Source organism: Tursiops truncatus, chromosome 16 (genome assembly GCF_011762595.2).
Source record: "Tursiops truncatus isolate mTurTru1 chromosome 16, mTurTru1.mat.Y, whole genome shotgun sequence".
Lineage (NCBI taxonomy): Eukaryota > Metazoa > Chordata > Mammalia > Artiodactyla > Delphinidae > Tursiops > Tursiops truncatus.
The window spans coordinates 43,745,969-43,815,109 of record NC_047049.1 but is presented as its reverse complement, the minus strand read 5'-3'; the positions used below and the strand labels follow the sequence as shown (position 1 = coordinate 43,815,109).

Here is a 69,141-nt window from a genome sequence, read left to right as displayed (position 1 = left end):
CGTCAGCAAAGATTGACATAAGTAAAACCCTGTGCTCTTTTTATTTTCCTTCTCTTCTTTCTCTTCCCTAATGAAGATTATTCACGGTGATGAAGTTGGGGATTGCTAGTATAGTGAAATTTTGAGATTCTGGCATATGTTAATAATTTTTTGAATTTAAAGAAAGGACTTCATTTCCACCAGTACTTACTGTTTTCTGTGTACCAGGAGTTGTCTTTGAGTCTGCTGAAAGGCAGGACTCCCATTTAACCCCCCTCTCCCTCTGTGACCTTGGATAAGTCACTTTACAGTTATGAACCTTAGTTTTCTCATCTTTAAAATGAGAGTGCTGAGTTTGATGATCTCAAGTTTTATTTCATTATTTAAATTGAATGTGAATTTATAAATATTTACCATTTAGATTTTGAGTCAGTTGTGCTAGTTGCTGAGGATTTAAAGATTAGTTGAGTGTTGCCTCTATCCCTGAGAATCTTATAGCCAATTTGGGAGACAAATTTAATAGCTATAGTAGAGGTATATGCAAGATACTGTGAGATCTTTGAGAAGGAGAAATTTAACATATCCTTATGCTTCAGAACGGAGGTTGTTGATTGTCCTGAAACTGAAATGGATGGGACGATGGGAGAAATATAAGTCAGGGCAGGAGCAACATGTAAAGGGCTCTTCTAGACTAGAGCATGACATTCGGATGACTACAGGTAATCCAGGGTGATGACAGCTCCTGCCCATCACTGCCTTCTGGATCACTGTTTCCTGCCCCTAAGTAAATTGTTGGATCTAGCAGGGGTGGGCTCTGGAAAGGAAGTGCTAAGCTATGTGATACATGTAGTTTCGAGGAGTTTGACATTTACATTAGTACAGAAACTACTATCCTGTAGCCTTATACTTTGGTTGGCCCTCAGGATACTGAGTCCATTCTCCCACAGGAAGCACAAGTTCCACCTTGGGGTGACTGAATAGCTCCACTGGTACCTGGGGAGATTATTCATTATTCAGATTCTTTCATTTCCAACTTTGTCTTGCTTTAGCGAGACCACTGTTTCCTCTTTTTCCTTTCCCCTGACACACTGAGTCCTCTAATTTGGTCCACTGTCATACCATTTCTCATCTTGGAATTTTCAGCCTACTACAAAGTTGGTAGTCCATCAACATATCCTTTCTGTTTTCAACATGGAATTCTCCCTACCACTTTATCTGTGGGATCTTAAAAAATTAATAACTCTTGACTGTCCGATCCTTGGATTGAAACATGACAAAACTTGTATTTTGAAGATTTGGTAGTTATTGTGGCCTAGCTAAGAAATGAGGGCCTTTCCTAGAATAGTAGGAGCAGAGATAAGAAGAAGTAACATGCTGGAGGGAGATTTAGGAGATAGAATTGACAAGAAGTGGTTTGATTATGGTCAAGGTAGGAAAGGAGTCTTAGACATCTCAGATGACAAGGTGGAAGATGGATTAAAATATAGGAGGAAGATCATTGATGGACTTGAATCTCAGAAGGGAAGGAAGGATTCCATCTAGAATGTGCAAGGAGAGGTTAGCCATGGACAGAAAGAAACCTGTTGTCTCTGAAAAGAAAAAGTCAAAAAAGAGGAGTAGCTAATCTACTGATACTCCCCAGCCGTGTTTTCCTAACAGGTGTGTTTACGCCTCTAAGGCCACAGTCTCTGCTTCTGCTGCTTCTTTGTCCCACCTTTGCACAGGGCCTTGCAGCCTTCTCTAGTCCAACCTCATCCCTCTTCCTCAGACACAGTGGAGACTGTGACCTTTAGAGGAGAGCCTGGGAGGAAACAGCTGCTTCTCCTTTGTTGACTAGTGGGGTAGAGTCGCTCCTGCCGGGGGACCTGGTTGTCCTCAGTTTCCTGAGGGTGTGGGTGGTGCCCCTTCAGGCTGAGGCTTATGGTGTCAGCACTTCTGAAGGTTACTGGGTACTCCCCTGGCCCCAAGTTGAACCGCTGCTTTCGGCTTCACTGGCTCTCAGTTGTTTTGTGTATATTCCATCCTCTGCTTTTCAGTGTGTGGCCTGCAGACTGGTGCCAGCCAACAAACTGCTTGTTACCAGTCTATAAATATACAAGGACAGGGCTTCCCTGGTGGCACAGTGGTTGAGAGTCCGCCTGCCGATGCAGGGGACATGGGTTCGTGCCCCAGTCCGGGAAGATCCCACATGCCACAGAGCGGCTGGGCCCGTGAGCCATGGCCGCTGAGCTTGCGCGTCCGGAGCCTGTGCTCCGCAACGGGAGAGGCCACAACAGTGAGAGGCCCACATACCGCAAAAAAAAAAAAAAAAGATATAAGGACAGAAATTGAGAGTTTTTTTTAATTTTATATCTGTTGAATCTTATTTTAAAAATTGGCATTGGTATTTTATATGTCTGCATTCTTATTTTCTAGTAACTTTTTAGAAAATGTATTTTAAAAAGTATGTCTGTGACATGTTAGAAAAATCTTAAAAAAAACTGGTCCTTCACCAGAGGTAGTTCAAGAAGTGTTGCTCCATCAATAGAACCTTGGAGGGAACCAGACTCACTGTGAGGTTAACTAAATAAGTACTTGGACTCTTTTTACATGCCAGGCCCTGCTTGAGGGCTTGGGGATGCAGCCATGAACAAATCAGGCAGCCTCTGTTCTTGGGGAACTTAGTAGGGAGAGACAGACTGTAAACAAGAAAGAAAATGTATAGATTAGAAAATGAGATAAGGCATAAGTACAAAGATAATAAAACAGGGAGAAGTGATGGTTACTGGATGTTCCCATGGATTAGTCAGTCAAGGAAATGCTTCTCTGAGGTGGCAGCAGTTCGACTGAGATCTGAATGATGTAGAGAAAGAACATTCTGGGCAGAGGGGATAGCCAGTGCAAAGGCCATAAGTGGGATGAGTTTGATGTGGTCACAGGGGCCAGGTGACTTGTGAGGGAGGAGGGACTCAGGCTGAGATTGGAGAATTGACAGGACCCCAGTCTGCAAGGCCTTGCAGGCCAAGATGAAGAGCCTGGATTTTACTCGGTGTCCATGGAAACGCCTTTGGGGAGTTTCATGCCTTGAGTGGTATGTGTTTTGAAAGATCACCCAGGCTGCTGTGTGGAAAATCCGTCACGTGGGGGAGCAAGAGATACAAATTTAGGAGGTTAGTGCAGGTGGAGAGTTAATGAAGGCTGAGACTTATAATGATAACAGTGCAAGGTGAAAAGAAATGGGTAGCTTCAGATATGTTCAGAGGCAGAGTTGAGAGGACTTGGTGATGGATAAAATATGAGGAGTGAGAAGAGAATCAAAATGACTTCCAGGATTTTGGCTTGAGCAATTGGGTGCGTCGTGTGGCTCTTTACTAAAATGGGGACAACAAGGGAAGACCAGATACTGATGGAGATTGTTGGGAGCAAGAATTCTGTTTGGGGCTTGGTGAGTCTTAAGTGTCTTTTAGCCATCCAAGTGTAGATGTAGGTGGGAAATTGGAGCCTGGAGTTGAGGAGAAAGGTTAGGGCTAGAGGTATATGGGAATACCGAAGGAGAATATTTTTTGGTTGTGTGTAAATGTGCTATTTTTATTTCTTCCAGGAATGGTCAACTACTTAGTTTAGAAGAAGAAAGGACATATGATTTATATGACTAGTGAAAAAATTGAGATCAGAAGTGTACTTTGGCTGAGAGGAAAAAAGAGGAAGGATCAAAGGATGGTGATCTTGATAAAGCAGATGTCATGGAGGAGGAAGAGGAGAAAAAATAGGAAGATGTTTTTAAGGTGTGAATTTTGAGATATTAATATTTCAAAAGAACAGTGGTCCAAATAGTGAAATGGCCCTAATTATGGTTGTTGAGGCAGAGATCATTGGCATTAAAGAGATTAAGAGGGACTTCCCTGGTGGTGCCGTGGTTAAGAATCCGCCTGGCGATGCAGGGCACATGAGTTCAAGCCCTGGTCCGGGAAGATCCCACATGCCACGGAGCAGCTGGGCCCGTGAGCCATGGCCACTGAGCCTGCGCTCTAGAGCCTGTGAGCCACAACTATTGAAGCCTGCGTGCCTAGAGCCCATGCTCTGCAACAAGAGAAGCCACCACAATGAGAAGCCCGCACACTGCAATGAAGAGAAGTCCCAGCTCGTTGCAACTAGAGAAAGCCTGCCTGCAGCAACGAAGACCCAACGCAGCCAAAAAGAGAGAGAGAGAGATTAAGAAATGTGAGGTTAGCGTGTTGGGTAATTTGTTCTCATGAGTGTTGAGGTTGTCAGGATAACAGTAGGAATGGGGCGGAAAGGACAACTCAGCAGTGACCATGATATGACACTGATAAGGAGAGATTCAGTAGTTGGATAGCTTGAGCTTGGGTGAGTTGTGGGCAGGAGGGGAAGTATTGGGAAGGAAGTAGCAAAGGAGATGAGAAAGGAAAGGTTTTCCATCCAAACTTGGATCACCCCGATCCTTGAACTGCACACTTCCTCTGTACCCTTCTCCCCTCTTCCAGTGCTCCCAACCTCACCTTCCTTCTGGGGCATTTGTGCAGATGGTTGTCAGTTGAGGAAGAATGTGCTTAATCTTTTAGGAACCAGTAACCTTCAAGGATGTCTCTGTGGATTTCACCGAGGAGGAGTAGGGTTGCTGGACCCTGCTCAGAGGAAGCTGCACACAGCTGTGATGCTGGAAAACTACAGTCACTTGGTCTCAGTGGGTAAGAACATGAACCTGGACACCAGTGCACTGCAGTCTCTGTTTCTTCAATTTTAAATATCATTTGGGCTTGGGCCCCAGGAGCTGTAATGCAGGAATCAGTTTCCTAATTTCTTTTTGGCAGAAAAGGATGTTTCTGATTATTCTAAGCAGCTAAAGAACTTTACTTCGTAAGAATTGGAGAATGGTAACCTTACTGAGTTGTCCAAGAAACCATACCTGGTCCATCACTTATAAGCCAGAGTTTGGGACTGAATTTTTTTTTTTTTTCCCCACACAGTCACCCAATCCCTGTGTGTTTCTCAGATGTGCTCTCTCTGTTGGAGCAAGTTGAAGATCATTATATAATGGAGAATTCTCCATGCCCATTACCTTTAGTTCCTGGTGTAAAGCCTCTAAACTCCCCACCTGGTTTTCAAAGCCCTTCATGCCCTACTTTTACCTATAGAGCATTATTCTCTGCTGCCCCAATGTCACCCTCCTTTCCAGCTAAGCCTGTTTCCCTGAGGTCCTCTATGCTTCCTTGTTCTGGGACCTTTGATTACCGTGCTCTGGTTTCTGGTTACTTTTGTCTGTTAAGATTTTATTTGAACTCCATTACCTGTGTGAAATCTTTGACTACCCCTCCCTTTCGACCTGCTTCTTTTCTCAGAACTTTCTATTTATATCTCACACAGGCTCAGACCTGATTACATATTATTTTATATGCTTTTATTTTAACCATTGGATCTGCAAGTCTGATTTATTTTCTTGTTTCCAGCCAGGTTTCTGGAGGGAAAGCAACGTATCTAATACTTATGCTGCTATATGTACATAGTCAAGATTTAAAAATTGACTGCTGTAGAGTTTAGCAGCAAAGAAATATGTCTTACAGTCTTGTAAAAGAGACATTATGGTAAACACAGTATGTTACTATAAATAAATTCAGTAAGTCCTATGAAGCACAGAGAATTATGCTCTGAAAGAATGAAGGCATGGGATGGGACAAGGGTGAAGTATGTATTGTTGAGAGTTTCAAGGAAAGCTTCTGAAGTGATACTTAAACTGAGTTCCAAAGGATTAATGGGCATTAAACAGGTGACTGGGTAGGGGAAGAATATTCCAGGCAAGGGAATAGTGTGAGGGAAGACCCGAAGACCTAAAAGAAGGAGTGTGGCTAGAATACAGGGAGCATCTGGGAAGAATAGAGTGTGGCCTGGCTCATTCATGGCATTAAAGGCATGGGTAAAAAATGTGAATTTGTGTTGAGTTCAGTGAGAAGCCATTAGAACAATGAAATGGTATGAACTGATTTACCCAGGATCACTGGGACTGCTTTATAGACTGGTTTGCAGAGAGGCAAAAGTGAAGTAGGATCTATGCTTACAGTTTCAAGCTCTGCTTTAGGTTTTCCTTTTTCTTTGATATAAAATTGAACATAGTTTTCCAACATTTTTTTATGTAAGTAAGATATAAAAATCACAAAATTCAAAGAACACAGATGAAGATTATGAAGTAAAGTCACTAATAATAGCTTGTGTATCCACTTTTTCTGTGTTCTCCATGTATGCATTTTACAAATACGTGTTAAAATTTTATGAGGTTATACTGTATGTATTTTTCAACTGGGTGTTTTACATCATGTCTTAGAGATCTTTGTTACATCATATTAACTCCCTGTAAAAGGACCCCTTTTCTCATTACATCAGCATTGTCTTCTACTATTACATACTCATTCTTGATAATATTTAAATATTTTAAAAAACAGTTATCACAAGATTTCACTACTGCTTATAAAACCTACCATTAATACAGTTCCTCCTCCACTGATTTTCATAGACCTGTCATTTCTGCAGCCGTTCCCAAGTATTGTACAGCAGGGATATTGAAGCAGTGTCCTTTGGCCTTTAATAACTTCAGCCCACTCCCTGATTTAACTACTCCAAACTGCACAGCTTCTCTCAGTGTTATTTTTTTCCTTTTTCTTTTTGCCACTACTTTTAAACTTTGCAAACTGTGCACAAAAAGTAATACATTCACCTAGGTAAAACAACTCCTATTGAAAGGCTTATAATACAAACCAGTCTCCCTGCTCTGCTGCTCTTCATGCCACAGAGTGGCTTCTCAAAGCACTCAGTTTGAATCCTTTCACTTGTTCTTTACAGTGTTTGCCTTCATATTTACAAATATGCTCATGCAGCTACTTATTTTCCTTTTTTTAAAGAATAAATGCACTCACATGGTTAAGAAAAGAAGCATTAAAATATGCACAATGTTACTTGCAGTTATGCCTAAAAAAGCCGGGAAAAAATGTACACTGAGGATTTTGGACAAGCTGGAGAAGGGCAGAAAACAAATTATACATGAGTAGCAAAGAAAAGATTTGCAAATGTACTAAATGTTTTTAAATGATTAAAGTTATACTATAAAAATAAAAACAAATTAAAAGGCGCACAGTGAAAACTTTCTTTCATGTCCCTGACTCCACTCTACCCAGGTTCTGGTCATTTGCTGTCACAAACTGTCTGCAGTGACTAAATCTTGAGCAAGTATCACTTCACAGCTGTGCCAGGAAATCTGAAGAATAAAACCCCCAAGCTGGACTGCTGAGTGCATGCATTTGTGACTTTGATACATAATTGTTAAAATGTCCTTCTGGGGGGGAGGGTGATACCAATTTACACTTACAAGCTGTGTCACCATGCTTTGGGTTTTTTCCAGTGTTAACGGGTAGAAAATGGCACCTCATTATAGTTTTAATTTGAATTTATTATATTATGGTATACTGCAATTTTTTTCAGTTTATCAATATTTGATATTTTGTATTGACTTCTTTATGTCATAGATGAAGATTTAGCTCTTTTACATTATTTCTCCCAACATGCCCATCTTTCCAACAATTTGTTAGTCGCATCAGTGATCAATGCTTAGTTGCTTTGACTTCATAATTCTTGTTCCTGCAGAGTCAAATAGTATAATATGATTACAGTTCCTTTTTTTTGTTTTTTCCCTTTCCTAAAACTAATACTTGCTTTTTAAAATATATTTTATTTGGGTTTTTTTCCTTTCCATTCTGTTTTACAGAGTTTTGGTTGATTTGGTTAAGTACTGTTTTCTTTTATATATCAACGATTGATTCAGCTTGTCTGTTTTCTTGACTTCTTTGCTCACTGCTATTTATTGTATATCATCTTATTCTTAAAGTAATTTAAAAATTTTTTGCTACAGTACATTGCTGAATAATTGTTTCAGTAATTGTTTAAATCCTTTCTTATCTGACAAAGTGTCTGTTCCTCCCACTGAAATGTTTGATTGGCTGGGTATAGAATGGAATGCTAATTTCACAATCACTTTACCTCCAAAATTAGAAGATATTGCTCAGTTGACTTGAGGTATACAGTATTGCTGTTTAGTAGTTCATTGTCAATATAATTCTCATTTATATTTGCACATAACCTGGCTTTTCTGTCTGGATGCTTTTAGCATTTTCTCGGTTTGTTTGGGTTGTTTTTTTTTTTAGTATTTATTTATTTATTTTGCTGTGTCAGGCCTTAGTGGCCGCATGCAGGATCTTCATTGCGGCATGTGGGCTCTTCAGCTGCGGCATGTGGGATCTAGGTCCCTGACCAGGGATCGAACCTGGGTCCCCTGCATTGGGAGCTCAGACTCTTAACCACTGGACCACCAGGGAAGTCCCTGTTTGGGGTTTTTTTCCTTGACGTCCTGAGGTTTCACATTTAGTGACCTCTGAATCTTGAATTCTAGAAAACATTTTTTTCCTGTTAGTTCTTTGATCATTTCTTTCCCTTCATTCTACCTCCACTATATTCATCGAACTCCTACAAGATGGGTTTTAACTTTTATCTTTGCATCTGTCTACCCTTTACTCTTCATTCCGGGAGTACCCCTCAATCTTCCACCTTAGCCAGATGTTCGTTTTGCTCTTCAGCCCATCTAGATTGCAGGCCTTAGAATCAGACTGCCTGACACCTGGTAGCTATGACACAAGTTACTTGATCATTTCGACCTTGGTTTCTTCTGGTGTAGAATGGGTGTCCTAATAGTTCCTCTCACATAAGATCATGCGACCAGTATCTGAGTGCTTCAAATGAGCATAGTAGATCTTAAATATTATGATTATCGTCTTTTTCAATCCTTTCATTAATTTAGAAGAATTCTGATTATTCTTCATAGCAATGTGTTTATATTTTATTATTAGATTGTCCCTTTTTTTTGGTTTGTTTTTTTGCGGTATGCGGGCCTCTCACTGTTGTGGCCTCTCCCGTTGTGGAGCACAGGCTCCAGACACGCAGGCTCAGCGGCCGTGGCCCATGGGCCCAGCAGCTCTGCAGCATTCCCAGACCGGGGCACGAACCCGTGTCCCCTGCATCGGCAGGCGGACTCTCAACCACTGTGCCACCAGGGAAGCCCGATTGTCCCATTTTTTTTTTAGATGTGATATCCCCTCAGATTTCTCTGGGATTTTAATTATGAACCTTTTAAATTCTATTTCCTCTGTTTGTTGAGTTTGTGTCTCTATTGATGTTAGTTTTCTACATTTTTTTTTGTCTCCTTATGTTTTCTCAATTGTCTTCCCCCCCCACCAAAAAGTCTTATGTTCGCAGTATGATACTGGAGTGTACATCCTCAGCTGATGCTCAACCCTTTTTGGTGCATGCGTGTTCTACTTACAGGGGACACCTCTGCTGACTGGGCTTGGGATGGATCTAATAAGAATCCAGATGGTGAGTGATGTAGACCCTTTTTTTTTGAGGTTACCTGTTCAGGCCAGTAAGTTATCTGGGACATGCCCTGCTTCAGTCTCCAGCTCTGGGGTGTCCTCCTTGTCGAAAATTCCACTTCACAGCTTTTCTTGAGGCTTTATCCTGGGTACATGTGGAGTCAGTTGTTTCTTTTTGTACCTCAATCCTGTCATTTTACAGGTTTGGCATTACCTCAGCTTCTGCTTCCCTCTTTAGCCCAAATAATACTATTAGGAGTCCTTGTTTGGCGGACAATTTATTTTGTTTTTGAAGCTTTATACGAGGCCGCTACCTTTAGCCTCCCAGTATTTCATTTTTTGTGGGGAAGAGGGTCATTGGGAGAGTGGTGCTGCAGCAACTAGTTGAGCCATTAGAAATGCTTAACATGATTTGATAAACCTCTTTCCAGAATAAACCTCTCTTACTTCATAATTGTTGATTCTGAGCTTGGAATTTCTAGGACTTCTTGAGAATTTCTCCTACTTCTTTAGGAGGCTTTTTCTGTACATAATTTGAGCTGTGCATTTGTTTTTTTCCTACTTTCTCCATTAGACCTCATCCATCTGCTCTTTATCACTAGGAGTTCCCCAGCATTCTAGTGATAACAACCTTTCTTTTTTTTCCAAGACTACTGTGGTTTTGGTTTTGTTTTTTTGTCATTTCAGTGTAATATGAGGATCTTCACGCTAATTGTTTTGACTAACATACATACCACAGATCTTCCTTGACTTACAATGGGGTTACATTCCCATAATCCCATTGTAAATTGCAAATAGTGTTAAGTCAAAAATGCATTTAATACACCTAATCTACCAAACACCATAGCTTAGCGTAACCTACCTTAATCATGCTCAGAACACTTAAATTAGCCTACAGTTGGGCAGGATCATCTAACACAAAGCCTATTTTATAATAGTGTTGAATATCTCCTGAAGTTTATTGCATACTATACTGAAAATGAAAAACAGAATGGTTATAGGCATATTGCTTGGAGCTGTGGCTGCTGCCATTGCCCAGCATCATGAGAGAGTATTGTCCAGCATATTGCTAGCCCAGGAAAAGATCAAAATTCAAAGTACTGTTTCTACTAAATGCACATCGCTTTCACACCACCATAAAGTCGAAAAATCGTAAGTCAAGCCATCGTAAGTCAGGGACCATCTACAGTAAGTCTAAAATCTGTATTCCTAGCACAGTTCTCTCCCAGGAGTTCCAGACCCATGTATCTCACTGCTTACTGAACAGTGCAAGAATGTTCCACCAACACCACAAATTAAACAAGTCAGATTCTGAGTTTGTTATCTGTCACCCTTCCCCACTCCAGCCTTGGAGATTGATTCCCTATGTTATGGTATAGTACCCCCATACCTAAGTCACTCAAGGAACTTGAGGATCATGCTTGGTGCCTCCTTTCCCTTTTGAGTTTAATCAGTCATCATGTGATTTAGAATGAATCTCTCCCTTTCTCTCTGTAACTATCCTCCTTACCACTTTTCTTCTGATTCACTACAGCAGCGCTCTCTCTCTCTGCCTTAAAGTCTTGCTCATTTTTGATGGTGTTTATAATCAAAGTCAGTTTCATTCCCAGTTGTAATCCTTTAATAGCTTTACATCTCGGAGGAGTCTCTGAGTACACACCAAGCCCTCTGAACATGTCATATTTTTCTCTCCACATTTCACTTTATTTTTTTCCTTACATTTGCTCCCAGAAATCTTCCCCAAGGTTTGAGCTGAATGCCCCTACTCTGTGCTCCCGTGACTGGCTGCGCACGCATCTATGGTAGCACTTACATGGTATTATTGTTGACCTATTTGTCCTTCTTCCCAGTAGACTCTAGTGTGTCAAGCAAAAGGATTTCTATTTTCTTCTTTGTATCCCCAGCACCTATTAGATTACCAATTAAATGCAAATTTAATTAAAATAAAATGAAGTAAAGTGAAATGAAATGTGGCAAGGATGTGGGATCCATAGCCATCTGCAGGGCTGGGATATGAATACTTTTATTGGCTTTACTTAAAAGCAGAGACAAGATTTCTGTCTTGTGTACCCATGCCCTCTCCCATCCTGACATTAACCCAAAGGGCATGACTATACGGACAAGACTGAACTTTTTGCTAGCTACCTTAGGCACTGCAGTTCTGAAATCTTGAAATCTACCCTTTGTCTGTTATCATTGAATTCTCTTTGTTCCCTAGGAGACTTGAATGAAAATTCTGTGGAGAATCAACAGAAAGGACTTAGGTTATCTCTTACCTGAATAGCTTTCCTCCTGGCAAATATTGGAAGAGATGTCCAGTACAATAACTGGGAGTCAGGATTAAATTGTGAATCTTCAGTGTACAGGAACCCTGAACTAGATGTTCCCCCTTGTCAAAAGTGGGGAGAAGCATCTTCTCATATTTCCAAAAACAAAAGCAGTTTGGTGACTCTTCAGAGTGATGATTTAAAAAACATGGAAAGTGAAGAATATTTGTTTTTGAAAGTCCCAAGCCAAATGGCCACACAGGACTCAGTGACGTTCTGTAAGAATGAGCCCCAAGATCCTCAGGAAAGCAAAATTCTGTTTGTAACTGAAGAAAGCACTGAGAGGAAAATCTCAGAGAGCAAAAGTCCTCCCATCGACCATTGTTCAGAGAACCTTCAAAATAAACTTGTGTCTGATGTAAAAGAAGTGGTCTCGCCCTCATTCAGAGGTGAGACAATATGCCAGATTGGCCAGTCGAAAGAATCCTTGGATCCCTTTGACTGTAAACACAAGGACATTTGTGGTTGGAAGTCATGGGTGATCAGTTGTAGTCATCAGAGAGCTCATGCAGAGGAGAAGCCCTGCACCCATTATGACTGTGGGAAAATACGTACCACCAGCCCAGGTGGTCACCCAGGTGAGAAAATCCACACTGCTGAGAAACTATACAGATGTAGTCAGTGTGGTAGGGACTTCAGTGAGCGCTCAGAGCTAGTCCTTCATCAGAGGGACCACACAGAAGAAAAGCCCTACAGATGTGATCAGTGCGGGAAGGGCTTCACGAGAAGCTCAAGTCTCCTTATCCACCGCGAAGTCCATGCAGATGAGAAGCCTTATAAGTGCGACAAGTGTGGGAAGGGCTTCACGAGGAGTTCAAGTCTGCTCATTCATCACTCAGTCCACACAGGCGAGAAGCCTTACAAATGTGACAAGTGCGGGAAGGGCTTTACTCAGAGCTCCAAACTGCACATCCACCAGCGAGTGCACACTGGAGAGAAGCCCTATGAGTGCGGGGAGTGTGGTATGAGCTTCAGTCAGCGCTCCAACCTGCACATCCACCAGCGCATCCATACGGGGGAGAGGCCCTACAAGTGTGGAGAGTGTGGGAAGGGCTTCAGTCAGAGTTCAAACCTTCACATCCACCGATGCTCACACACGGGGGAGAAGCCTTACCAGTGCTATGAGTGTGGGAAGGGCTTCAGCCAGAGCTCAGACCTCCGCATCCACCTCAGAGTCCACACTGGGGAGAAGCCCTATCACTGCGGCAAGTGCGGGAAGGGATTCAGCCAGAGCTCCAAACTCCTCATCCACCAGAGAGTCCACACTGGAGAGAAGCCCTACGAGTGCAGCAAGTGTGGGAAGGGCTTCAGCCAGAGCTCCAACCTCCACATCCACCAGCGGGTCCACAGGAAAGATCCCCATTAAGTGAGGTCTTCAATCGCATGCTTGTACTCTGAAGACTTAAATATTTTTAACATCACTCTTAGTTTTATATTCTCAGGATATAGTAAGAGTTATTCAGATAACTTCCCTCACTGGAAAATCATTTAAAGTATTTAACTACCAAGCACTTTGTTATGCTACACAGTGAATTGATTGCCCTTGTTCCTCAGATGGGTAGAGTGAAAATGTCTATACTGTGCTGTTCAGTCAGTGTTACTAGAACTACATACCCTACCCAGCATTTTTAAGTGCAAGAACCTTACATTTCTCCAAGCAGAACATGTTTCCTTTGTTCACATTCTCTGAGAAATTGGAACTTTGGCTTCTCTTCAAATCACGTGCCTTGTGTTTTCCTATTTCCTTCTAGCCCTGAGTAGCCCTCTCTAAATTCTGGTTATACAATATGTTAGTTTTAGGTTGAGGGGGTGGTTGGAGGTATAATGGGCATGGAAATCTGTTATTGCACACACGTACTACAGCCTGTGGCCTCACAAGAACGTGGAGAAGAGCAACTCGTGCAGTACACCCCACACACTACAGGATATGGGACCCCTCCCTCTCCTCCCCACAAGGCAACTGCTCAAGAACATAAGTAGTTCTTTTTCCTGGGTGCAGCTAGTCTGTTGGGGTGCTTCCAGGTCTTGCCATCTCAGATGACACCCCCACCAAATTAAAGCCAAGTAGGGTACCTACACCATGTTGAAACATGTTAAATGAAGTTGAAATATATTTAAATGTATTTAATTTGTCTCTCAACACTGAACCTCTCTTATTTCCTTAAATTTCTTCACCATCCATGTTCTGAACCAAACAAAGGAGTCAGGAGAGGGAGTTCTGATATTTTTCTCTTCAGACTCAACTTGTTTTAATATTTCATATACCCCCAAAAAGTCATTTGTATTTGCAGCATCGTTATTGAACCAGACTTGGGTCTGCTTGCCCATGCACAATAAAGCCAATCTACTTACACTGGGTTGTGAAGGAAGTGCACCATTTATTGCAGGGCACCAAACAAGGGGTCCAAGCAGCTAGTGCTCAAAAGGCCTAAACTCCCTGATGGCTTTCAGGGAAAGAGTTTAAAAGGGTGAGGAAGGGGGGACTGGGGTGCATGATCAGCTCGTGGACATTCTTCTGATTGGTTGGTGGTGAGTTAATCGAGAGTCAACATTGTCAACCTTCTGTTTCCATCCTTTCTGGGGTCTAATTGCTTGTGGGCAGCATACAGTTAACTTCTTCCACCTGGTGGCAGATTCAGTATCTGCAAAACAGCTCAAAGGACATTGCTCAGAATATTATCTATAGCCCTTCAGGAGGAACTATAGGTCCTTGACTTTATTTAATGGCTAAACTATTGTTATTTTGTCTTGCTTGACTGTTTTCCTTTCTTTCTGCATTTTCTCACTTCTCTGATTAAATTTACTCTTTGGAACTCTGAGAAGGCTTGGAGAGTATGTTTGGGATGACCAGGCTTAAAATATGCAGAAATAATTCATTTGGGGTGTGGAGCTAGGACACCGCAAAGGGTTAAGCTAAAACAAGAAGCTTGTGCAACAGTTGAGAGAAACGTGATTGGAAATACATAACTAGAGTGGAAGTTACTATACAATGAACTCCTAATTGCAGCCCTGATTTTCTAAACAATGACTGATGATTCCCCAAGCAGTGCTCAGGAGGCTGCCCAGTCACCTATATTTCAGTTATCCACCAATGACTAATATCCATACATGAAAAATGGTGGGGGGGATATGGATGCAATATTTATTACCTTGAGAACGTGGGGTTGTAACTGGTTTACCCTGATCAAAGGTAACCTGAAGCAGTTAACTGGACATAGATAACAGGGAAGTGACATGCTAACTTAGGGGAAATGTAGTTAATCTCAAAGAAGGAATGGAGGAGGGCCACAGATTGAGACTTGCCTTCCTTCAAGAGATAGTCCCAGAATATTTGACTCCAACTCAGAGCAGCCCACATGGAATGGTTAGGGTGATGACCCAGCATATGCCCTTCGGCATTCTGTAATACACTCACTTGTTTGGATACCGTAAGATGGCATCACAAGTGATGTGATTCTGCTTCAGTGACCTCTAGAATGATGAATGCCTCCCAGTTTCTCCTGCCCTCATAAGATTATATCTGAGCATCTGTTCTGGATTTGACTCGTTTATCATATATGTCTTCTAATTGGCTGATGTATATAATCTATCTGGGACTTGGAGTCAAATAAGATCACAAGAATCCATGTGCACTGAGACCAGAGGGTAGATTTGAAGTCCAAGTTTCAAACGCGTATAAATTAGCCTGTTTTTCCAAGTCTCCTTTTATACGTACCTTAAGTTATCAATGTTTTTAATTATGGTTAGCTTTTACTGTTCTCTTTTAAGCATTACCTTCCTTAATACAACTGAAGTGTGATCAGAGTCCTTGGGAAGCATTTCACTGATTGTGGTAAGGCCGTCTGGGGGAAAAAATTAGTTAGAAAAAGAGACTTTTGCATGAAAATGCAGGAAGAACAACAGGGGATGTGTCACATTTCATCAGATCTTAAAGATGCCAATGGATTGACAAGAGAAAACACTTTGTTAATTTTTAAGACACACACCCCCCAGTTTCAGAGATGTGAACATGGAAAAAAAAAGGATATGTTGCAAAATGGTTCCTTTTCAGAATTCAAGGGTTGCCCTAGGATTGATCCTTTACCAGTACTTGACTTGAACAAAGAGCTTTGGAAATTCAATAATTGTATTCAATTGATAATTCTAACACTAACTCAGCAAAGAATCTAGGTTACAGATTACTTGTTGAGTACTTGAGACAAGATTTTACAATTCTTAAAATTCTTACCGGGCTGGTGGCGCAGTGGTTGAGAGTCCGCCTGCCAATGCAGGGGACATGGGTTCGTGCCCCAGTCCGGGGGGATCCCACATGCCGCGGAGCGGCTGGGCCCGTGAGCCATGGCCGCTGACCCTGCGCGTCCGGAGCCTGTGCTTCGCAACGGGAGAGGCCACAACAGTGAGAGGCCCGCGTACCGCAAAAAAACATGAAAAAAAACAATTCTTACCTATTCGGTAGGTGCTATTTACTTTCTGTGTGGATCATTTAAGATCTTAAGGTCAAAATACTGGTGAATATGTGATCACTCCTTGTAGTCACACTCCTAAATTATAACCTTTTAAATTCTTCCTGTCTCATCCCCCACCCTGATAGCCAGTTAGGGGATAAAATATGGACGTTCACTTTTGCAGCTCCATGACCTTTCTCACTGTACTTTCATTGAAAAGAAAGGCACATAACAGCATGGAGGGCAAGGCTGAACCGTAGGTAATGAGGACCAGGAAAAGTCCAAAGCAACATGCCCGAAGTAGTTGCAAGAGTAAAACTGACATTGAGTTGGTACCTGAGAGCAAGTGATACCAACAAGTAGGTTCAAGAGGTAGAGCTGGGAAAAGCTAAGACATAGGGAGTGTGTGGCAACTGATCGGCAGGGGCTACGAAAATCATTCAGGGTTTAGTCAGCTAAGCAAAATGCTTAAGGGGAAAGGACTAGAAAGTGTGCTTTTGTTAAACATCTCTCTGGACAGCATTAAAATCCTAGAAAGTTTTTACATTTATAATACCACAGCAATGAAGAGAACAAATGAAAAACCACCAGTAAATAGGAGGTCTCAATAAAAATTTGAAATATGGAAGGAGGACAGCTACTGTATCAGAGCAGAAGCAGAGACCATTTATACTACTTGCATTAAGGACAAGAAGGAACCAGCTTGGCTCCAGACTCAGAAATGCTTAATACTGTGGAGGACAGAAGTGAGACATGAAAGGAAAGCAGTGAAATTAGTGGCCAGTTGTATACGGGACATTCCCCTCATTCCATACACACTTGCCCTCCTCCGCAACCCCTGTGCATTGTCAACCAGGGACTTACCCTCCAGCAAGAGACGGGAAATTTCTTCTCTGTAGAAATGGCCCTGTTGAATGGCCCCTAGAGACCATCCAACAGCAAAGCAGTTATCTTCTAGCTCCAATACATTTATAACAGGGCTTCAAAATTCATGAAATAAAAACATGAAATAGCTGTAGGCAGTTTATCAATTATAGTTAGATATTTCAACACTCTCAGGTAATTGATAGCACAAATGGACAGAAAATGACTATCAACTAACTCAACATTTATAGAATACTCCAACAACAGCATAATACACATTCTTTTCAAGTGCACATAATACGGGCTATAATACAAGTTTCAAACGATTTAAAAGAATGGAAATCATACAAGGTATATTCTAGCACCAGAATAGAATTAAATTAGAAATTGCTAACAGAAAGATACCTGAAGAGTTGAAACAGAAAAAGTCCTTGAAAGGTACAACTACCCAAGTTCACTCAAGAAGAAAGAGAAAACCTGAATAGCCCTATTTAAACGATTTGTAGCTGACAACTTTCCCACAAAAACAAGTACAGGCCAGATGGCACAAGTGAATTCTACCAAACATTTACGGAAGACCTAGTAACAACTGTACACCAACTCTTCTAGGAATAAACATTTTCCAACTTATTTTACGATTCAACATTACCCACATACCAAAGCCAGACAAAGACATCACAAGAAAAGAAAATCATAGATCAATAACTCTCATGAACATAGATGCAAAAATTCTCTTAAAAAAATAGCAAATTGAAACTTCTAATCTATAAAAGATGGTAATGCATCGTGCCCAAATAGGATTTATCCTAGAAATGCAAGGTTGCCTTAGCATTCAAAATCAATGTATTTCATTATATTAACATACTAAAAAAGAAAAACCATATCTTTATAATGTAGAAAAAGCATTTGAAAAAATTCAACACATTCATGATTTAAAACTGTCAATTAATTAGAAATTAAAGGAATCATCCTCAATCTAATAAAGGGCATTTATGGAATAACATATATCTGACATCATATTTTATGGTGAAATAAAGAGCGGTTTCCTCCTAAGACTGGGAACAAGGCAAAGATGTCTACTCACCACTTGTAGTCAACGTTGTCCCAGATGTTTAGCCTGTGCAACAAGGCAATAAAAAGAAAAGACCCCCACCCTCCGCACACCTTGTGCTGCCATCCCAGTGTTACCAAATCAGGTCTGGATGCTTGCTGCTCAGAAATCAATACTCAAGAGAGACAAATGTTGGTAGAAAGGAAAGTTGCTTTTAATCAGAATGCTGGGGAGATGGTGGACTCCCCAAAAACCACCTCCCAAGATTCTGCTCAGCCATGAGAAGTTCTTAAAGGGAAAAGGTAAGTAATCTCAGTTAATCCTTGAGACAGGAGGTCAGAGGCATCGCCATCCCCCACTGAATGCAGGCTTATCATGCAGGCTTGTTGACTTCTTATGATCTTTCTTTCAATACTGTCTTGTTCACACAGTTCGTTCTCGCAAGATTACTGAAGGGGAAGCTAGGGAAGAGATCGGGTCATGTGTTAATTACTTATTCATTTCTACTTCTTTGATCTATGGAAAGAACCAACAGATTAGGCAAGGTATTATGTGATCAATAGGGCCAGAGATAAGTAGAGCATGGGGGCACCTGGTTTTAGGTTAGTGACAAGACAAAAGCGGCCTCTGGCAGAGAGCTCTTTCCGGCAAAGAGCTTTTTCCTGCCAAAAGCTGCTTACAAATCCCCACTTGTCAGAACATCATTCCATTTTTATTGGATTATGGTCGAAGGTCTGTCTTCTGTAACTTCATGCTGACATAGGGCACCATATACTTAGAGTGGAAGATGTCGACACGGGTCCGTAGTATGTCTTTACTGACAATTGTAGTTGACCATTTACATATACGGGCAGAACAAGTTACGATTATTTTGATGCCCACAAAGATACAGATTATTATGAGCAACACTGTTAATCCCGTTCTCTTAAGGCCAAGTTCTTGAAATTGTGCTAGCCATAGATCTAGTACTTTTTTGTAAATAAGAGGCAGGGGATATGGAGGGGCCTTTGTCCTTGGCAGCCGGATAGGGGTGGGTGCAGGGTTCTGCTCAGTTCCACCAGTGTGTGCTGTGCACCGGCAGGAGCTAGGTTTGAGGCAACTAGGCTGCGCCTGAGGTTCTGGGCAAGCAGACAGGGCCATGGCCTTGCTGGCTCCAAAAGGGGCACAGAGACCTAGACACAGGAAGGGAGAATGCATGAGGCAGTGGAGACAGAGATTGGAGTTATGCAGCTGTAAGCCAAGGAACACCAAGGATGGAGAGCCACCACCAGAAGCTGAGAGAAAGGCATGGAAGAGATTCTCCCCGTGAGCCTTCAGAGACTGCATGGCCCTGCTGACATCTTGATTTCAGACTTCTAATCACCAGAACTGGAAGAATAATTCCTATTATTTTAACCCACCCAGTTCGTGGTACTTTGTTACTGCAGCCCTGGAAAACGAATATACAGACCTTCAAAAGTGGCCCTGAGACAATTGACTTTTCCATTTGCAAAAAAAAAGAAAGTAGATCACTAATTTATACCATTAAAAAAAAAATTCCAGGGTTTCCCTGGTGACGCAATGGTTGAGAGTCCACCTGCCGATGCAGGGGACATGGGTTCGTGCCCCGATTCGGGAAGATCCCACATGCCGCGGAGCGGCTGGGCCCGTAAGCCATGGCCGATGAGCCTGCGTGTCCGGAGCCTGTGCTCTGCAACGGGAGAGGTCACAACAGTGAGAGGCCCGCATACCGCCAAAAAAAAAAAAATCCAGACAGATTTAAAAATATAAACATGAAAAGCAAAACTTCAGTCTTTTGGAAGAATATCTTTGCAACCTCAGTCTAGAAAAGAATTTCTAGACCTAAGAAAGATTGTTATATTTGCATCAAAACTTAAAACTTCTATACAGTATAATATAGCATAAATAAAATTAAAAGATAAGCCACAGTCTAGGAGAAAGTATTTGTAACTTAATGTAGTCAACAAATAAATATACAAGTTATAAAAACAAATCCTGGAAATGAAAGAACAGATGATCCAATTAAATACATATATATCTCCAAGCTCATGGTATTGTTGCCTGTATTTCAATTATCTGAATGCTGCAGCATATGTTATTTTTCTATCTCTAAAATATAGAGACTCTTTTGAAAAACATAATTATAATACCGGAGAAACTAATAACCCCTGAATATCATGAAATATCTGTGGTCATAGATAACACAGTCAACAGATGCCACAGCCAATGGTGGATACATAAACCTACACATGTGATAAAATTGCACAGAACTAAATATACCTACACATAAATGAGTACAAATAAAATTGAGAAATTCTGAACTAATTGGTGGATTATATCAATAATGTCATTATCCTGGCTGATATTTGTACTGTATTTTTACAAGATGTTACCATTGGGGGAAACAGGGTACAGGGTACATGAGGTCTCTCTGTATTACTTCTTACAACTGCATCTTACAATTTACAATTATCTCAATAAAAATTTCAATTAAAACAAAAAATTACATAGGTATTAAGTATGGGACAACTTATACACTTCATATTCATATTAAAATTATGAAATAAAAACTTTATGAGTTATTAAGCAAATATACATATACTTCCTACAATGCTGCATTCCAATAAGCAAACCTATCATGAAAAGTTTCTCTACATAGCATACTTATACATATTCTGCAAAAGGCCTCCTTTTTAAACTTTTTTTGACACTGTAACATCTTCAAAATATTAATAAAGTTATCAAATATTATTTGTTACTCAATGAAATGTCACTTCTAGGCAAAAGGTTTCTCATATATACTGGGTCCCCCACCTCAGTCCCAGGTTGTTTCTGCTATGCAATGAGTCCAACAAGAGGGTGAAGGTTTCAGGATGTTGACAGGGGTTTCTTCTTAGTGCTGTTTCTCTGCTGTTTACTGAAATCGAGATGCTGGTGAAAGGTTCCATTACACCTGTACTGTTTCTCCCTAGTGTGTTCTCTGATGTGTTGTGAGGAATGACTCCGGTAGAAGGTTTTCCCACATTGGTTACATTCATAGGGTTTCTCCCCTGTGTGGGTTCTCTGATGTACTGTGAGGGATGATTTATGGTAGAAAGTTTTCCCACACTCATTACATTTATAAGGCTTCTCTCCTGTGTGTGTTCTCTGATGTTCCCTCAGTTTCAACTTCACAGAGAAGGATTTTCCACATTTGTGACATCCATAGGGTTTCTCTCCTGTGTGAGTCCTCTGATGATTAATGAAGTTTGACTTCTGGGAGAAATTCCTTACATTCATAGGGTTTCTCCCCGGTATGTATTCCCTTAGGTACTGTGAGAGCTGACCTATCACTGAAGGCTTTCTGACATTCATTACACTCATAGGGTTTCTCCCCTCTGTGTGTTCGCTGATGTACATGGAGATTTGACTTCTCACAGAAATTTTTTCCACATTCATTACATTCACAGGGTTTCTCCCCTGTGTGTGTTCTCTGATGTACTGCGAGGCCTGACCTATACCCAAAGGTTTTCCCACATTTGGTGCATTCATAGCATTTCTCCCCTCTGTGTACCCTCTGATGTAGGATGAGAGATGACTTATGGCTGAAGGTTTTGCCACATTCACTACATTCATAGAGTTTTTCTCTTACATCTGTTTTCTGATATGTAGGAAGCTTTGGCTTCTTGTAAAATGCAGTAGCACACTGATTAATTTTATAGACTTCTTTCCCTATATGTGTTTCTTGATGCTGCAAGAAATTTGGGTTCTTGCAGAATACTTCCCAATCTTCATAACAGTTAAAGGTTTTCTCTCCTTTATAAATTCGCTGAAGGAGTGACTTCTTTCTGAAACTATTCACTTTCAATACACTCACAGTATCTCTTCCCCATGATAACTCCATAGTGCTTATTTAAAGTTGACTTCTCACCAACAGACCACCTCCCACAATCATTCAATTCATAGTGATTCTCCCTTGTATGAGTTCCCTGATGAATGTTGGTCTATCAGAAAAGGCTTTGACATGTTCATTACCTCCATAGGGCTTCTCCCATAAGCTTGCTCTCTTATGGGTAATGAAAGTTGCCCCCTCATTGAAGGCTTTCCCACATTCACTATATTCAGAAGAAAGCTTCAGAGTTTGAGTATCTTGATGCTGAAATATGTCCTTATTTTGACTAATGGCTTTTCCAGTTCTATCATATTCTAAAGATTTCTCTCTAGAATGACCTGTGCTTTGTACAGAGGAGTAATTTCCCATGTGTATTAAACTCATAAGGCTGCCTTACAAAGGAGTGTCTATTACTAATGATTAGTTCTGAAAGAGAATCCAAATTCATTCCATATGAGTCATATTTACCAGGTATTTTTCTTGATAAAATAGAGTTTGTACCCAGAGAAAATGCTTTTCCTAATACACTATTTCTCTCTTTAGTCAGTGTTTTGTTGTTGACAAAATCAACTTTCCACCAATGCTGGTCTTCCTTTTCCTGGTTCTTCTCCATCAGGTCAACTATGCAGAAGTATAGAAATGAAAATAATTTGCCATAGTTTATACATGTTAATATATTTCTTATGAAGAGAAGACATATTCATATGTCTTATTCTAGCCCAGTCATTTGCTATGAAAGTAATCTCAAGGGCATACTGCCTTGCTCCTCTAGGTTTGAAAAATAAATAAATAACTTGCAGTAGTGAAAAATGGGGAATCTGGCGACAAAATGCAATAATTTGACACTTCAAAAAGGTTTAGTGTGGTGATCATTTTGCAATATATACAAATATCAAATCATTACATTGTACACCTGACACTAAAATGTTGTATGCCAATTATACCTGAATTTAACTGTGACATTCAAAAATAGAGAATTCGAAATAAACACAAACAATAAATTTAAAATGTTTGAATGACTGCTTAATCTTGGGGTGGGGAACTTACAGGTAATAGAATCAGCCTAACAACTCAACAAATATTAAGTAGAATCACAAGGAAAATTAATAGACAATGATGGTAAGGGGAGATATCAAGGAACAATTAGACTCGGAACAATTAAATCAGGGCCTAGTCCTTATCAAAGCAAGAGCCTCACTAATGTACATGCTTACAACCTCATCCTCCTCTTTTCTATTCCACATAACACCACCAAATTAAATTTCAGAAAGTACTCATTTTCATTAAGGAAAACTATTGCCTAGGCTATATTTGCATTCTCATGGGGATTCACAATGAATAGTAGTGCCTAAATGAAGTATACATTCAGGCTATTCTTACAACAGGATCAGAGGCACATCTTTATTCATCTAGCATATCATCTAAAACTTACAGTCTGGGGACTTCCCTGGTGGTGCAGTGGCTAAGAATCTGCCTGCCAATGCAGGGGACACAGGTTTGAGCCCTGGTCCAGGAAGATCCCACATGCTGCGGAGCAACTAAGCCTGTGCGCCACAACTACTGAGCCTACGCTCTAGAGCCTGCAAGCCACAACTACTGAAGCCCACGTGCCTAGAGCCTGTGCTCCGCAACAAGAGAAGCCACCGCAATGAGAAGGCCGTGTGCCACAACCAAGAGTAACCCCCACTCGCCACATCTAGAGAAAGCCTGTGTGCAGCAACAAAGACCCAATGCAGCCAAAAATAAATTAAATAAATAAATAAAATTTATTAAAAAAAAACTTACAGTCTGAATTTCACTTATACAATCAATTATCCACCGTTATTAGGGTCTAGAGTACTTTTCCCTATCTCTTTACACTCATCTTCTGATTTGTCTAATAATTGTGGAAAGTATCCTAATGTCAATTTTCTGCCCTTTGCAATTAAAGGCAGAAAATAAAAATTCTAAATTCTCAACTATATTCAATGAAATCTAAAGAAAGAAAGAAAGAACAAATAAGGGGGACTTCCCTGGCAGTGCAGCGGTTAAGAATCCACCTGTCAATGCAGGGGACATGGGTTCAATCCCTGGTCCAGGAAGATTCCACGTGCCATGGAGCAACTAAGCCCATGCACCACAACTACTGAACCCACAAGCCACAACTACTGAAGGCTGCATGCCTAGAGCCCATGCTCTGCAACAAGAGAAGCCCGCGCAGCTGCTAGCTGCGACTAGAGAAAGCCCGCATGTAGCAACAAAGACCCAATGCAGCCAAAAAATAAATAAATAAAATTTTAAAAAGAAACAACAGGGGCTTCTCTGGTGGCACAGTGGTTGAGAATCTGCCTGCCGGTGCGGGGGACGCGGGTTCGAGCCCTGGTCCAGGAAGATCCCACATGCCGCGGGGCAGCTGGGCCCGTGCGCCACAACTGCTGAGCCTGAGCTCTAGAGCCCACGAGCCACAACTACTGAGTCCGCATGCCGCAACTACTGAAGCCCCCACACCTAGAGCCCAGGCTCTGCAACGAGAGGCCACCGCAATGAGAAACCTGTGCACCGTAACGAAGAGTAGCCCCCGCTCACCCCAACTAAAGAAAGCCCGCTTGCAACAGCGAAGACCCAAGGAGGCCAAAAATAAATAAACAAACAAACAAATAAATAAATTAAAAAAAAAAAAAAGAAACAACAAATAAGGTCTCCAGATTTCTTTCATCCCTTCATTACAGCTGAAGCAATACTTCAGAGAACTGAATAAGAAAACTGAAGGATGATATAATGGTGAGGATTTACCTCACTATTGCATTATCCTTCCAAGAAATTCCATCATTCATTTTCTTATATTTTAGTGTATTTTAGCAGTATTGAACATAACTGATGAGTAATGTTGGAATAATTGCTAGGGGGATGAAGTAGCAAAACATTTCAAAATACTTTAAAATAAGATCACAACAATCCCATATTTCTTAGATTTATAAATGGGACCAAGTCACCCATGTGGAAATTGCAAGATAAACTGAGTTTTATTCCATTTAAAAATATAAGTAAATTTTCTCTTTGTTCATTCAAGTTAAAATTTTATTTTAATTTATAAGAAATTATGAAAGTCATAAAACAACAACCCTTGCAAATAATTAGAACTGTTTCAAAAAGAAATTCAAAAACAAAAATTGGGTACACTGGATCCCTGATGGTATACCAAGGGTTAATATTCTATTTTGTTTAATATTTGAAGTATATCACTATTCCTTTCTACATTCCAATAATGGAATACAGTCCATTATTTCTTTTTATATTACATATGTACTTTTCAAACACCATATACCTATATTTGTAAAAAATCCAAATTGACAATATCTGTCTTTTAACAAGAGGTTTTAGTCCTTTTGAATGTATTGTAATTACTAAAATATCTAGGTTGGTTTCCTTCATTTCACTTACAGTTTCCACTTATTCTAATTTTTACTGCTTTTCCCCTCTCTTTCATTGTTCTTTTTTGGTCTGATCTAATATATGTATATTTTTTCTTTTCTATTTTCTTACCTTCAAAAGTTTAGAAGTTATACATTACTTTCTGCTAGCATTTACTCATTAAATTTTACCATTCATATTTAACTCAACAACACTTCTAAAAAATAAAAGGATTTTAGAACACCAGTCTGGTCAACTGATAAATTATTTACATGCTATTGTTTTTCAATATTTTATTTTTGTTGTTTGTATACTCAACAGAACATTGCTACTACAGATCTTCCTTGCCTTACAATGAGGTTATGTCCCCATAAACCTATTGTAACTTGGCAATATCAAAAGTCAAAAATGCATATAATACCCCTAATCTACTGACCTCATAGCTTAGACTAGCCTACCTTAAACGTGCCCAGAACATTTACATCAGCCTAGAGTTGGGCAAAATCATCTAATGCAAAGCCTATTTTATAATAGCGTTGAATATCTCATGCAGTTCACTGAATACTGTACTAACAGTTGTATGGGTACAGGATGGTTGTAAGGTTGTTCACCCTCGTGGTCATGTGGCTGACTGGAAGCTATGGCTCACTGCTGCTACCCAGCATCACAAGAGAGTATCTTACCACCACATATCGCTGGCCCAGGGAAAAGATCAAACTTCAAAGTACAATTTCCAGTGAATGGGTATTGCTTTTGAACCCATGAAGTCAAAAAATCATGAGTTGAATCACTGTAATTTGGGGATCATCTGTAATTTATACAGATAATATTTGTATAAACGTACCCATATCTTTACTTGTTTCCTCCCAGAACTGCTTCTGTTCAAGTTCCCCTGTCTGAGTTAAAGGTACTACCAGACATCTAGTGCCTCAGGAAAAAAAACCTTTCAGTTTTTCTCTTGATTATTCTTTTTCTCATACCCATAATCCAATCTAACAACAAATCCTGTTTTGGCTACAACTTCAAAATACATCAAGAATCCAATCATGTCACTTTACTTTCTATTTCCAAGCCGGTATTAAGGCACCACAATCCCTCACATGGAGAACTGCTAACTGCTCTCCTTGACTTTACTCATCCCTCCTCCCCACCCCCTCTGTCAACATTTCCACTGTAGAGCAGCCAGGGGTATACATGAAGCAAATCAGAACATGTGCTCCTTTGCTCAAAACCTTCCAATGACTCCATCTCAATTAGAATTAAGGAGCTTTCAGGACTTCCCTGGTGGTCCAGTGGTAAAGAATCCACCTTCCAATGCAGGGGATGCGGGTTCAATCCCTGGTCAGGGAACTAAGATCCCACATGCTGTGGGGCAACATGCCACAATGTGCCCGCGTGCCACAACTACTGAGCTCACGCACCTCAACTAGAGCCTGCATGCTGCAAACTACAGAGCCCATGCACTCTGGAACCTGCGCGCCACAACTACAGAGGCCATGCGTCCTGGAGCCTGCAAGCCACACCTAGAGAAGAGAAGACCCACCGCCACAACTAGAGAGAGGCCTGTGCACAACAACAAAGAGCCCACACACCACAATGAAAGATCCCACGCGCCTCAATAAAGATCCTGCGTGCCACAAATAAGACCTGATGCAGCAAAAACAAAATTAAATAAATAAATAATAAATAAATCTTAAAAAAAAAAAAGAATTAAGGAGCTTTCGATAGCCAGTAAAGCCAAATACTGGCACCAACTACCTCTCTGATATCATCTCTAACTCTCTGATCTCTATTCACCCTGGCAAATGCTATCCTGTTCTGCAGACACTAAACACTCCGGCCTCAAGTTCATGGCACAGGGTATACCATCTGGCTGGAATATTCAAAATCCACTGGCCCCCTCCATTCAGATCTGTGTTAATTATAATATTGATCTTAAAGAGGCTCTTTCCTGATCACTTTCATAAAGAGTACCACATTTCATTCTCTTTTGCCACTAAAATGCAGTCATTATATTGTTAGCAGTTGCAACCCCAGCACACAGACAAACCTGGCATATGGTAGATGTCAAATTAATACTTAGTGAATTAATACATAATATATGATTAAAAGATGACAAATGAAATTGATGTAGAAAGAATAACAAATATTTAAAATGAGAGAGGCAAGGATTGGATTTTTGGAAGAAAACCCAAAAAGAAACCATTTAGCTCTTATCCGCCAGGGTGATATATGTATCTGAGGCACGAAGGCCAATTATTCTTGGTCACTTCCAAAGTTCTATTAACTCTAAAAAAAATTTCCTAAAAAATCTCAAACATGCCAACATCTGAACTAACTCCCTGGGATCCAGTTTCTCCCAGGTTACAGTAAAGTCTATGCTAACTCACCTGGGTGGCTCTGACTTTGGGACTCTTCCTCTAACATCCATGGCTCTTCTCCTTGCTCCAATTTGAAAATCACCTCTGGTTTGGTAACACAATACCTTGTGAATGGAAAATGACACAGGACTTGGACCAGGTGGCCTGAGGTTCAGGACCTTTAAAGGAGGACAAAGTTAGCCTGCACGAAAATAAATCCACTGGAACATTTCACTGGGGAAGAGAACACAAGTGTTCTTTGTAGTGCCCGAAAGGGATCACCTTTGACTCCTGAATTTCAAATCTATAAATTATTAATCTCTACAAAGAAACCACCTATATCAGCAGCTAAAAAGGAAACAAATATTGTTTGGAGTTACAAATTATACAATCCCTACCCACTGAGATGAGGTGGCTATAGTTCTCCAGCATCATGTCCCTGTCCAGGGTCCTCTGAGCAGGGTCCAGGTGCTGCCACTCCTCCTGAGTGAAGCCCATACTCACATCCTCAAATGACACTGGCCCCTGAAACAGCACATCTGTGTTCAATCTACAGTGACCAGAACTGAATAGCATGCAATATGTTGCGGATCTAACACCTGGTCATGTTCACAATTAATAGTTGAAGAGAAAATGCAATGTAGGATCCCTTCTCTCAGTACTATATGTTGTGGGAAAATGAGGAATCATGGTATAAGGTCTGGCCAGTGTATTAATTTCTTAATTCATACAAAGAGCATAGGAGTTCCTGCCAGTGTTCCAGGAACTGTCCCAATTTCTGGGAATACAAAGAAAAATAAAAGGTTAATCCTGCTCTCAAGGAGTTTATATTCAGGTCAGAAAACATATTTAAACATAAATATCTGCAATAAATTTTATAGAAGCAATGATTAAAAAGTCTCTGAAAGGTAAATGGGTAGTTGCAAAGGGGGAAGAAATGTTAAGTTTTATTTTGTATTATCAGGTTGAGTTTTATGGAGGAGTAAAGTATTAAGTCTTGACACATGAATCACATATTCTTTATAAATATGGGCCAACGACACAAAAAAAGGCATGGAAGCATTAAAAAATACTTGATAAATTTGAAAACACATGGCTCAAAAAAAAAAGAATACTTGATAAGTTAATGGAACTATACAGTAGGAGAAAAGGGTTTGAGATGTATTAAGATAAAGCCTCACAGACATAATTAAGAGCAAGATTATAAGCAAGATTACAAGTTATTGTGGATATGTCCTCCAGCCTAAGGGTTTCAAAACATTTGATCATTTACCCCTTAATTAAAGTTTGAGCACTCATCCAGTATGGCTATTTATATCTTTATATGTACATGAAATCTCATTCTTATTTTTAAAACACAAATATCTGAACATCGATATGCTAATAATTCCTTCCCACATTCCAACAGCTTTTCTTGGGTACTCCCTGGGGCAGTGTTCTCAAAGTGTGGTCCATAAGTCAACAACATCAGCATCAGCTGGGAACTTGTTAGAAATGCAAAATTCTCAAGCCCCATTCCAGACCTACTATGATAGCCAGTGTCCAAGATGGTCATCACCTCCTCCCCCAATGCCCTTGTACATCCTCTCCCACATTAAATAGGGCTGACCTCTGTAACCAATAGAATCTTGCAGAAATAACAGAGTATGACCAATGAAGCCAAGTCACAGAAGAACACTGCTGCTTCCACTTTGTTCTTTCATGGATCACTTTCTCTGGGTAAAGCCAGCGGCCATATCATGAGGACACTCAAGCAGCCCTATGGAGAAGTCTACATGGGGAAAAAAATGAGGTCTCCTGTCAAACATCAATACTAATTTGCTAGCCATGTGAGTGAGCCATCACAGAAGCCAATCCTCCAGCCCCAGTCAAGCCTTCAGATGGCTGCAGCCTCATGAGACCCCTACGTGAGACAATAAGTGTTTCATGTTGCCTTTAAGCTGTGAAATATTGCAGTGCTTTCTTATGCAGCATTAGATTAAGGCATCTACAGAAACAGATACTCTGGGCATGGGACTTAGTGAACAGTGTTTTAATAAGCCCTCTAGGTATGAGACACCAAAGCTGAAAAACCAGTGATCTAGGGAAGTCAAAAACAAGGACACTAAAGGAATTTGAAGGCTCTGGCGCCTACAGCTACAACAAACATTAAACACAGCCCAACTCCTAGCCAGACTAACACAAATCCTCACACTAAAAATTTATTTACCTCAGTTCTATCACCAGATACATGTCCAGCTCTCAAAAAACAATTGCAATACATACCAAAAAGTAATAAAAAACACACGAAGAAGAGACAAAGTAATAATCAGAACCAGACTCAGATACAACACAAATGTTGGAATTATCAGACAGGGAGTGTAAAATAACGACAATTAACATGTTAAAGAGTTGAATGAAAAAAATTAGACAACATTCAAGTATAAATGAGTCATATAAGCAGAGAAATAGAAATTCTAGAAAAAAATCTAAAGTAAATGCTCCAAGTCAAAACCACAGTAATAGAAACAAGGAATGCCTCTGATGGACTCATCACACAACAGGCCAAGGAAACAACCAGTGAACTTGAAAATAGGTCAACAAAAACTTCACAGACTGAAATGTGAAAAGAAAACGAATGAAAAAAACAGAACATCCAAGAACGTGGCACAACATTAAAACGCATAATATATGCATAATTATAATACCAGAAGAAGAAGGAACAGAGCAGAAGAAATACCTGAAGTAGTAATAACCAAACATTCCAAAATTAATGAAAAATCCAGGAAACTCAGAGAATATCAAGCAAGATAAATGCCCCCAAAACCACATCTCAACCTGTCTTACTCAAACTGCAGAAAACCAAATGCAAAAGATCTTGAAAAAAGCAAAGAAGGGGTGGGGGTGCTATTGGGCCCCAGGGGTTGGTGGAATGTGAACCTTACCTACAAAGGAACAACGATAAGAATTACAACCGACTTCTCAGAATCCAAGCCAGAATCCAATGCAAGCAAGGAGAGAATGGAGTGAAATATCTAAAGTGTTGAAGGAAGAAAACCACCAACCCAGAATTAATGAAAAGACACACTGAGGCATACATTTATATAATTCTGAATGACAAGGATAAACTCTTAAGAGCTTCTAGATGAAAGAACAGCTGACTCACAAAGTAAAGAAAAGCATCCTAGCTTCAGACTTCTCCTCTGCAGGGGTGAAAGCAAAAAGACAATGAGATTATGAGAAAAGAATTTCAATCCAGGAATATTATACATAAATAAATTGTCTTTCATATGACAGGCCCAAAACCAGATGTGTTCAAATGAGCAGGGCCTCGAGGAATAAATCACCCCTGTAATCTCTGCAGAGAAAACACTAAGGAGGTACTAACAAGCTGCCAAGCAAGTCTCAAGCAAGGGGAAGGAGTGAGAAACAATAGAGCTTGTTATTGAAACATGGTTACAACTAGATGGATAATATTAACATGATTTGAAATGTATAACATAATATTAAAGAAGACCTCCTGAAACAGAAGAGACTCTCCGTAAGAACAGAGCCAGTAATATACTGATAAATTATTAAAATGGGGCTTCCCTGGTGGCGCAGTGGTTGAGAGTCCACCTGCCGATGCAGGGGACACGGGTTCATGCCCCGGTCCGGGAGGATCCCACATGCCGCGGAGCAGCTAGGCCTATGAGCCATGGCCCCTGAGCCTGCGCGTCCGGAGCGTGTGCTCCGCAACGAGAGAGGCCACAACAGTGAGAGGCCCGCGTACCGTAAAAAAAAAAAAAAAAAATTATTAAAATGGAGCCTGGGTGTGGGGAGGAGTAATGGGTGGATTGAAACTTTCGAAGGTCATCTAAGAGGGGCTGGAGGAAGAGCAGTAGCAATAACTACACCATGGAGCAGCAGAAGAGCAACAAAGTCATTGATATGTTAGTAGATATGGCTCAGTTATAATATTTAGGTGTGGATTGGTAGCTATGAGAACTAAAAATCAGAAAACTACCAAATTAACAGAGAAGAAAAATGAAGCAATGACAAATTTGAATATACCAGAAAAAGTAAAGATTCTAAAGAAGTATAATTAATAGTATAAATTATGATATATATTGCATTATGTTATACTCAAAAATAATATGTAGTAAACTAAGACAGATATATAAAACCAAATATACGAATTATCACAGAAAATGGGAATGGATATATTTCTTATGCAAGACTGACATGCCATATTAGTCTTTAAAAAAAACCCAAATGTTGCCATTTGTTGTTTACAAAAAATAAATCTAAAACAAAGTGATAAAGAATGGTTAAAAAAGAAGGAATGGACAAAATACTACAAGAAAACGCAAATAAAAGGAAGCAAGCATGGTCTTATTTATATCAGATTAAGCAGAATTTGCAGCCTTAAACTTCAATGGGGCAAAGGCAGATACCATGTAACGATAAATGGTAAAAATTAATCAAGGTTTAAGTCAAATCTGTATATGTCCAAATAGATAAAAGAAAAACTGCTACAGTTACAAGATAATTTGGTTAAAGAAAACAAACCACAATCACGGTAAGAGGCAATATATCTCTATCAACAAGAAAGGACTATCAAATGGAGTTTGTTGAACTCACATGTTCAGGTAATTACTAATGATAGTTAAAATTCAGTTACTTAGAAAATGTCTTTCATACAATATTTTAAATACATACTATCTCATACTCAGGACAAACCTATAACATAGATACCATTTTTCCCATTTAACAGATAAGAAAATTGAGGCAGAAAGAGGTTACCCAACTTCCCAGAGTCACCCTAAATTTGAACTAGGTCATCTGAAAATAAAGCACCACTTATAATCGTTATGTTATGCTGTGCTTTCAGAGACAATATTGCTAAACCCTACAAATCAGAGGTTTTACAAGCTACTTTGTCTGATTATGACCTATAAAACCAAAATTTTAAAAACTCACTAAAAAGTCATTAACTCATAAAATAAGACATTCTCCAAATTAAAAACTTTAGATCAAAGAAAAGTAACCAACATCCAAATTACTACTGTCCTAGAAAGAAACAAAGGGGGAAATTCATTACATGAAAACTTAAGACCTAAAAATAAAGCTGTCACAGAGAAAAATTGTCTTTAACTTATTTTTTAAATAAAGACTGAAAATAATTATGAACTTCATGTTTAGCTGAAAGAAATACGAAAAATAAAAAACAAATCAAAAAAGTATGAAAAAATAAGGATAAAATCTTAAGTGAATAAAATTAAAATAAAGCCAAAATAAATGAGGAAGACTAAATTAAACCAAAAGCATTTTTTTTCAGTATGTCTCATACATAAAATGGGCAAAACTGGGGTTGGGGGGGAAGAAAACTAACATAAAACTTTAAGACAATTTAATTTAGCAAACAATTTTTTTGGTTGTTGTGCCTAAAAATTTTTACAAGAGGGGGAGGAAATATACCGGATATAATGTTTTTGGGGGGTTTTTTTTGGTTGTTTTTTAGAAGATGTTGGGGGTAGGAGTTTATTAATTAATTTATTTATTTTTGCTGTGTTGGGTCTTCGTTTCTGTGCAAGGGCTTTCTCTAGTTGTGGCAAGCGGGGGCCACTCTTCATCGCGGTGCGCGGGCCTCTCACTATCGCGGCCTCTCTTGTTGCGGAGCACAGGCTCCCGACGCGCAGGCTCAGTAATTGTGGCTCACGGGCCCAGTTGCTCTGCAGCATGTGGGATCTTCCCAGACCAGGGCTCGAACCCGTGTCCCCTGCATTAGCAGGCAGATTCTCAACCACTGCGCCACCAGGGAAGCCCCGGATATAATGTTTTTAATTCAAAAGGGGAAAAAGGTATGTTCAAAATAAAAACTATAAAGGGATATTACTTTTTATTACAAAGCTCCTCTAATCAAAAGAAATATACATCAGTGACAAGAAAAAGTCCCAGAATTGAGTCAAATATATGTACAGTGCCTACTTGTAAAAAAAAATTATACCTCACACTATATAAAAATATATATTTGAATGAATAAGTATAAAACACAAAACAAAAGACAAGGAAGCACCCAAGTAATAACATATTAAGTCTGTTACAAAAAGGTAGAAAATCTTAGATTGGATTAAAACGATTGAGCTACATGGTGCTTACAAAGGAAACACCTAAAACAAAAGGGCACATGAAAGTTCATTCATTCATTCACTTAGCGACTTTTCAATACTTATTATGCACTTAGACTACAACAGTGAAAAACAATGATGTCCCCCTCCAGTCTTCAGGAGAGTTATATTCATTCAGGAAGGGAAAAACAGACAATAAACAGCATAGTAATAATGAAACTGTAGTGTTGGATGAGAAGTGTTTTGGAAGAGTGTGTTGGAGCAGTGCCTTAATACACAATACATAGTGTATTAAGGTAAGGGGGATGGGAACGCTGGGGGTTAGTGTAGCAATTTTAAGGTGGAAGTTTGTGTAGAGTAAAGCAAAATGTGAGAAACCCTTCGTATGATTGTGCTTTGCCCTGGGACAAAAAGCACCTGCTCCCAGCTGGGGATAACAAATGACAAGCTGGGAAGAAGCAACTACAACTTACATCATGTTCTAAAAAATAATTTCCCTAATATAAAGAAATTAAATCTATAATTTAAAAACTTTCCATAAAGAAAATCCAGGCCCTATATAAATTCACTGGTGAATTTTTACAAACAACTAAGTAATAAATAATACCAATCTTCAACAAACACTTCCAGGGAATAGACAATGAGGAAATACTTAACATGTTTCTTTGAGGCCATATACAATTGATATAAAACATGACAAAAACATTATAAAAAAGGTAAATAAAAGTCTCTCTCATGAAGAAAGACAAAAATCCTAAACAACTTATCATGAAATACATTCAAAGATGACAGAATATCAAGACCAAGTGGGAATTTTTCCTGGAAAAATAGGCTGGTTTAACACTTGAAAATCAAAACATTAATAGAATTACATCAATCAGTATGTTAATATCAATCCATTAAAAGAATAAAGGAGAAAACCATACAATCAACTCAATAATTAAATTCAACACCATTGGATGATAAAAACTTTCAGCAAACCACGAGTAGAATGAAACTTCCCCAAGAACATCTACCAAAAATGTTACAGCAAGTATCATCCTAAATGATAAAATATCGAAACGCTTCCCTTGAGACTGGGACGAAAACAAGTATGTACTATTCTATTCCATGGTAGCTCCTAGCCACAGCAATAAAGAAAAAGAAATTAAAGTTTTTAAATGGGACAAAAAGTAAGAAATATCCATATAACATAATTGTGTGGAAGGAAACTCCAAAATAATCTACAGATAAAATATTAGAGTTAATAAATGGTAAGGTCACTGAAAACAAGTTCAATATACAAAAATTGACTATATATACTAGCAACGCCAAAATAGGGAGAAAATTTTTGAACTACCTAAGAATAAATCTAACAAAAGAAGTAAAACATGTACACATGGAAATTATCAAACATTCCTGAGAAAAATTAAAGGAGACCTAAGTAAATGAAGAGAAATGCCATGTTCATGAGTTGAAAATTCAAGTCAATATTAATATAACCTAACTCCCAAATCAATCTATAGATCCAATGCAATACCAAATTCCAGCAGATTCCCAGGGAAGGGTGGGAAGGGGGGCAGGGCGTTGACAATATGATTTTAAAGTTTATACAGAAATACAAAGAACTGGGACTTCCCTGGGGGCACAGTGGATAAGACTCTGTGCTCCCAATGCCAGGGGCTTGGGTTCATTCCCTGGTCAGGGAACTAGATCCCACATGCATGCTGCAACTAAGAGTTCGCATGCCACAACTAGGGAGCCCATGTGCCACACAATTAAGGAGGTGGCGAGCCACAACTAAGGAGCCCTGGAGCCGCAACTAAGGAGACTGCCTGCTGCAACTAAGGAGCCTGCGTGCCGCAACTAAGGAGACGGCGAGCCGCAACTAAGGAGCCTGCCTGCCACAACTAAGACCCAGTGCAACCAAATTAATTAATTAATTAAAGAAAAAAAAGAAATACAAAGGACTTAAAGTAGTTACGGTAAATCTTGAAGAACAAAAGTGGACAACTTATATCCACAGATATGAATACTTTTTATAACGCTAAAATAATAAGGCAGGGCAGTACTGGCATAGGGTAGACAAAGAGGCAACTGCAACAGAAATAAGAATCCAAAAAGAGATACACACATATGGTCACCTGATTTCTAACAGACACCACTGCAATTCTGTGGGGAAAGGAAGGTCTTTTCAATAAATGGTACTGTGGGAACTGACTAGCCATAGCTCAAAAAAAGATATGTATATGTTTATGTATATGTATCTAATAATTCAAAATAGATCATAGACTTAAATGTGAAAGCTAAAACAATTCTAATTTTTAGATGAGAATATAAGAGAATTCCTTTACGATCGGGATGGGCAAAAATTTTTTTAAACAGGACACAAAGAGCACTAACCATTAAAGAAAATATTGATAAACTGGACTTAATTAAAATTCAGAACAAGTCTCAAACTTAAAGAAGATACCTGTAGTACACATATCTGACAAAGGACTCATATCTAGAAATATAAACATCCAAGTTAATACAGCACAGAAAAACTATCAATTTTTTTAACAAACAAAACAAATACACGCTTTAAAGAAAAAGATATCAAAATGGTTAGAAAACATGAAAAGATCCTCAGCATGATCAGCAATCTGAGAAATGCAAATTAAAACCACAATGAGATACCATTACACTCACCCACCAAATACTAAAAAAGAAAAAAGAAAAAGAAAACCTCACAAACAATACCAAATGCTAACAAGGCAATGGCACAAGAGAACCTCTCACATACCGCTGGCGGGAGTATCAAGCAGTACAACTACTTTGTAAAATCCGTTTGGCTGAATCTATCAAGGTTAAACATATGTATGCATGCTATGACCCATCAATTCCACTCCTAGGTTTCTATCCCTCAGATTCAAGTGCACATGTGTACAAAAGCCAGAATTGTAAACAACCCAAATATCCTTTCAGAACACAACAGATAAACTGGTATATTCATACCATGGGAAAAAAACCAAACTACTGCTACACATGGATGACCTCAAACATAATGTTGAGTAAAAGTCAGACATAACAGATTATATATTACATGACTCTATTTGTATGAAGTTTAAAATGAGACAAAAGTAATATATGATAACAGAAGTCAAAATAATAATTACCTTTGAATGAGTGGGCAAGTACAGTCTTGGAAAGAAAAGAAGACTTCTGCGGTACAGAAAATGGCCTTTATCTTGAGCTGGGTGATAGCTATCCAGCTGTAGCACATATGAAAAATTCATCAAGTTGTACCCCGAGGATCTGTGTGCACTTTATTTCAATTTCAAAAACAGAAAGAAATATTAACAACTTGAATGTAACAAGATTTGATCACTGACTGGATATGCGGGTAGCAGGTAAAGGACAGCACTTAGAAATAGATACTGGGTTTTTCACCGGGATGATGGACTGGCTGGTGATAACATTTGATGGGAAATAAAGGAGAAAGTGGGGGGAGCTGTTAATAACAACTTTCCTTTTGGATTGTAGAGTATGACGGGCCTTTAGAAGAGCTATACAGAGATGTCCAGCAGAGAGTTGGCCATTTGGGTCTAAGGTAGGGGAGAGGTCTGGGCTGGAGAGCCAGAAAAGCATCCCAGCAAATGATGCATCCCCAGACAGGAAAACAGATCACTCAGCAAGACCAGGAGAGTGAGGACAATAGGGGACCAATAATGGACACCTTGGGAGAAGCAGTAATAAGAGGCAAGAAGGGGAAGAAGACTCCATTGAGAAAACAGAAAAGAAATCATCACAGAGGAAGAGACCAGAAACCAATCAACACTTTCTAGGAGGGACTGAACATGAGTGTCCACTGGATAGAATGCTCAATTAAGGCAAATACTATAAGATCAATGACATTTGTCATAATAAGGTCACCGGTGTTCCTCACCAGACAGATCCAACAAGTGATGCAGTTTGAAACGTAAAAGGGCACTGGGGAAGCGTGTGCCAGAAAATACAACTTTAATCTATCTGCAGCACAATCTATACATAATATAAGAGAAGATTATCTGAAGGTGACATAATCCATTCTTTCTTGCAGATATCCCTGGTTCTATGCCCAGATCAAGTGGGACCATGAGGAAGAGGTCTACAAGACCACAGTGAGAAGCCCCTGGAAACCTCAATTGACTGAGTTCGCCTTTGGCACAAAGTGTCCTCCTTCCCCTGAGGAGCAATTACAAGCAGCTGGCTGCACCCATTTCCCATAGTCATTGAAAGATTATTTACTATGATACCTACAGTAAGATTAGGAAAGGAACATTTTCTTTAGAATTCTTAATGCTTCATGAGGAATTCACATGATGATTTCTTTAAGGGCCAATGCAAATCATGTAACAAAGAACATCTGCATTTTTTCTGACTATCAGAAAAATCAGACAAATTCGGTCAATGATAGCACAGAATAGTCTAGTAATAGCATATAACCTGCATATAACTGCATAGTACTTCATTCTGATACTGATGTGTTCCTATTATCCCTGAAGTTGACTTTCACCTATTTCTATATTTCCATTCTAACCTATTAACCCTAAAAAGTCTCATGTAAGACACTGTAAACAAAGGAGGGAAAAAATAAACAAACCACCTGAGATCTGTTCATTTTCTGTGGATCGAGGAAACACGTAGTGAACTACAAAGTTGGGCTGGAGGAAGAAAGAATAGATCACAAGAGATCTGATCTGCCTTGCATCTCCTGGATTCTCCTACCTATAAGCTCCACACACTAGCAGGATAAAATGTCCTCCTGTAGAACATCTTTTGGTCCTGAACTACCTTGGCAGTAGTTTCTCAGTCTTTTAATAGAAACTGGGTTTGACTTAACTATGTCGGAAAATCTGACTATTGGCTAGGTTGCTACGAATGGGATGACCCGGTCATTCATCCTCTTGGGCTCAGTGGTTTTCATCTTTCATCCTAGGCAGAAACAAGTAGTCCAGGAAGCTCTTTCCTTCACTACTTCCTGTGTCTGTGAAGTCAGGATGGAGGAAGCATCCACCTCTCTCAATGTCACGGGTGATAAAGGGCATAGGGTGAGGCCCCCTCAAGCACTGGAAAGAATAGAGAATGTGAAAGAAGTCAAAGGCTGTTAGGAAGGTCTGAGATAAGTTTTCTTAGTGGTAGGTGGTATTTCTCTCCCCCAGACTATATAATTTCCTGGGCAGACTTGCCCCTTGCCTTAGCCCAGCTCCCTCTCCTGAAACCTGGCTCACACCTCAGGTTCTCACAGTCTGACGGGTGGCTTGCAGAGCACAAGGATCACATGGTGCATGGTGCAATCGGCTGTGCAAATCTAGGGTCTGCTCTTTCTTGGCCTTGATCCTCCTCTGTTCTGCAGCCCTGGTGGAAGGTCTCCACTCATATGAGCCATCTTCCAGGCGGGATTCCTTTTACCTCACAAGATCCGCTTTGTTCCTAGGAATCAGGACCTGAACCCAAGGGACAAAATCATTTTAGTTGGAACCTATATGAGCGCCCCAAATCTTGGAACACCTGTGCTCCCAAATCTTGGGTGGGTCCTTCAGTAAACTCAAATCAGTACCATTGAAAACACACAGGCTGGACAGTTCATACCAGCCCCAGAACTAACCATTATGAACTATGATCCCAGACCCCCGAAGAGACACCAAGAATCCCGGAAATACAAGTGCCCCATGAGAAAAGAGTCCACGATATACTTGACAGCGATGTCCTTTGGCTCAGTGCAGGGACGGGCACAACGTTTAGGCAGAATTGTTTTTTAGGGAGGAAGCAGATGTGGATGTGCCTCCTCCGCCGGCTCTGCCGTCTTGAGGCACTCGCTAGCCACTCTGAGTCAGTTTCCGGTACTAATACAGTGGGAGGGCGAGGAGTCCCTGCCGTCCTCACCGAGTGCGCGGCGGCCTCAGCACAGTGGCCGCCAACATTACGGCGGCCTCTCTGGGGACCCGCAGGCGCGGGTAAGCGTACAAGGACCAGACTCAAACAAGCCACTGCAGCAGCTGCCGCTGGCCGGGATAGGGGCCTGAACCCCGCCCCTCCCTCAAGCTCTGCCGCCTTTCGCACCGGCCAAGCGCCAACCGCGCTCCAGTGCCCACCGCACCCCGACTGAGGCTGCGCGCAGGGCGGCGCATGCGCCAGAGGGCCTGTCGACCCCGAAGGTGTTACCCCCGACCGGTCTCACGGCTGGAGCCCCGCCCCGGAGCTGGGGGTGGGACCTGAGCCACTTTGATCGCAGCCAGGGAGCCGGTGTGAGGCGGTTGCTGCGCTAGCCCAGACGCTGACGCGGGTGGAAGAGAAGACCAGAGAAGAGACCCGCAGTGCAAGCTTTGAAAACAAACCTGGTGGTAGCAGGGCTTCTCCCAGGAAGGCACAGCAGCCCAGTGCTGGTGGCATTGGCGGTAGTAGTAATCATGATAAAGTGTGATGATGCCAGCTTCTCAAAATTACTTGTGAGAAATGGAATATTGCCTGCCATGTCAGTAAACAAAGGATGTCATAGTCATCAGCGGTCATAGTCATCAAGGATTGCAGCCACCTCCGAGGGTGAGCCGGTGAGCCCTGAGGGAACTTAGAAAGGAAACAAAGAATACCTGCCATCTAGCAGCCATAGGATTGCAGCCACTCCCCACAGCGAGACCTGAGGAAACTCGAAAACACAGGATACTGGCCCCAGATCGCTGAGGTGCGTATCAAAGGAATGGTTTCAGTGAGCCCAGACTCTTGCATCTTCCCATACGTAGAAAAGCGCTAAATTCCTTAACTTGATATACCTAGTTTATTATTATTATTATTAACGATAATCTTTTGTTCCGACTACCTGCCCTTTGTTGCAAAACTCCTATATATCCTGGCTTGCCCCTCGCCTCCTCAGAGCAGTTTTCTCAGGGTTACTTGAGATGCTGCCTCCCCGGCTTGAAGTCCTAAGAATGTCAGCCTCATAAAACATAACTCTCAACTTTTAGGTTGTGCATTCTTTTTCAGTTGACACTTGCAATACACAAAATTGTTAGATGAGTAAAAATACACACAAACTGAAAAAAACAGGTTATCACACACAGCCTCATCTACCTTAGATAACATGCACAACTATTTGACGTTTTACACAAATGGGATATTCAAGCAATATTTCAGTAAAGAATATAAACATTTCCTTGGTCAATATATTTCCCAGTTCTTCCTTATCAAAAATTTCAAACAAATAGAAAATTTGAAAGATTCAGTGAGCAGACATATCTAGAGTCAATAGCTGATTTTGCCATATTTGCTTTATCTAGATGTCTTTACTTGTGATGAAACTTCAGCCCTGAGTGTGTCATCATGTATCTTCTAAGAGTAAGGACATTCTCCTACGTAATCACAATACCATTATCACACCTATAAAATTGAACCATAAAAAGCATCTAATATTCAAGTCCATGGACTTCCCTCGTGGCACAGTGGTTAAGAATCTGCCTGCCAATGCAAGGGACACGAGCCCTGGTTTGGGAAGATCCACATGCCGCGGAGCAACTAAGCCCGTGAGCCACAACTACTGAAGCCTGCGCACCCTAGAGCCTGTGCACCACAACTACTGAGCCCATGTGCTGCAACTACTGAGCAAACATGCCACAACTACTTAAGGCCACGCACCTAGAGCCTGTGTTCTGCAACAAGAGAAGCCACCACAATGAGAAGCCCGTGCACCACAATGAAGAGTAGACCCTGCTTGCCGCAACTAGAGAAAGCCTGCACGCAGCAATAAAGACCCAATGCAGCCAAAAAGAAAAAGCATCTTTGTTTTACTCTCGCTGTCTTTAGGATTCTCTCTTTAACTTTCATCATTTCAATTATGATGTCTTGGTGTGGGTCTCTTTGGATTCATCTTGTTTGGGACTCTGTAATTCCCGTACCTGGACATTTTTTCCTTCTTCAGGTTTGGGAAGTTTTCAGCCATAATTTCATCAAATATATTTTCAACCTCTTTCTCTTCTCCTTCTGCAACCGCTATAACGTGAATGTTTGTATTCTTGATGTTGTCCCAGAGGTCTCTTGAAATATCCTCATTTAAAAAAGTTTTTCTTTTTGCTGTTCTGATTTGATTTCCTGTATTCTATCTTCCAGATTGCTTATGCATTAATCTTTATCACTTAATCTCCTGTTAATTCCTTCTAATGTACGTTTCAGTTATTCTTCAGTTCTGACTGGTTCTTTTTCATGTTTCATAGTTCTTTGAATTTCTCACTGTGTTCCTCTATTCTTTTCCCAAGTTTTTTTTTGTGTGTGTTTTCTGTTTCGTGTGTTTTATTGTTTTTTGTTTTACTATTGCTTTGAACTCTTTATCAGGTAAATTATGTTTCATTTCCCCCCCCCCCCGGGTTTTTTCCCCCCCGTTCATTTGAAATATATAACTCTGTCTTCTCATTTTGACTTTCTCTATTTGTCTCTATGAAATTAGGTGAAACTGTTACCTATTATGGTCTTGTAGGCATGTCCTTCTGTGGGAGCCTCCTTATGCAGTCTGTGTTAGCCCAGTGGCTTTGGTGGGAGCAGTCTTCTCCTGGGGTGTGCTGATGGCAGCTGCTTTGATGGGAGGTATGGCTAGTGTCCAAGGGAATAGAGCTGGAGTCAGATGTGAGCTGGGACTTGTCCCAGGCTCAGTGGTGGTTGTCACCCTATTGGGAAGTGGGACCAAGTCCAAGGGGCTTGAGCAGGAGCCCTAAGGAAGTTAAGTTTCTTCCTGGCATGATGGCAGTCTCTGCCTTGGTTAGGGGTGGTGTTGGGGCTGAGGGGTTGGAACAGCACTTCTGAGCTGGCTTTGCTTTTTCTCCAGTGCACGCACACATGTGTGATGGCAATGGCAGGCTCCACCTTGGTCAGAGGTGGGGTCAGGGCCCAAGGGGTTGGAACCCCACCTCTAGGCTGGCTTGCTCTTTCCCTAGTACATTCGCACACGTGCAATTGTGGTGGCAGTCTTTGCTTTGGTCAGAGGTGAGGTTGCGGCCAAGGTGTTGGAGTTTCACTTCTGAGCTGGCTATCCTTTTTTCCCAGTGCATACATGTGTGTTGGCAATGGCAGTCTCCACCTTAATGGGGAATGGTGCCAGTTCAGGCAGGACTGGAGTGGCATCCTGGTGCAGACTGGAGTGTACCCTGGGGTGTCCTGGCAGGCTGGCCAGAGCACCAGACAGTTTTCAATCTGCTGGTCTGTGCTGGGACTGGGAGCAAATCTGTGTGTGCTCTTCAAGAGTGGAGTCTCAGTTTCTTACAGCCCTCCAGTAAGCCCCAGTGGTTTTCAAACCAACTAAGAGGGCTGTCTTCCTAGTGACAGACCCCAGGACTGGGATGCTTCATATGGGGTGTGAATTCCTTGCTCCTTAGGAACAATCCCAAGCCTGTGACATCCCAATCTTCTGGATCACCAGCTACGGATGTGGATCCTGGCTAGGATGCTTCTCCTCCCTACCAGACTCTGTGTACAACAGCCTTGGTTGTACAAGAGCTGTTCTGCTAGTCTTCAGGTCTCCTTCACGAAGAATTGCTCTATACATAGTTGTATTTTTGATGTGTTCATTGGGCTAGGTGAGTTCAAGGTCTTCCTACTCCATCTTGATCCCACCCTGTCTCCAGATCAAACAGATAATTTAAATAGAATCTTAGAGTTGGGTATAACCAATCAACTTGTTAATGTGAAGGCTGATGGTTGGTAGTCTCTATAGTAAAAAGTCACTGTGTCAGAACTGTATAATTGACACTGAACATAATGGGTTTGAACTCTGTGAGTCTAACTTATATGCAGATTTTTTTCAACAGTATATACTACAGTACTACATAATCAACGGTTGGTTGAATCCACAGATGCAGAACTGCGTATATAGAGGAACCATGTATACAGAGGGCTAACTATAAGTTATACATGGATTTCTGACCACATCCCTAACTCCTGCACTGTTCAAAGGTCAACTATACTGCCTTCCTTATTCTCCTCTTATACATGACTTGTGGGCGTGGAGAAATGAAATTGGATAAATCTTAAATTAATACAGGCAAAAAAGTAAATTCAATTATTTTCTTGCACATCACATGTAAATCAGACACCATTATGTAACGATGATTTAAATGACATTAGGGTGTTTTGGGGTTTTTTTGGCGGTACGCAGGCCTCCCACTGTTGTGGCCCCTCCCGTTGCGGAGCACAGGCTCTGAACACGCAGGCTCAGCAGCCATGGCTCACGGGCCCAGCCACTCCACAGCATGTGGGATCTTCCCGGACCGGGGCACGAACCCGCGTCCCCTGCATCAGCAGGCGGACTCTCAACCACTGTGCCACCAGGGAAGCCCTAGGGTGATTTTTAAATGTTTAGCTTATTTAAAATTCTTGTTTAGGGTCAATTTTAAGTATGTAGCTTCTTAGCCAGGAAAAAAAAATTTTTTTTAAGTATTTTTTAATGTGCTACAAAATAGTCATGTTTCATGTATTTTCCATTAAATATAATCAATGATTTAATCAATTACCAAAAGTACTTTATTTGTGAACAATGTGAGAGACTGATACTAGCTTTGTATAGTTTTACTTTCTGTTTGGAAAGTTTTACAAATTCAAAGTAATAAATATGTTCATTTCTTATTCTTCCCAAAGGTTCAATTTTTTAAAAAGTATTTAAAAAAAAAAGTATTACTGCTTAAAATTTCAAAACATACAGTCTGTGCTTATAACATTTTCAAATTTGTCTGTAAGAGCTTGGAGCTTTGAAAAGAAGAAGGGAGAGGGGCTGTGAGGAGAGGAAAGTAAGAGAGTATTCTTGAGAGAATTCTTATAGTAAAAAGATTGATAAAATTAAGAGAAATAATGGACACTTATTACTTAACTACATAAGAACTTCTTGCTGCTTTAGCACAACCTGGTGGTGATTAATTTTAGGTACAGTAAATGTCAGAAAAATCAATAAAGTTTTCTAGTTACTTTAACTCTACTTGTAGTAATATCATTTTAATTCAGAAATTTAAATATATACATTCATAGCCAACTATTTAAAAAAAGAAAGTGGGATTTCCAAAAAAGGAGTTAGCCAAAAGCAACAGCAAAATTACATGATTACAGTAGGCTGAATCTGCACATAATATCCCTTAAACATCAGAAAGTAAAATAATTACACACATACCCATCATCAATTTATTTCAAAAAATTTAATACTGGTACTCTAATGAACAAAAGTATAAACATCTCTTTATGACCAACTGCTCAGAAAAGCATAAACACTGCTTTCATTTCCTCAGCATCTTTTCCCTGGCACTATTCTTTAGCTCTTACAGCAATTACTTTGTTGGGTCAATTTAAGAAAAGTCTAAAAAGTAAGGTGTTATATGACTGGCCACTGGTTATTGATATAAGCTCTTATTCTTTATAACAATAGAATATTTGTGTATATTGTTAAACTGGATGGCATTTGATATATGGCATGCCAGTCTTCAACAGGTACTGAAGTTTATTAAGAAAGGTGTGAAATCAGATTATCCTAATATTTAAAGTATTAATGATGACATTCTTTTAGAAACAAAAACAAATGCCACTGGTTATTGATATAAGCTCTTATTCTTTATAACAATAGAATATTTGTGTATATTGTTAAACTGGATGGCATTTGATATATGGCATGCCAGTCTTCAACAGGTACTGAAGTTTATTAAGAAAGGTGTGAAATCAGATTATCCTAATATTTAAAGTATTAATGATGACATTCTTTTAGAAACAAAAACAAATAAAATGATATCATAAAATGGTTTTGCTCTAGCTCCTTTCACTGTTTCATACTTTTCTTCCCTATATTAAGATGTAAATATTTAAGAACTTACCAGACACTGAACTTCCCAGTATATTCGGGAAGATAAGATTTGAATGTGTTTGCTATAAAATGATACAGGTAAATGCTAAAAGAGCTCAGAAAGTAATTGCAAAGATGTGTTTTATACTACACTTGTCCTGCAGGTGTTTACATAACTAATTTCTCTACCTCACCCATTCTATAATATTCATTACAAACACTGACTCCTATCTGCTCCCTAGGCTCATCTGACGCACAGAACACAGTAAATTATTTGAGTGATTATTTTCTCCATTCTCTTGAGGATGATACAAAATCAGTACAATTCTAGATGCTATAGGGAATTAGGGCTTACTTCTCTCCTGGAAACCTAATTGAGAAAAGCTTGTGATAGACACTAGCACACGTCCTTTTCTTCCCTAACCCTTACTCCCCAAAATACTCTAGCCTCAGACCCAAGGTGCCTATCTACCTAATGGCAGACTTTGTCCTGTATTCCTATCCACAGGGGAAAGTTGTCTGAATACACTCAGCTTCATATATTTAACTCTTAGGCTTCTCTTAAGCTATATTTTTCTCTACAGTCCCTACCTTTGCCAAATTCAGTATGTAAAAAGTCATTTTTTCATGACTTTTAACTTATTTTCTATCCACAAACTACAAAAATCTTCATTTGTTTCTGGAGAGCTAGAATACACAATTTTTTGGCATAATATTTTGTATAATATAAATTTTGAGTTATCTTATTCTTGTGAACTGATGATGACAGTAGAATATTTTGCTCAAAAAGCTGGTGAGGATTTTGAAAACCTTTGCTTGACTCTCCTAAGAGGATAAACAAATGCTAAAGGATGGTAAGGTTTATATGCTAACTGGCAAATTCTTAAGGATTATTTTACTGAGCCATAGCAAATAATTTAAGAGCATCTCATTCCACACTGTACGGGTCAGTCTTTGCAGGCTATCCATCTCTGTAACAACTAGTCAACTCTGTCACTGTTGCACAAAAGCAGCCATAAACAATGAGTATGGCTGTGTTCCAATAAAACATTATTTATGGACACTGAATTTCATATTAATTTTCATGTGCCTTGAAATACTCTTTTTTTTTTAACCGTTTAAAATTGTAAACACAATTCTTACCTCACAAGGCCATGAAAAGCAGGCAGTGGGCTGGATTTCACCAACAGGCCAGAGCTGGGTCCCGTACATAGGTTTTTGTATGTTATGCAAAATGTTTAAAAATTACAGGCTCCAAATCTAGAGACAGGAGACTTATGTTTTTTAGATCTCTCATTTTAAAACTTATACCAAATAAGTTCTCTACTTTCTGGATAAATATAATCATGTAAGAGAAAAAATAATTCAGAATACAAATTCCTACTTTAAAAAAACAAAGAAAAAAAAAAAACCCCAGAAAGCTGTAAAATGAATGTCTCACCTTAAAACATATAATTAGGAAACACTTAAATTTTTACTCTATGCAATATAAAACAATATGCATAGATATGGTACATAATTTTTTAGTTTTTAATTTAGGAAAAAAGATAATGAGGAAAAGGTTTATAAATTTCTCTATCCCTTTTATAGAAGTTGCAACTGACACCAGAAATCTCTTGCATGTACAACCGTCAACTCTGACTACAATATGAATTATACCTAGGATTTGGAATTTGCCAACATGAGTTCTGGATGCTCTATTAAAAACGAACAATTATATCACAGAACATTATGGGTTCTACAAACGTTGAGACACTTTTGAAAAGGAAACTCCTGCCTCCATAATATAAGGAAACAAGAATATTCTTTCCATAGTCATAGAGTATAAAAAAACTTCACAGTCTGATTTACCTTTATCAAAGGTAAAATGATTCACGGTTACATTTCATGGATTATTTTGATGCTCAGTGGTTCCTAAACACAAAATACATTCTGCATGAACTCTTATCTGTTTGGGTTTTCCAAAGCAAGACACCAATACAAAATGTATTGAATTGGCTGGCAGAAGTCAACGGGCTAAAGAAAAGAAATTAAATATAAATGTTTACCAACTTTTATCCATTTTAATTTTACAACAGCTTTGGGTATTGAGACCTAATTGGTTTCTTGTGTCTATCCATTATGAACATAATTCAATCTTCTATTTTAATACTTCTCAGGGTCACTATTTTGCTGTGTATTTCACTGACCGTCGTACAAGATCATCTCGTCCAACTTCAACCATTTGTTCTTCCCAAGATTTCATTTCGTTGTAATAACGAACTTTATCATCTTTAGCAAGTTGAATATATACCTGAGAAAAAGTATAATCGTTAAAATGATTTCTTTAGAGGAATCTTTGCAATTAATTTCTGAAATGCTTTCCTATATATACTCTAGAAATTACCTTACTATTCTACATGTGTAAGGGGGGATTGGAAACGAATGTTTTCGTGAGATAAAAATTAGATGAAAAAAGGTAAGAGATAAAGATTTTAAATATTAATGAAGTTGTTACAATTTCAGGGCTTGGAGTATGGAAAAGGAACAGGGGCCAGATGTGACCACCACTGGATACAGCGACACTAAGTTATGAGTGACACTGTTTTAAATACCAATTTTATTTGCAGTAAAAAACTACCAGGGGGCATCCCTGGTGGCGCAGTGGTTAAGAATCCACCTGCCAATGCAGGGGACAAGGGTTCAATCCCTGGTCCGGGAAGATCCCACATGCTGCAGAGCAACTAAGCCCGTGTGCCACAACTACTGAGCCTGCACTCTAGAGCCCACGAGCCACAACTACTGAGCCCATGCACCACAACTACTGAAGCCCATGCCCTAGAGCCCCTGCTCTGCAACGAGAGGCCACCGCAATGAGACACCGGCGCACCGCAACAGAAAGTAGCCCCTACTCGCCGCAACTAGAGAAAGCCTGCACAGCAACGAAGACCCAACACAGCCAAAAATAAATAAATTAAAAAAAAAACAACCTACCAGGGACTTCCCTGGTGGCGCAGTGGTTAAGAACCTGCCTGCCAATGCAGGGGACACAGGTTCGAGCCCTGGGCTGGGAAGATCCCACATGCCGCGGAGCAACTAAACCCATGCGCCACAACTGAGCCTGTGCTCTAGAGCCCACGAGCCGCAACTACTGTGCCTGTGCACCACAACTACTGAAGCCCACATGCCTAGAGCCCGTGCTCCGCAGCAAGAGAAGCCACCGCAATGAGAAGCCCGTGCACCACAATGAAGAGTAGCCCCTGCTCGCCGCAACCAGAGAAAGCCCACGAGCAGCAACGAAGACCCAGTGCAGCCTCAATTTATGTATGTATGTATGTATGTGTGTATTTATTTATTTATTTCTATATAAGTAAATAAAAGAATCTGCCTTCCAATGCAGGGGACATGGGTTCAATCCGTGGTCAGGGAACTAAGATCCCACATGCCTGCCATGGGGCAACTAAGCCTACGTGCCACAAGTAGAGAGAAGCCAGCGCACCACAAGTAGAGAGAAGCCTGTGCACTGCAATGAAGAGCCCATGCTGTAACGAAAGATCCTGTGTGCCAGAACGCAGCCAAAAATAACAAATAAATATTTTTAAAAATAAAATAAAATGAAGCCAATTAAAAAAAAACTACCAAAAGAGAAAAGCCAAATTGGTTCCAAGAATATGAAAATGATTTAAAAATACTTTGTGTAATATAACATTGTTTTCACATGAATCAAGCCTTGCTCTAACATATTCTCATAGATATTCTAACTAGACACTTGAGACTAAAACCATACTACTTACTTGCTTTTGAGAACTAGAGAGATTTTTCCAGCTTTCATTTATAGTTTTCAGCTTTACCTGTAAAACAACATACCGTTAAGTACCATCTTTACCTGTAAAACAACATACCTTTAAATACCAGATACAGGGATTTCAATGATTAAAGAAAAATGTTTTTTTATTATTCATTCCAATAACAAACACTCAAATATCAAGAATCACAAAGATTCATCAATTCTTAACATTTTTTCTAAGTAAAAATTATTAAACTGTTAAAATGTACAAATATTAATGGTATGAAGGTATTTTAAAAGGTATCTTTTTAAAATCTGAGATATAATTGACATATAACATTAGTTTCAGGTGTACAACATAACGATTAGGTTTTTGTGTATATTGCAGAATGATCAGAGTAAGTCTAGTTAACATCCATCACCTTACATGGTTACAAATTTTTGTGTGTGATGAGAACTTTTAGGATCTACTCTCTTAGCAACTTTCAAATGTGCAGTACAGTATTTACTACAGTCACCATACTGTACCTTACATTGCCAGGACTTATTTATTTATAACTAGAAGTTTGTACCTTTTGATCTCCTTCACCCATTTTGACCCCCATCCCCACCTGACAACTCTAGCAAACACCAATCTGTTATCTGTGTCTATGAGCTCTTTTTATAAGATTCCACATATAAATAAGATTATACGTTGTCTTTCTCTGATTTTTTTTCACTTAGCATAATACTCTCAAGGACCATTCATGTTGTCACAGATGGCAAGACTCCCTTATTTATGATGGCTGAATAATATTCTACTGCATATACACATTTTCTTTATCCATTCATCCATCAATGGACACTTAGATTGCTTCCATGTCTTGGCTACTGTAAATAATACTTCAGTGAACATGGGGGTGTATATATCTTTTTGAGTTAGCGTTTTAGCACAAGGGTTCCCTTTTTACCGCATCCTTATCAACACTTGTTATTTCCTGGGTTTTTTTGATAATAGCCATTCTAACAGCTATGAGCTGATATCTCATTGTAGTTGTAATTTACATTTCCCTGTTAGTGATGTTGAGCACCTTTTCAGGTACTTGTTAGCCATCTCTATGTCTTTCTTTGGAAAAATGTCTATTCAGATCCTTTGCCCATTTTTTTTTTTTTTTTTTTTTTTTTGCGGTACGCGGGCCTCTCACTGCTGTGGCCTCTCCCATTGAGGAGCACAGGCTCTGGACACGCAGGCTCAGCAGCCATGTCTCACAGGCCCAGCCGCTCCGCAGCATGTGGGATCCTCCTAGACCGGGGCACGAACCCGTGTCCCCTGCATCGGCAGGTGGACTCTCAACCACTGCGCTACCAAGGAAGCCCCTTTGCCCATTTTTTTTTTTTTTTTTTTCTTGCGGTACACGGGCCTCTCACTGCTGTGGCCTCTCCCGTTGCGGAGCACAGGCTCCGGACGCGCAGGCTCAGCGGCCATGGCTCACGGGCCCAGCCGCTCCGCGGCATGTGGGATCCTCCCGGACCGGGGCACGAACCCATGTCCCCTGCATCGGCAGGCGGACTCTCAACCACTGCGCCACCAGAGAAGCCCCCTTTTGCCCATTTTTTAATCAGTTTTTTTTTTTTTTTTTTTTGCTGAGTTGTATGAATTCTTTAAATCATTTGCAAATATCTTCTCCCATTTGGTAGGATGACTTTTCATTTTGTTGATGGTTGCTTTTCCTGTGCAGATATTTATCTTTTTGGATTCAGAAACATTAATAATCAAGTATAAACTACATTCTGTCATAGACTAACTTCAAAGACTAAGTGTTTTATTTCCTCTCTGTAGCTTAAAATTTTCTTCTAAAATTTGTGCCAACATGTTTAGGTGTAGTCACAGGAAAAATACAACACCAGTTCTTATTCTACTTAGCTGAACTTAACTATGTGACTTGGAAAAAGTCATATTACCTCCCTTAGGCTTGGTTCTTCATCTATAAAATTAAAGGGATGCAGGGATCCCATAGCGGGAGGAGAGGCAGAGAGGACAGTGAGTATGCGTCACACAGCTTGTGCTGTTGCTACCAGAGAGCAAAGACTGAAGGGAAAAATGGGTGGGTGGAGAATAAGGGGCAGAGAAGAGACAGAGGGATAGGAGAAGGAGAATGTGAGGGAAAGAGGGATATGGTTTGAAAAGTACCTGTTTAAAGCTAGGAGAATATCATTAGTGATTTTAAGGAGAAGTAGAGTTAAAACAATGAACTTTACTATTCTGACCAGAACTTTGACTGAATTTTATTTTCCTATTAAGAAAAAATGAGGTACCAGATAGTATCCGAGCCTATGTTTTGAATATTTTAAACTTACCTTTATAAACACATTTAGTATATTCAGGGACGGTTACTAAATAACTGTCCTCTTAGCTTTGGAAAGAATTGCTTTAATGCTCTCTTTCATAACATATCTTTTCTTTCATAACATATCTTTTTCATAACATATCTTTTTCCTTGTATTTAATCCATAGGGACTACCCTGGTGACACAGTGGTTAAGAATCCGCCTGCCAATGCAGGAGACACGGGTTTGATCCCTGCTCCGGGAAGATCCCAAATGCCGCAGAGCAACTAAGCCCATGCTCCACTACTGAAGCCCGTGCGCCTAGAGCCTGTGCTCACAAGAGAAGTCACTGCAATGAGAAGCCAGCACACTGCAACAAAGAGTAACCCCCACTCGCCACATCTAGAGAAAGCCCGAGTGCAGCAACGAAGACCCAACATAGCCAAAAATAAATAATAAAATAAATAAATTCAAAAAATATATTTAATCCATAAAGTTTCACACTCAATGCATTAAACAATAATTTATGAAGTTGCATGAATAATCTTTCACCTAAAAAAATAAATCATGAAAAAAAAGGGATGGAAAGACATTTACTTCTGTTGCTTCCTAAAACCCCATTAAATGAGCCCTTCCACCATGTGAGGACACAGTGAGAGGTGCCAGCTATGAACCAGAAAAGGGCCCTCACCATGATGGTGCCTTGATCTTGGATTTCCTAACCTCCAGATCTGTAAGCAATACATTTCTGTGGTTTATTTATTTTTTAAAATTAAACTAAAATTTCTTAAGGCATAAAAACCATATGGACAAAGACAACAGGAGAGGGCAGTACCAACACAACATTTTGGAAGCTGAAAAGCAGGTGGAGAAATGATACCTAAACCCAAAAAAGTAAAAGGCAAATTGATTTACAATGCAGAATTCTCAAGTAGCTCAGAAATTTGGCAGCACCAGACAGGTATAAAATAGAGGTGAAGGTCAGGCTAAAACATGAGATCGACTGAAAGTCTGTTTAAAAAAGAGGTTAAATCCCCACCATGGGCAGATTCTACGATATTCATCCTCTTAAGAGGGTAAAATAGTTACTCTGTGGATGCCCAGTACAGTTGGGGCAACAGTAACATGCTGAAAACAGGGAGATTAAGTGAAAACGTATATCCCAGAAAGAAATGCAAAAAAGGCCAAAACAATACAGAAAAGCTAAGAAAACTAAAGGACCAGTTCAGAAGATGCATAAACAAATAATAAGAGTTCTAGAGAGTCTGAACAAAGAAAAAAGAGAAGGGGAGAAAAAAGAAAACAGATCACAGTCAAAAGACCAACAATCAAAACGGCTTTATACTTCTCGAAAGCAATTTAAAAAGCTACCAGAGAAAGGAGCAATATTTTTAAATTTTTCAAAGAACATGATTTCCTAGAATTCTATGTCAAGTCAAACTATCAAACAAATGTAGACAAGCAAGAACTCAAAAAATTAATCTCCCATGTACTCTTACTGGGCTGGGGGAGATGCTGTAATAGAATCAGTAAACCAAGAAAGACAACAGAAGAAACAAAAGCACCACAAGGGTGATGATGAAGATCCAGGATGTCAGCTATGCACTAAGCATAGAAGGCAACAACCAAACTGGAACATATCAGAGGTTCTGGATTGAAACTGACAGAATATTTAATGCATCTAAATGTACTCAAAGCTAGTGAATATTGAAGAATTTGGGTGGAATTATGGATAGTACATAAAAAACTAAGCAAATACAAAAACAAGACATGGGGCTTCCTTGATGGCACAGTGGTTGAGAGTCCCCCTGCCAATGCAGGGGACACGGATTCGTGCCCCGGTCTGGGAAGATCCCACATGCCGCGGAGCGGCTGGGCCCGTGAGCCATGGCTGCTGAGCCTGCGCGTCCGGAGCCTGTGCTCCGCAACGGGAGAGGCCACAACAGTGAGAGGCCCGCGTACCGCAAAAAAAAAAAAAAAAGAAAATCAATTTCAGGGAAAGTTTTGCAAGAAAGGAAAAATAATCATAGCAAATGGAACACCTCAGCTATGAATATGGTTTACATTATCATAAAATATTAAGTACTCTATATTGATCTAAACAAAATTATGATAACTATATTGGGGGGTAGGATGATGGAAATGTGAACAGCGGAATAAGAAAGAGTTAAATGTTCATCAAATAGTGAGAGGTAATGCCTAAAATACATGTAATGCTTAGAATTTTTTTAAAAAATCAGGAAGTAACAATACAGAACATTATTTAGAGATATGGAGGTAAATACCACAAGAATCGACTAAAACAGAATGTATTAGTCGTAAGGAGTAAGGAATAGATAGAGTAAGGAATACGACAGCACGGTAAAACTAGTATCTTTCATAACAAGTCTCATTTTGATTCTTTAAACTATATGGATGTATTTTTTACATGAATAAAAATGATATAATTGAGTTAATTTTAATTTCCAGGGATAAGGCCCAGCCATGAAGCTTCTGAAGTGATTCCAAGATGCAGTCAGAGTTGAAAACCACTGATTCAGATTCTCAAGCATATAACCTTCTTATACTAATAAGAAGACTATCAATAAATCCAAGGTAAGTTAGTGACTGAGCAAATTCCAACTAAAAAAATAAATAGGCTTGCTTTTTTAGTAATGCAGGGCCATGGAAACTAAATTTAAAATCCCAAGGGGAGTAAATCAGTAAAAGTATATAGCCAGGAAAAAGTACATCACATATATACATTATTTAATCATATGTTCAACAGGATTTGTAAAATGATCTAAGTAACCCAAAGAGGCAGAGTGGCAAAAAACCTTCATCTCAGATTGACAAGAATTAGGAATCTGAACCGACTTCTCTTACCATGGCTTATTATAAAAGGAAAAATACAATTGTCAATTTGGAGCCTCTAAGAAGGAAATAAATGCAACACCAAGCCACAGCAGGAACGACAAGCTTTTTTTTTTCCTGCACATTCCTATGACATTCACATGTGTAATACATTCCTGTGGGCAAAACTAAAATTTTATTAAAGGATGTAACATGAAGCCATAGGTTACACTCAAATCCCAGTACAAAATATTACACCTCAACCCTACTTTCCCAGTGACTGTAAAACAGTTAAGAACTGCTGGATAAGAAGTCTCCAGAACTTTAACAACCCTATAAAGCTGAAAATTTTATGTTTTTTTGAATTTTAAAAGTTGACCCTCTCTCTCTCTCTCTCTCTCTCTCTATATATATAGGCAACTACATATTCAAATTACTTGTATGTGGTAAGAAAAAGGATTCTTCTTTAAAAGAGATACAAGAAAGAGGGCCTTATTTGTATATAGTATTTGTTTATAGTAATTTACCACTTTTCTTCACCATTTGACATGTGGCACCCCTAAAATTTCCTGTCTAGGTATTTTAAAAATTAGAATAAACAAAAATTTTAAAAATAAACAGTTCTGTTTTACCTGTGATGTACCATCCTTAGCTTCCTGAAAACGTTCAGCTATAAAAATGTTATAAGCTGAGCGAGGTCTTTTTGGTTTTCCAAGCATCGTTAACTCCTAAGTAATAAAAATGGAAGAGTGAGATAAAGTTTTAACCTCTATGAGACTTAATTTCATCTACAGAAAAACTTTATTCACTACTATGCATTACAGAATGTTCTTTAAAGTGAACATTATGATTCTTATATAAAGTATGTGATTGTTCCCTCTTGGGGTCAGAATTTTTATAGTAATGTTTTGAAAATTCTAATAGATTTTGTGAGTTATGTTTCATACAAAAACATTTCCTTTACATATTATTTTCATGGTCTCCATGAACTGAATAACTGAGCACATATGTACAAAATCTTTTTGTACACCACCATCTCCTTGGCCAAAGCACTACATGTCTCCACCACAACTCAAGAACATTAGAGTATCTGTCTAATAATCTCTCATTTCATTTCCTTCCCTGCATGTCTCTCAACCTTTAACCCTCAACAGATATGTTAATTTCAATTCTTTTTACTATGTATCAAAAGGGGTCGGGGGATGCATTATCTAATGAAAGATATTGCATCATCTTAACTTATTTAGTTGCTGAATTTGATAGTAATTTGTAAAATGATGGAGCTTTTAATGGCAATTTGGTTACAGTCAATAACAAACCCAACTTTCATTCATAAGTAAAAGTAGGGCTTCTCTGATTTACATGTAGAGATCACTTTCTTGGCCCTGAACCTCTCAGTCAGAAAACTAGGCATTTTACAACTTAACTATGCATTTCCCCTTTTGTTTCTAGAGCTACTGCTAGGGATTTCTCTCCTAGGTGCTTCACCTGCAACTTCCTGATTCCCACACTTCTCACCTACTCTCTAACTAGTTGGAACTGGGACTCTAATGGAAAGGAAAATTCCAACAGAGAGAAAGAAAACACTCAGACTTCAGGTTTCCGGTTCCACATGTAAGGAGTTTGGATGTCACCACTCCATCCTAGCAAGTATAAAGCTGAACAGACTGCAAAATCAACAACTCCTCTTGGATGCACAGAAGAGAGGACACATGGCAAACTGCTGCCCCCAAGATTGAAGAGACAGACAGAGGGGTGAACACAGGGAGTCGAGGCTTACCGAAGCAGAGACTCAGGAATGGAAACCAGTGCCGGGGAGGAAACTGAATTGCAGTTAACAAACTGCTGGAGGCTCCATGCGGACAACTCTGAGAGTTACCCAGTCATAGGAAGGACCTCACATTGTGAGGTTTATCCCCAGGAACTTGACCAGATTCCAACAGTAAATATCAAGAAAAATCCCCTCCTGCTTTCAGCAGGATGAGAGGAAAAGGAAACATTTTGAAATGCCTGAGCATTTTATTATTCTTAACAAGGCCTGCCCTCAGGGGAAACTAGTTAATCAGAACCTAACCTGCTGGTATACTATCAGAGCCTAACTGACTTCAATGAAAGGAAATACCTGACTACGGCTTATTCTAGCCATCCTGCACCACCTACAAAGGGGAGAAAAAACTGAGAAACACTTGTGAACTTCACAGAGCCAAGGCAAAGGCTCATTAAAAGACCAAGACCTAATCACAGGACTGTAGAATGCTTCCCTTGTCCCCATGCCTCACCACATTACTAAGGCCTATATACAGCATTTCTTTTTACCCAGCACATCATGTCCAGCTATCAAGAAAAAATTTCAAGGCATACTAAAAGGCAAAAAACCTAATTTAAAGAGACAAAGCAATCCTCAGAACTAGATATGGCAGGGATGCTGTAATTATCAGACCAGAATTTTAAAACAACTGTGATTAATATGCTAAGGATTCTAGACAGCTTGCAAGAACAGATGGGCATTGTAAGCAGAGATGGAAATCATTAAGAACCAAAAAGAAGTGCTAGAGGGACTTCCCTGGTGGCGCAGTGGTTAAGAATCCACCTGCCAATGCAGGAGACATGGGTTCGATCCCTGGTCCGGGAAGTTCCCAAATGCTGCGGAGCAACAAAGCCCGTGAGCCACAACTACTGAGCCTGCGCTCTAGAGCCCGCGTGCCACAACTACTGAAGCCCATGTACCTAGAGCCTGTGCTCTGCAACAAGAGAAGCCACCGCAGCGAGAAGGCCGCGCACCACAACGAAGAGTAGCCCCCACTTGCCGCAACTAGAGAAACCCTGCGCACAGCAACGAAGACCCAACCCAGCCAAAACTAACTAAATAAATAAATAAAATAAGTGCACAATCATTTTTTTTAAAAAAAGAAGTGCCAGAGATAAAAAACACTAACAGAGGGAATTCCCTGACAGTCCAGTGGTTAGGATTCTGAGCCTCCACTTCAGGGGGCACGGGTTTGATCCCTGGTCAGGGGGCAAGCTGCATGGCGCAGCCAAAAAAAAAAAAAGGATCCTCGAAAACCCAAAAGCAAAGAGAACAAAGACTGAAAAGAAAAGAAAACATAACAGAATATCCAACAACCATGGGACAACTACAATAGGTATAACACACATGTAATGAGAATATGAGGAGAACAGAGAAAGGAACAGAAGAAATATTTGACTAGGAAACCCCTTATATCTGCTCAATCCTCATTTCTGGTCCTCCCCACTCTAAATACTAGTTTGGGTGCATTAAGGAGAAAGGGAGAGCAAAAAAGGGAGAGAAAACCCTAGTTCTCAATCCTCCAAATACCATCCCTATGCGGAGACTGTTATTTCTCACTCTTAGTATCTTTTCTGGCTTCCTTTTACTAATTGGATCAGCAGTCTCAGATTACTATCATTGACATGAAATTGGGTGAGTCCTCAATCCGAGTGCTAGGAGGGCTTAAGACATTAGGGTTAGGGAGAAAGATCCTAGCACCTCACATTAAAGGCTAGAATCTACTTTTCCAGAGAAATAGTTTTAACTCTGATGACCCTTTTCTATTGTATATGTACTGGACCAGCAAGTTCTCCACCTCACACCTAATACTACAGAAAGATGTAGTCTAACTATTAAACAGTGGAATTTATAATGGATTAATACCTTAAGCTGGAAACCACTAATTTTGAAACGTGGGGTTTTTTTTAATGAGGAAAAACAGGATTTCATCCTAAAGGCACTTCTTATTTGATTAGATACAACAGGCACTTTTTAAAAATTGTTGAGTTAATTCAGTCTATTCAGCAATATTCAAAATAAAATTCACCATTACCTATAGAACAATTCAAATCAGTAGGTTATTCTAGACAAGACCCAGAAGCAAGATTCTTGCTATTCCTGATTTGGCTGTTTCACAACTCTGTTCCTACAGCTTTCCTGCCAGTCTTAACTATATATCTTAAATTCAGATGCATCCAGAAGTAGCAAAAAGGGTTTCCAAAACAGACTCAAAGGCAAGTGGTCCTAGTGGCAGAAGGGAACTATCCTATTTTTTCCTAACTAGAGTACACTTGATGACATTCTACCATGTCATCAAAATAAGACAAAAACACCTATACTCATAGATATATATATATATATATTTGTTATTTGCCAAAGGAAAAGAATATTTCAATGATACTCACTCTCTTTTTTATTAACGCTTTCTTTTTTAAACGTTTCTGCATGATTTCTTTTTCCAAAGATACCAGCTGACTTGGAGTTAGTTGTTCTTTAATTCTGTTTATCTCTTCTTTGTATGCCTGCCAGTCTGTCCTGTAAGCATCTTCGTACATCTATAAATAGAAAACTCATATAAGAAGTCAATAAACTGTTGTTGACTAATTAAACACAGCACACCTGTCAGAGAAAGACAACTGCATGACTTCAGGTAAAGACAGACTGAACCACCAAGTGAAAAATGTGCTCTTGGATCACATTTATAAGTCACGTATTTTTCATATACATGATTACTGAGGTGAAAGTCCAGTAATTAGCCTTCAACTTCAAATTGCTGCCAACCCTTCATCGCCACTCCCATACATCCATATTCTCATCATTTATGTGGATCAGAACATATGAAGTTCCTTTGTAGATAACTGATGCTAAAAAAAAAAACTCTGGGTCATCTGGTTCCTTAAAGGACATGACAATTGTTCTTAACTACAGAATAACTGGTCAGCAATGTTGAAAACTTATATGCTTACCTTTTTCTCTGCATCAGGAAGTTCCCTCCATAGCTCAGCGATTTTTTTAATTAGTTCTGAATTTTTCGCATCTATGAAATGAAATAAAGTAAAAATTGATGTCACAATTTTATGTCTCAGGATCAATTTCTAAAGACTTCCAGGGAAGCATAATCCATTAGCTCTAAAATTAAGTATTTTTACAGATACCTCTATACCACACAACTTAATACAATGATTTAGCTTTTTTCTAACCAACTAATTTAAATACGATAAATAATTTAATATTTTCTAACATTGTTAAAGTCTGTTATCCAATAATTAGGGATTATCACTTACCACCAAAATGGTCTTCAGAAATTGACTACTAGTTTAAGTCATTGCATAATCAGTGTCTATAAGCTTTTTACTTCACATTTCAATCAAAACATTTTTCTTTTTTTTCAAGTCTTTCAGGAATTATCAAGTTCATTAAACCTGACTAAACAACAAAATATAGTCTTGATTCATGTAACACTACCTTGTATATCAATTACAGAAATACCATTTGCAAACAAACTAAATTATACTAAAACCAATTCATTATTCCCCATTGCCTTCCTCATCTTAACTGGAATGACAGGGTAAAAATGATTTAACAAACCACTTGTTAGTTTCAACTCCTACATTTTAAAAGATGTGAGTACTGAGGCATGTCTCTTAAACCAGTTCTTTATAAGGTAAGACTATTAACAGCTCATTTGATTTTCACAAGTGCCCTGTGATGTACTGCATGTGAAAAGGCTTTAGAAATCATAAGCAAAGGTCAGCAATTACTAATTTAGTCATTATCTTTACACTGTAACCTAAATAAAGACCCACACCCTTTCTAGGGAGTCAACAAACCTCCTAACTGGAAATCTTTCAGGAACTCAAGAACTGACTTTCAGTGAAAAAGCTCCTGAAATTAACAGTAATTTGTGTAGAGCTTTAAAGTTTACATAACATGTCCACATAAGTTATTTCATTGCAACTTTATAAATAATTCCCAGTGGCAGAAGCAGGAGCTAAGCAAAAGGTAAAATGATTCATCAATGGTCCTCTGAGCCAATGGCAAAAAAGCCCAAAATTCAGCTTTTTCATCCTCTTCCCTGGGTGCTTTCCACTCTGCATGCTATTTTAAAAATAACTTTCACTAGTTCTCAATTACATTTAAAGCATTTTTATTTGGTAAAAAATATGTTATACCTCCTATTTTACAGAACATCAAACAGAATGGTTATGTTTCTGCATTCACTGGATGCTTTGGTAGAGAAAATCAAGTTTCCAATTTAACTGCTTAGTGGCCTCTTTATTACATCAAAGAAGAGTATATAGCCCAAACTCCTCACCTGGGTTCTGAGCTTTAAATATGGGTAGCTGTTCCTTAGAAAATCGAACGTATGAAGTCATAGGTTTCTTTGGATAACCAATGAAGTTAGATGAAAACCATCTTCGTACATTCGCAAAACTACATACAAATAAAAATAACCATTGTTAAGCATTTAAGTGCCCATATTCGTAAGGATCTGAACACAGATGCCAAACAAGATGTCATCAAGATGCTATGTATCTGACACCTTCGACAAGAAATATAATGACATTTAAAATCCTGTCCTATCCAGAGGCAAAAGCTTGCAAAACTTAAATCTCAAAGTCCTTACCTCCTAGGAAGGTAAGACAGTGGAGGAAAGCGTGTACACTCCAGCTCCTGGGCCCCGCCTCCTTAACGCCTAGATGAAGGCAGGAGACTCTTGGAGCGACTTCATAGGGGACGCCGAACCGGGTGCTCCAAGGTTAGACAATAAAAAGGGGCGGGGAGGAGGGGAAAGGTAGCCAGAAGCAAGGCACGGGGTACTGATGCAGTAAGGCCTGGTCTCAAAGCCACCATCCCCATGGCAAGGTCGAGGTCTGAATCACAGGGCCAACTCGGCCCAGACTTTTTAGGAGTGGCAGAAAACGGAGAAAAGCGTCTACATTCCAACCCCAGGGGGTCCTGAGCCCTGCCGCCTCCGGAGGCGGAGGCGAGCAGTCCTACCTGAGAGGAGAGCGCAGTCGACTGCCACATCCCGCGCAGAGGTCCGCTCCTGACTTTCCCAGAGCACTCAGCACGCCCCACACGCCCCGGAGAAGCGCCATTGCATCCGCAGACGAAGCACTGACCAGGCCCCAGTCTCGTACAGCGCCCGGGCACAATAAAACAACTCCAACAAGGACGACTTAAACCCGCGAGCTAACCCCGAAACTTGCTATCAGGCCCGCCACTCGCAAGGCACTATGGGACGTCGGTTAACATCCGGTTTAGATGGGGGCGGGGCAAGGAAGAAGGCGCGGGTGCCGTAGTGGGTTCCTTGGTGGGCGGGACTACGAAGAAGTAGGAGGAACTCGGGGGCGGAGAAGGGAAACGGCCGCACTGCTCAGCAGTTCCTCGAGGGGACGCTGCTGAGCCGCCTCTACCCCCATCCGCAGCCCGCCCTCCGCAGCCAGCTCAGCCGCTGGCCCAGGAGGCTGATGGAGGCAGGGCGGCGGCCTCACCCGGACACTGTACTTGGCTGGCCTGTGACGACGGAAAGGACTAGTACGTAACAGACAATTTTACCACAGTGTAGCTGTGCCGCCCACGCTTCTTTGAGGTCAGGTTGCTGGGTGCTACGCGCCCAGCAGAGTCCCTCAGTTCAAGCAGGAGGTGGAGCTCAGAGTCCAAAATTACTGCCGAGGAGGGGGGTGGGGCATGGTTGCAAACCTTAAAATGCAGATTCCCAGGCCTTGCAGCAGAGCCAGATTCAGTATGTCTGTGTGGGTCCCAGGTTCCTCAAGGTTTAACAAGTTCTAATGCCAGTGGTAATGGGACCACATTAAAGCAATACCGATCCGGACCATCACCCCATCCACTGTCCACTGTCACTACCGCTGTCGCAGTCTTCAAGCTTGACATCCAACCCCTGCTTAATTTGTGGGGAGGAGACTTTGGCTAGTTAGTTGTCCGGAGACTAGAGTTCTAGCTTCAGCAGTAACGTCTTGATCCGGGAATGTCGCATCCCCTCTCTAGGATTTAATTCCCCCACTGCAGCTGAGGACGCTGGACTACGTCAGCGTTTTCCCACCCAAAGCCCTGAGAACGTGTGACACGTATGCCTTGAGATTTTTTTCTTTTTTTTATACATTTATTTTATTTATTTACTTTTGGCTGTGTTGGGTCTTCTTTGCTGCATGTGGGCTTTCTCTAGTGGTGAGCGGGGGTTACTCTTCGTTGCGGTGCGCGTGCTTCTCATTGCGGTGGCTTCTCGTTGCGAAGCACAGGCCCTAGAGCGCGTGGGCTTCAGTAGTTGTGGCACGCGGGCTCAGTGGTTGTGGCTCATGGCCTCTGGAGAGCAGGCTCAGTAGTTGTGACTCACGGGCTTAGTTGCTCCACGGCATGTGGGATCTTCCTGGACCAGGGCTCGAACCTGTGTCCCCTGAATTGGCAGGCGGATTCTTAACCACTGTGCCACCAGGGAAGTCCTGCCTTGAGATATTGATAGATGTGCTGTACAACCATTTTCCATGTGGACAATGGCATGAAGAAGATTGGGAAGACCTAAACTAAAGCTATGGAAGGGTCCTTCTACTCTCACGTTCCATTAATTTCAAAGATAGCCACCTCCTGAAACAGCCTTTCCTCTGTTGGATAGCTTTGTTAGAAAATTCTTACCAGTGTAATATTGAGCTGAGAATCTGTAGCTTTGAAACATTGATCCTTCGGTGCCATAGAAAATTAAGCCCACTTCTTCTTTTAAGTGGTAAGCAACTATCACCACTTCCTTTTCACAGATTCTCAGGATTGAAAGGGACCTTCCAGGTCATCTGTTCAAACCTCTCACCCTGTCATGGAAGAAACAGGGCTGGGTTTTATTGTTTGTTTTTTTCTGAGTACATATTATGTACAAGGCCCCAAACAAATATAGACACAGCATTCTCCCCACCTGCAGTGAAAACTAGTGGCAGAGGCAAAGAAAGGAAGAGTTGCAGTACAGTGTCAAGATAGAGGTAAGTATAGGCTAGAATTCCTTATAATTACATTTTAGCTAATTTCTGAAATAATTTTTCTTTATATTTTTCTAGAGTGTTTTTATTCTTTCAGATGTTTGATATAAGGTTAAACTTCTTTTGGACATTTAAAAAGCTTTTTGTTGTTTTAAAGTGTCATTTTCATAAATCTTGCTATAAAGTTCTTATAAAACTGATCTATAACATTTCTATTTTCATCAGATTCCAATATTCTTTAAAACTCATATACATTGCAGTGATAATTTTATTCCAAACTCAGCATTTACACAGAAAATATAATTCTACCTACTTACTCACACTGTCTTTGAACAAAAAGGCATATGGCTTCATGTATATTTATTTTATAAAACTTGAAGACTTTTCCAGGGCTCTATCCCTTTATTTTGTTTTAAAATTTCATCTGCTCCCAGTGTTTCAGTCCCAACTGACTTCAACTATCAGTTACATCCTCATGGTTCCCTGTTTCATACTGCATCCAGACCTCTCCTTTTACTCTCACATCTATTGGGTTGGCCAAACAGTTTGTTCGAGGTTTTTCATAGCCGTAAAATCTTACAGCAAACCCGAACGAACTTTTTGGGCAACCCCAATATATAGCCACTGGCATCTTTACCATCATGTTTCACAGATACCTCAGTTTTCCCTGAACAGAATTCACTATCTTTCCCCTATCTTGAACTCCTTCTCTTGGTAAGAGGCACCAGTATCCCATTGGAATCATGGAAGCCAATAACTTGATAAACTATTATATAATCTCCCTCATTCACACTCCTCACCCATCAACCAACTAATGATAAGTATAGCTGATTCTATTTCATTAGCCCCTCTAGTAAGTATTTCCTCCTCTTCCATCACATTGCTATAGCTTTTGATCAGGCCAGTAGTGTATTGGTAAATCAGCTCTCCGAAAAGAGAACCCTAATTTGTAGTTTTTGCTGAGCTCTATGGTGTAAATAAATACTCGCATGGCTGATTTCAAACCACCAACTGAATGTCACTGAACCTGAAGTTGGGAAGAGATATATATAATTGGCTTTTTAAGCCAGTACCAGTCAGCTCCTGTATGCCACTGGTTCACAACGGCTCTGCTATCTTTTCCCAAAATCTTACAGTAGTTTTCCTACTTTCTTTCTTTCTTTCTTTGGCTGCGTTGTGCAGCCTGTGGGATCTTAGTTCCCGGACCAAGGATTGAACCCATGGCCCCTGCAGTGGAAGCACGGACTCTTAACCAGTGGACTGCCAGGGAAGTCCCCAGTTTGCCTACTTTCAGTCTTACTTCCCTCCAAACCATATTTCACACTGTCACCAGGTCAGTCCTTCTAAAAGGCAAATCTCATTCATTCATTTGTTCATGAAGTATGAATGGAGCAGCAACTCTGTGCCAGGCAGGCAATGATCACATTTCTGTACTTGAAACCTTCAATGGCTCATGATTACCCACAGAATCAAGTTTAAATTCTCATATATGGCATGCAAGTCCTCCATGAACTGGCCTTTCTCCTCCCTCTAAAGCTTCATTCCTCCCTTCAACTTTGCTTGAAATAGTTTATTATTTACATATCTATTTCTTGTCTGTTAATAAATACATCAAAGCACTTCAATTTGGCTCTGAGTTTACCATTGCATTTTGTGTGATATGCCAAAGTTATGGAAATTACTGGATAAGCATACAGACTTAGTAGTTAGACAGATCTAAGTTCAAATCCCGTGCTTGTTATTACCTGTGTGACCTTGCTAAATGAAAATCTCTCTGTCCCAGAGTTTTCCCCTCTGTGAAATGGGAACAGTGATAGTTGATTCTTAGGATTGTTATGAAGATTAAATTAGAGAGTGTATAAAAAGTTCCTGGCACAGAGTAAAATCTCAATAAATAATAGCTATCTTTTTTTTTTGGCCATGCCATGTGGCGTGTGGGATCTAGTTCCCTGACCAGGGATGGAACCTGTGCCTCCTGCATTGGGAGCACAGAGTCTTAACCACTAAACTGCCAGGGAAGTCCCAACAGTGGTTATCATTATCCTTACATTATTCATAACACTTATTATTAGCTTCTAAATAATTATAGATGTAGTATGGATTGTATCCAAACAAAAAAGTCATATTTGCGTCACAGCCCTGTCTTTTATTTTGTCATTTCCTCTCCCGATTAAATAACATATGAATTATATACCAGCATTGCTCCTCTCTTCCTATTGAACTTTTAACATTTCTTAATTATTAGTGGTGTTTTAGCATAAACACTATGGTAGGTGATGAAAATTTAAAACAACACACACTTAGGTTGGAATTGTTCTTTAATGTTTTCAGAACATCTTTATATAACTGTATTTGATTATATGATTCATGAATTGAAGAAGTAGACAGAGCAAGTAGTATCATGATCATGGTTCCCAATTTACAAATGAGAGAAATTAAGTTCAGAAAGCCCATGTCACAATGTTACAACAGTTAATAAGATGTGGAAATGAACACCTGGTCTTCCAATTCATTGTCTTGCACTTTTCCCATTATATCAGACTATCCCTCAGACTCAGTCAACACATCACATCATTCCAGCCCCAAATATCTTCCTTGGATCTTCTAGACTATGTGAACTCATATTATTTATTTGTGACATATCATATAGCCCTCTGGTTGTTAATCTTTTTTTATGTGTACATATTTTTTCCTCAATAGATGGTAAGCTATACTTGAGGACAAGACTAAGTCTTATGCTTCTTTCTGTCCCCTATAATACTAGCATAGTACATTGAGCATGACGAATGGATGGAGGGAGGGAGAGAAAGAGAGAGAGGGCGATTAAAAAATGTAAAAAGATTAGTTTTTCACAAATAATTTATATACAAATTTGGCACCACAGAAAACAGCAGCTACCTGTTAGAAGTGTCATTTGCCAATAGGAGGGACAGTTATGTGTGTAGATGGGAGCAATGTAAAATTTGGGAACATATGTATGAAAGCAGTGATCATGGTTTATTGATATTGCACACTAGTAAAGCTGAAAGTAGCACCAATAAATAGCAGCAGCAGCAGTCAGAGACCACGATAATTCCCTGGTGAATAAGAGTTAGATCCATAGTTATCACTTGAAGAAAAAAATATTCCTAAGAGAAAGCAGTCTTGCTTTTGTAATTATAATGGACAAATAATCCAGCTACAATAGGAACAATCACCTAGTAGGTTTAGCATGAGGAATAGACGTAATTCTGAACTCATAAGTAAAATATATTTCTAGAAATAAGGTTATACTATAAACACCACATCTAAAGACTGTACTCATCAGCAATTAAATAGCACTGTGATAGGCATTGGAAATGGTACAAAAAGGATAAGACATCGTTCCTGTTTTAACAAGTTTACACTTTGGGGAAATAAAGTATAAACACACACAAGTTATAAAAGTATAACAATTCTTTGCAGCAATATAAGAAAAAATTATAATCTGAATATCTCCTAGCTTTCCTGTAAATCAAGATTTTAATAAAGTATGTGAAGAAAACTACATGTATAATTTTTTCCTTCAAACCATTTTCATTCACTTAGGGTCTATTATCACCTCAGAGCAGTTTGCCTTTTAAAACAGTACACATGCCGTGCAGTGCAGCCAAAACATAAAAAACAAAACAAAAACAAACAAACAAAAAAACCCCAACAGTGTACAAAATGATGGAAAGGAGAGAAAAATTCTAAAGAAAGATCTATTGCATGTTAATAGTTCCCAGATGTCTAAATTAGTTTATGAATTACTTCTCAATTAGAACAAGGTATGCAACCTTAATTATTAAGAGGGTATCAGAGGGGCTTCCCTGGTGGCGCAGTGGTTGAGAGTCCGCCTGCCGATGCAGGGGACACAGGTTCGTGCCCCGGTTCGGGAAGATCCCACATGCCACGGAGCGGCTGGGCCCATGAGCCATGGCTGCTGAGCCTGCGCGTCCAGAGCCCGTGCTCCACAACGGGAGAGGCCACAACAGTGAGAGGGCCGCATACCGCGAAAAAAAAAAAAAAGAGGGTATCAGAGTTATTTTTAGCCATTGCTATAGCAGTATTATGCAAAATAAATATAGGTTTTCTATTTTAAAGCTGATTCTATGAGTCAGCAGGAGGAAGGACAAGTAAAATGGATAACTATAATTTTATGCAAATTATAAAACCCAAATTCATATTGCTGGATATTCCTGAAAGCCAAATTAAAGAGTGGAAGAAATTCAGAATGATTATATTGAGGGAATAATGCTATTAATAAACAAGATAACCTACATTGTCTGCCCTCACATTGTAAAACACTGGATCAATACAAATGGTAATAATTATAATTTATCACTCAACTACATGGCAAGCATGTTAATATATTTTGCTTCTAATCCTTTCATAAATCCTACAAAGTGGAATTATTTGTATTGTACAGGTATGAAAACTGGTATTCAGAGAGAGATATATAGGAAGGATTATCTTCCTTGTTGCATCTTGTTAAAAATTTCCACCTATGAATCCACAGTTTGCAGCTTTGAAATTATATTTGACTCTATGTAAGTGTAATATAGGCAATTCAGTGATGAAGTTGCCATAGTTTTTTTGTTTTTGTTTTTTTTTCTGGCTGCACTGTTCAGCTTGCAGGATCTTAGTTCCCTGACCAGGGATCGAACCTGTGCGGCCCTGCAGCATAAGCGTGGGGTCCTAACCACTGGACCGCCAGGGAATTCCCAGTTTGTTTGTTTTTTTTAATATTCCCTTACATTTTATTGTTTCTTTTCTATCCTTGTAAAGACTCCTTCTTGAGACTTCCCTCATGGTCCAGTGGTTAAGAAAGACTCCACACTACCGATGCAGGGGGCCTGGGTTCGATGCCTGGTCGGGGAACTACATCCCACATGCCGCAACTTAAGAGTTCAAATGCCACAACTGAAAGATCCCACATGCCGCAATGAAGATCCCACATGCTGCAACAAAGACCCAGCGCAGCAAAATAAATAAATATTTTTTAAAAAACAGTTAAAAAAGACTCTTTCTTGACTTATTTAACTAATTTGTGGGTTGCTAAAAATAACATCTGAAGTTCCTTTATTTCCTCATTCATTCAGTCATTCAGGCTTGAATTTTTTAAAACTATACTCACACATACGCATGTGTGTGCATGCATAAAAAGTGTGCAAAATAATACAAACAAAATTGGGTTTAATGGTGATTATACCTTAGTATTGCAGGAATGAGTAGATGGTACTCAATTTTTACTTTATATAGACCTGTATTGTTTTACATTTTTTTCCAAAATACAACGGTAATATTTATCATTTTAAATATATTAAAAAGAAGACTCCATTCCTAGTAGAAGCCAGTACTATGCTAGATACTGCAATAAGTTCTAAAAATACAAAGGTGACTAAGGCATGATCCATCTGTTTAAATCTGCTGGGAGAGTAGGGAATGGTTTCATAGAGTAGGTGACATTTGAACTGTTTTTTTCAAGTGAGGAAGGGTGGAGGTGCTTTCCAGAAAAGGGAAACAGTATGTGCAAGTCGCAGATATGCATGAGGGCATGCTGTCCTTAAGAAGACAAAATATATGTGAAAAGGAGTTAGTATGAGACAAGTCTAAAGAAGTTGGGTGGCATTAGGTTGTGAAGGGCTGTGTGTAATATGCTAAGGAGTTTGTTAGCAAAAGATGGACAAATAACTATTTAGGCAGCTTAAACTCATTTTTAGAAAAACCTCTTTGGTAGGAGCACTGAGAGTGATGGAAGTGAGGAGACTGTAAAGAAGGAGGTAAATTAGGAGGTTATTGCTATGATTTAGGAAAGAGGTTGAGATTCTGAACTAAGATTCTGCCATGGCTCATATGCCAAAGGCATTTCTAGTACAATC

At 39.8% G+C, this 69,141-nt stretch overlaps 3 protein-coding genes and 2 long non-coding RNA genes across 6 annotated transcripts in view; 3 read left to right on the top strand and 2 right to left on the bottom strand.

The window, feature by feature from the left end:
- The window catches only part of ZNF239 (zinc finger protein 239), a 16,137-nt gene extending 2,071 nt beyond the window's left edge, over nucleotides 1-14,066 (top strand). Inside the window, 4 exon segments of the mRNA XM_073793328.1 lie at nucleotides 4,542-4,667; nucleotides 11,605-11,638; nucleotides 11,640-11,737; nucleotides 11,740-14,066. Of these exon segments, the coding sequence (XP_073649429.1) occupies nucleotides 4,634-4,667; nucleotides 11,605-11,638; nucleotides 11,640-11,737; nucleotides 11,740-13,205 (1,632 nt within the window). The 5' untranslated portion in view covers nucleotides 4,542-4,633 and the 3' untranslated portion in view covers nucleotides 13,206-14,066.
- A 4,199-nt stretch (nucleotides 14,067-18,265) lies between these two features.
- LOC109547091 (uncharacterized) lies at nucleotides 18,266-40,246 on the bottom strand. The gene is given in 6 exon segments (XM_073793330.1): nucleotides 18,266-21,338; nucleotides 21,340-22,565; nucleotides 27,725-27,819; nucleotides 36,921-38,852; nucleotides 39,017-39,230; nucleotides 40,122-40,246. Coding segments are annotated over 2 exon segments (1,014 nt in total). The 5' UTR covers nucleotides 21,957-22,565; nucleotides 27,725-27,819; nucleotides 36,921-38,852; nucleotides 39,017-39,230; nucleotides 40,122-40,246; the 3' UTR covers nucleotides 18,266-20,941.
- An 85-nt stretch (nucleotides 40,247-40,331) lies between these two features.
- Nucleotides 40,332-42,183, top strand: LOC141276647 (uncharacterized). The gene is made up of 2 exons (XR_012326528.1): nucleotides 40,332-40,465; nucleotides 41,058-42,183. It is a non-coding gene; the product is annotated as an uncharacterized lncRNA (long non-coding RNA).
- Nucleotides 42,184-44,729: 2,546 nt separating this feature from the next.
- TFAM (transcription factor A, mitochondrial) lies at nucleotides 44,730-61,646 on the bottom strand. 2 transcript variants are annotated; one of them, XM_004320604.4, is made up of 7 exons: nucleotides 61,275-61,646; nucleotides 60,589-60,707; nucleotides 59,240-59,310; nucleotides 58,679-58,828; nucleotides 55,117-55,212; nucleotides 49,354-49,410; nucleotides 44,730-47,873 (listed from the first exon to the last, which is right to left on the bottom strand). In XM_004320604.4, the coding sequence occupies exons 1-7, from the start codon at nucleotides 61,373-61,375 to the stop codon at nucleotides 47,745-47,747; spliced, it is 723 nt and encodes a 240-aa protein (XP_004320652.1). In that variant the 5' UTR covers nucleotides 61,376-61,646; the 3' UTR covers nucleotides 44,730-47,744. The 2 variants fall into 2 exon arrangements, with proteins under 2 accessions (XP_004320652.1, XP_073649436.1); XM_073793335.1 differs by lacking the exon at nucleotides 55,117-55,212.
- LOC141276646 (uncharacterized) lies at nucleotides 61,646-68,507 on the top strand. Its single transcript, XR_012326527.1, has 3 exons — nucleotides 61,646-61,814; nucleotides 62,286-63,262; nucleotides 68,048-68,507. It is a non-coding gene; the product is annotated as an uncharacterized lncRNA (long non-coding RNA).
- Nucleotides 68,508-69,141: the final 634 nt, after the last annotated feature.

Bases quoted from the DNA above. Each gene is read 5' to 3' on its own strand.
- TFAM (XM_004320604.4), bottom strand. From the start codon at position 61,375: ATGGCGCTTCTCCGGGGCGTGTGGGGCGTGCTGAGTGCTCTGGGAAAG. The intron at 60,708-61,274 runs GTAGGACTGCTC...ATTTGTATGTAG, and splicing joins CGACTGCGCTCTCCTCTCAG to TTTTGCGAATGTACGAAGAT. The intron at 49,411-55,116 runs GTAAAACAGAAC...GTTGTTTTACAG, and splicing joins CTAAGGATGGTACATCACAG to GTAAAGCTGAAAACTATAAA.